Source organism: Leptosomus discolor, chromosome 4, assembly GCF_034619465.1.
Source record: "Leptosomus discolor isolate bLepDis1 chromosome 4, bLepDis1.hap2, whole genome shotgun sequence".
In the NCBI taxonomy this organism is placed as follows: domain Eukaryota; kingdom Metazoa; phylum Chordata; class Aves; order Leptosomiformes; family Leptosomidae; genus Leptosomus; species Leptosomus discolor.
Window position 1 is genome coordinate 37,112,890 of NC_141394.1, and position 72,089 is coordinate 37,184,978.

General features: G+C 37.5%; 1 protein-coding gene across 3 annotated transcripts; it reads left to right on the top strand.

Moving 5' to 3' along the window:
• The first annotated feature begins 24,885 nt into the window (after positions 1-24,885).
• On the top strand, positions 24,886-50,853 carry HPGD (15-hydroxyprostaglandin dehydrogenase). Of its 3 annotated transcripts, XM_086464483.1 has the most exons (7): positions 24,886-24,978; positions 25,129-25,252; positions 29,081-29,187; positions 39,919-40,015; positions 47,499-47,575; positions 49,492-49,655; positions 50,715-50,853. In XM_086464483.1, the coding sequence occupies exons 1-7, from the start codon at positions 24,886-24,888 to the stop codon at positions 50,851-50,853; spliced, it is 801 nt and encodes a 266-aa protein (XP_086320609.1). The 3 variants fall into 3 exon arrangements, with proteins under 3 accessions (XP_086320609.1, XP_086320608.1, XP_086320610.1); XM_086464482.1 differs by having other exon boundaries at positions 24,886-25,252; XM_086464484.1 differs by lacking the exons at positions 29,081-29,187; positions 39,919-40,015.
• The last annotated feature ends 21,236 nt before the right edge of the window (positions 50,854-72,089 follow it).

Sequence of the window (72,089 nt, forward strand, 5' to 3'; positions counted from 1 at the left end):
CTATCAATATGACTAATAAGTTGTCAGAAGAAAGCAGGACAACAGACAATAATTACAATGCATTTCTTTTAATTTTTAGTATGATGTTCCATGGAAACAAGGCTTAATGTTAATGTGTTGCCAGTATATTTTTTTCAGAGTCTTTGGTTTCTTCTAACAGCTCTTGGATTATTTGGCAGATTTTAAACAAGTCTCATAGAAGGGTGGAGGTGGTTTCCGTGGAAATAGATGGCCAGGGAGAAAATCCAGACCATGCAGTTTTTCAGACTTTGAGGAAAGATGCAGAGTTAGTTCGTATATTATTAGACACAAACAAATCCACATAGGAGAGACATAAATACACCTGACATTGGAAAAGTTGCTGTCATTTTGAGAAACCAAAGCAAGTCCAATGTGAGGCACACATTTCTGACAAAACAGGCTACTCTTTATGATCATTGAGCTATGTGGACCAAGAAACCACAATATTATTGAAAGTAAAAATATCTACTTTTTTTTTTTTTTGTGAAAACAGGCTATTTGAAAACAGGCTATTCCTTGCTGGACAAATCAAGCATTATTACTTGCTGTCACTCTAAAAATTATGTTGATCCTTGTAAGAATCAAAATTTATTTTGCTTCTTTAACCATTGCTTTATGCCTAAACTACTGTTTGCTGTTTTGAATCATGGGATTGTAAATCATCTAGGGCAAATACACAATTTAAATTTTAGAAAGTGCTAATCAACTTGTGAGTTACAAAAAAATTACTAAGACCTCAGTGATACGTTAATTCAGGAAAAGTTGATAACTAAAAGGGTTTAACCTTTGTTTTCTCCCAGAAAAGAATTTTATTTTCTTTTGTCTAACTATAATGTTCTCAGTAGACCTTATCTTAGCTTTTTTTTATGCCAAGTGTTTGCCCCTATATCTCTGTTCCCTACAAAAGCAAAGATATCTTGAGAGAAGTCTTCAATAGCTGGATTTATTTCTCCTCAGTATAATGCTGTCAGCAGATCAGAGGCTTTACCTGCAAGGAAAACATTATGGTATATGACAGTACATCTCATATTAGTCTACTACATAAAAACCAGATGCTTTTACGCTCATAATCCCTAATGTTCTTCTGCAATATAACTTGGGCAGAGCTCTGAATCTTGCATTAACAACAGCCAAACATAAATAATCTATTGTAAGTGGTGTAATTTTTGAAGTCTCTTTACTTTCTCTTTGCAAATGTCATAACAAAGCTCGATGGCAGCTTTTATAGCTGACACCTCACAAAGTCTCTCTTTGCAAAAATTATTTGCTGTTTTAAAAAAATGTACTTATTACCTATAAATATCAATGAAACCTTGGGTTGCAGTGGACTTATGGTCCGATCACCCACAGATTAATGGTCTTTAGGACTAGGAGGGACAATTAAGATCATTCGTTATGACCTGACACACATTGCAGTTCGGTAGCAGATCAGGATGTAAATGCTGCATCAAGTCAGCAACTTGCTCTTGAATTGGAGTATATCACAGTACAGAAGAATTCAACTTTATGAGTTAAATTTTGGGAGCTTAATGGGAACATGTGCTAGGAATACGTACTGGGGAGAGAGCTTGGAATTGAGTCTTTACACCTGGACCCTTGCTAATAAAAGCATCACAACAACAGGCTCATTTGGTAAATCACATTTAAAGGGAAAAAAGCTGGTGCTAGAGAAATACACCTAGAGGGTTAGGCTTTCTGCTTCTTTTGGGCTATTCATGCTCACTCAGAGGTGCAAATCCCTTTGCTTCAGGTGCAGGTGTACACTGGTCGTTCTTGCAGGATGGCTGTGGCTGCTTGAAGAACACTTTATTAATAGTTAGCAATATTCTTTTAACATCCAGTCCAAGATTTTTCAGGGTCAGACTATGTCTATTTGTTCTTGTGCCAACATTGTTCTTTAACTTAAACAGATCTGTTCCCTCATGGTGTTTATCCCTGAGGAGAGCAATCTTATCCCCTCTCAGCCTTCCTTTTGCAAAGTTAAACAAGTCACACCCTTCCACCTCCTCTCATTAGTCAGGTTCTCCATTCCTCCTGTCACCCTAGTAGCCTTCTCTGCAAATGTACCAATTTCGGTTCATTTTTCTGCGTGTCTGTGATGGGAGTTTTGACTATCCCAGATGACTGCACACCAAGGCCTAGCACCATTGACCTGCTCCTTGGCACTCCTGGAATTCTCCTGGTGGGGAATTTTTCAAAGTTGCATTTGTCTTTTTTGATGGCTGCATCCCATTAGAATTTACACCCATACCGTAATGCCTTATATTTCTCCTCCTTAACTACTTCCAACTAAGAAGAAGCAAACTTAAAGCAAATCTTTTTGTTATCAGCCTCCAAATCATGTGCTTATAACCCTTGATGAAACTCTGTATAGATGACATTCTGGACCAAATTTCTGGACAGACCCAACAGTAGCAAAAGACATGCATGCATGAGTAAAAACAGTTAAAGATGAAAGCATGGAATGAAATTGCTAAATGTTCTCATATAACCACAATACAATTAAGCTTAATGGTTGCTCATACAATAATAAGCATTGAGAGAGAGAGGAAAAAAAAAACAACCCAAAATTAGCAGCATCCAAGTGCAGAGAAATATAAACAAATATTGTAAATCAATCCACAGTAGCTAGATTCTTTTTTCTGGTAAAATGTTTTAAGTTTGGTACTGTTTTTGTTAAATACCAAAATACTGAATACAGTAAACTATTAAAAATTCTGCTTTCTATCATACCTTAGAAATAAGGAAAGGATGAAAAGAAATACAATTCTTACTTCCGAAAATTTGAACACATGAATAGCAAGTACCAGCTTGTGTAGAGAAGGCTGTTTGAGATTAAAGTTGTGAAAAATTACTTCACAACTTGGTAACTATTTGTATCTCCCATCTCTTAAGTGAACATCCTTAGCAGTGGAAGGTGCACTCAACATGTCCTTGCAAACAATAGTAGTTAAAACACTGCAGTAAGATGGGAATCAAGGTGCCTCATTTCTATAGTGAACGTCCCAATGACCAGAGTCACTTTTCTGATTCCTGTTTTTTTGTGTCTCACACTTTTCTTTCTGTAGTTTCCATAAGACAGACCATAACAACAGTCTGTGACTGAATACCCTAGCCACCTGACAAAAAGAGACATGAGCTTTCACGGGTTTTGTGAATACACCGCCTTTCTTTTCCTTTTCTGACAAAACCTGGAAAGCATTCCTTTTGAGTAAAGTGTTTTGCTCAGAAGTGGGGGAAGAAAGTAACGATCAAGCTCATTTCTATACAGTAAAGAACAAAACATATTTTGATTCAATAGAAAACTTCTTTTCCTTTGAATTTTCTGGTTCAGCAGCCAAAACAGAGAACTTATTTTTTTGCTTCCTTTTCCATATCTTAGCCATCACAACTTCTTGCAGCTGCATATTTTGACACTTTGACAGAAACTTCCAGGTCTGCCCAATGGCCGAGGAATGACTCTCTCACTTGGAAGCACTGTCTGAAGCATGGGAACACATAACGGCTTTTTAAAGGTGAACTCTGAGCTCAAGTCTGAGCTAAGGTTTCCCTTACTTTTTAAATCATTATGTGTGTAACAGGGGAAAGAATCATCCTGCAGAGCCTTGTTCCTTGTATCAAAATGCTCATTGCTACCACTGGGGAATACTAGGCTTTTGATCTGATTCTGTATGGAATTTTGTTATTATGCTATTACCTATCACTGAGTTATACCTCAGGCACAGCCTTCAGCTCTTTCAAAAACTGCAGCTGATCAGCTAGAATTTGCCCAACAACAGCAATTTAAAACCAAGAAGACTGTCTTTCCTTGTGCATTCATGCATATTTAAGAGCAAAATATATATCACATCAGGATGACCACTTTTGACAGTTTATACTAGATGAAGTTTACACTTTAGTCTCCCAGATCAAATCCTGGATCTGTTCTTCAGTTTCTTCACATCACTGAAGAAACATTCTGCATTTCCATCAACCACACCTTCTATGTTCATCATAGCTTTTTGTTCAAAGCCTTTCTGTTCAGAACTGTCACATCGATGTGTCTGGCTTCTTTAATATGTAAACTTTTAGTCCCTTTGGCTGTGATCTGGGATGCTTTCAGCCCAAAACACATCTTCTATCATCAGGCATCCCCCAAAGAAACACACTCTTAACTTCCTCAGAGGGCCACTGCTTTCTTTTTTGAAATGTTAGTTATGAACATTTTCTCGAGCAGCAAGAGCTATGTTTTCAATATTAGACAGTTTAGTTCCTGTGATTTTCTGTACAGTTCTGCAAGGTCTTGGAGGTTATCTGTCTTTTGTCCTAACTCAGAGAATGTGCTTTTGTAAGCAAGTATATTTGGCCGGAGATGTAAAGCTGAAGTCACTTCTGCCTTTTTTAAAGTACATGCGGTATACAGAATTTTTACATTCTTATCCATTCCATATTAAATCTGAATTCTCAACAGAGTAAAGCCAGCCTATCAAAATAGTGACTAAATTTGTATTAACAGAAAGTTTAAATTCCATAAAGAATGTTTCACAAGATTAATTTTTTTCAGACAAACGCATTCCTTTGATTTACATAAGAACAGTGTAAGCACGAAGAGTTTTCCATTACACCATCCAGCAGTGATTTTGTATTTGGTTTTAATAATAATTTGGTTTCTTTCGGATTTCTATTTCCTGAAAAGTTTTTATAATTGTTGTTGTTATTTTCATTTTCACAATTAGAGAGTAGTTCATGAATTTCCTTTGACTTGACGAATCTGGTGGCCTTTTAAGATGGAGTAACAGCATCAATTGACAAGGGAAGAGCAACTGATGTCATCTACCTGGACTTGTGCAAAGCCTTTGACACTGTCCCGTACAACATCCTGGTCTCCAAATTGAAAAGACATGGATTTGACAGACGGACCACTCAGTGGATAAGAAATTGCCTGGAAGGTTGCATTCAAAGTGTTATGAACAATGGCTCGATATCTGAGTGGAGACCAGTGACAAGTGGTGTTCCTCAGGGATCGGTTCTGGGACTGGTGCTGTTCAACATCTATGTTGGCGACATGTACAGTGGCATCCAGTGCACCCTCAGCAAGTTTGCGGACAATACCAAACTGTGTGGTGAGGTCGACACGCTGGAGGGAAGGGAGGCCACCCAGAGGGACCTTGACAGGCTGGAGAGGTGGGCCCAGGCCAATCTCATTAAGTTCAACAAGGCCAAGTGCAAGGTCCTGCACCTGGGTCGGGGCAATCCCAAGCACAGATACAGGCTGGAGGATGAGTGGATTGAAAGCAGCCCTGCAGAGAAGGACTTGGGGGTGCTGGTGGATGATAAGATGAACATGAGCCAGCAATGTGCACTCGCAGCCCAGAATGCCAACCGTATCCTGGGCTGCATCAAAGATGTGTGGCCAGCAGGTCGAGGGAAGTGATTCTGCCCCTCTACTCTGCCCTCATGACACACCACCTGGAGTGCTGCATCCAGCTCTGGAGTCCTCAACACAAGAAATACACAGGCCTGCTCAAGCAGGTCCAGAAGAGGGCTACCAAGATGGTCAGAGGGCTGGAACACTTTTCCTATGAGGACAGGCTGAGAGATTTGGGCTTGTTCAGCCTGGAAAAGACAAGGCTCCGGGGAGACCTTATAGCAGCCTTCCAGTACTTAAAGGGGGCTTACAAGAAGGCTGGGGAGGGACTTTTTACAAGGGCCTGCAGTGATAAGATGAGGGGTGATGGTTGGAAGCTGGGAGAGGGCAGGTTTAAACTAGATACAAGGAAGAAGTTCTTCACCCTGAGGGTGGTGAGACACTGGAACAGGTTGCCTAAGGAAGTTGTGAATGCTCCATCCCTGGCAGTGTTCAAGGCCAGGTTGGATGGGGCTTTGAGCAACCTGGTCTAGTGGGAGGTGTCCCTGCCTTGGCAGTGGGGTTGGAACTGGGTGGTCTTTAAGGTCCCTTCCAACCCAAACCATTCTGTGATTCTATGATTCTATGATTGACAGTATGCAATTACATGACGCAGTGTGTACAATCATGTATATGATCATGTCAAAACTAGAAAAGGTGCTGCTAAAAGAATTAGAGGAACGTCTCTTTTTAGGCCATTTTCATGGTCCCATCCACAGGATTAAAAAGAAGAGGTGTACATTGCTCAAGATACAACAAAAATAAATTCAATATAAGTTTTGTAGCAAAATTTAAATGCTAATTCTCGCTAATGCAGGTACTGTCTTGAACACACATAGATTTCAGTGATATCTCTCAGGTTTTTCTGGACTTTTTTTTCCCTTGCATTGTTGCTGCTTCCTAATGAAAGAAAGGAAGCGGCAACTAATTGTGCATCAGTGGGTTTGCTCCTGAATGCACAGAAATGCGAGTTTGCAAGAAGAGAAAATAATACGACTCACTTTGGGGTTTAAAGAAACATCATCCATCTGCAAAACAGGTCTACATATGTTTTAGTAAAAAAACTTCTTGTTTGTCATACTAAAAGTTATCATGATGTGCTGTCTATGAAGCTTTGTTGTTGTCGTGTTCCAAAACCTCAGCAGAAGCTTCTCAGGATCGCTTATTCATGACACTGTGCTTTTCCATAGACGCTATTGGGAACATGTTGTTCTTCAGCTGTTACAAATGCACCACCTGGTAAACTGTTCTTTTAGGACCTGTTCTTCTTACCATATGTTTTTATCCATTTGGTCTGAGGGGCAGTACCATCCTACAGACAGTTATTGGCATGGTGGGTAATCAGTTGTACTCTGCCAACATCATCCCTATACAGTACTGCTCTTCTCATGGCACTACAGAGCTTGATGACTGCCCTTCTTAAGAGACTATGGGGGACCTGTCACTGGCGGCGGCAGCAGCAACAAAGCATCTAATGTCTCTGTTGTTCCCAAGAAGAAAGCATAACTGTGATCAGCATCCACACATATTACATGGCCAAGCTCATGGCTCCAGGGTGTTTGCAATGATATTTTTGTTGCTTCTGAAAAGACTTGCTAAGGTCTGTGAGCCATGCTGCTGGAATGAGCTGCTGAAATCATGAGAAGGAACAGTAAGTGTTCTATTAGGATTGCTATCAGACACAGTGCTTTCTTCCTTTCCACCTGAAGTAACCTTATGAGGCATATTTGTTCTGTGATTGTTTTCAATCTGTTTTATCATGCCTAATGTCCCCACCCTTTTGGGATCACAGCCAAAACATCTGCACAGCCGGCAAATGGTCATGCCATTCAATAGTGTTGGGTTCAAAAGCTGACAGAATTTAACAAGTGAAGGTGGTCTCTATCAAGTAACATGTCACTTAATCTCCTAGTAAGGAACTCTTCTGGCTAGGTGCTGTGGGAAAAAAAAAAATAAAGCAGACCACTGTTACAGAATTAATTGATAATCTCTGGGAAATGGCTGGTAATCTCAAGTGATCACAGACTGATTTGAGGTGCTCTTCTTCCACATCATTAATGTTCTCAAAGTGGCAGGCTGTGCTCCAAGGTCAGAGTTTGGCTTAAGCTAATTCATATTCTCCAATTCTTGGGATTCATGTTGCAAAACTTCCAGATTATCTGTTCCATTTAGCAAGCTTCCAGAAGTAAGGACTTCTTTCTATTTCTCCTTCTGAAGTACTGCTCAGAGGAATGCTGCCTGTGAACAGCCTGTACTGCTGTTCCTGGAACCATAAACACAGCTTGTGGCTTTGGGAACTGTGAGGCTGCCAGATCAAACAGCAATATTGCATTATCAGAGATAGTTCTCTTTCTTTCTTGAGACTAAGAAAATTAATAACTCCTAATCCTCTTTTTCATCATTCAATAAAGTATATTCATGTATGCAATCAGCCCGCTTTTCTAGAGAACCCTCTTCAATGACTGCTGCTTCTACTTCTGTTCCTCTGAGCAGTTCCTCCCCTGCATGACTGTAAATAGACACATTTTCAAATGGACAGACTTACAACTACAGTAAGGGGCAGACCAAGTGTTGTCTTGGTTTGCTACAGTGAATACGTGTAGCGTCAGTGTGAATTTACACAGTCAACAGACACATGCAACAACACGTAACAGAAGTAGAACTTCCTGAAATCTAACCAGAATGAAGTAGTAAAGCCACAGTGGTACCAAATAGGCAATACGTTTTTCAACTAGCTTGAGCATGCTACTGGAAATTTTTCTGAAGCCCATACAAATTATGTGGCTTCAGTTTACCAGTATTTTCTGTGGGAAAATGCCATTCATGAAAAATTTGGTCCAACTTTAGTGAAAACTTCTTTCAAAGTGCAAAATAGATTCATAAAAACTCAGAAATCTGATCTTCAGAGTATTCTCTGACTGCCTGAAAAATTCATCATCTATTCAGCAGTGATATAATGGTGTTAGCATTTAGGAACAAACTGAGGAGCTAAAATCCTCCTAAAGACACGTAAGTGAATAGTCACTTGATTGTACTTGTGCAGTGAAGAATCTATATCGCAATTATTGGCATACAGTCACCACAACTAAATTAAACACTAATAATGAATTCATTAAGTAAACTGAAATGAATAACAGACTCTCATGTGCCAGAAGCAACATTTTAAAAAAAACCTTCCATCTTCCAAATACAAATATAATATCTTCTTGGAGTCATCATGAGGTAATAATTCATTTCATACTCTGTTGCTTTCAACATCCTGGTATGACAGACAAAATATTTAAAATATTTTTGATTTATCACCTTATATTATTCCATGGCTAGGATGCCTTTAGCATGAGTTGCCCTGAGGTGAGAGAGCACTAGGCTTAATCTGAAATTACTTCACAATGGACTGAGAATTAATCATTTATGTGATCTCTAAACATTTCACATTACCATGAACTCATTAACTCCTTGTCTCCACCTATGCATATCTATGACACATACACATGCACATATATGCTCTGTCACCTCAACATTAGTCTTGGATCTCAGGACTGTTAAGACTAGCAAAGGATATGACAGTCTTTATGCCACAAACTCATCTACTTACGGGAAATCTCCACTTGTTACATTAGGGCACACTTGTATCTCAGGGTTGTGTTCACAGTTACGTTTTCACTGCTGCTTCAGAAAATTTGGGTTTCTTGAAGCCCGAGGTCATATCTGTCAATGGGTATCTTTAGATTCCTTAAAGCATCTAAAATTATGCAGATGCCTATGTTTAAGCAGCAGAATCCTTCCCATTATTGTCTCTAGACTGACGTAAAGGGCATATTACAGAGTAGAATGAGGGTCAAAGATTTAGTTCAGTACTTGGCCTTCGAGCAGTAACTATTTTGATGCTTTCTGTAAAGAATTCTCAGGGAACAGAAGATAGCCAGAGCAGTCACTGTTCAAAAGTCAGGATATTGTCTGTCTTTGTTAGCACACGTAGACAAAACCCATGACATACTTTCTGTTGAGTCTGAACTGAAGGAAAAAACAGTCATAAGGGGTAAATCTGCATTTTTGTTGACTAACAAAATGGTTTATTTGCCAGTGACTGTACTAAAGACAATCTGTAAACATACAAACTAAATTCTTACAATTTGAATATGAAGTTTACATTTTCTGATGTATTTGGATAGTGACATTTCTTAAACATCTGGGCATAAGATAGGAATCTGTTTTTCTTTGGAAGAAACAGACGTTTAGTTGCAACTTCCCTATGACAGGGTACTCCATCTCTATTTCACCTTTATGATTTACTAAATTGTGGTTACCACATACTGTGTATTTGTTTCCTTTTTTCATTTTCTGTCTCTTTCTCTCTGGTTCTGGTTTTCTTATTCTACATTAATTCTGACTCCATGTGCCTTTCATAATTACAGCATTGAAAATTCAGTTGGATTCTGCGATGAAAAAATGCTATCTGATTCCAGAAACACAAACAGAGAAAATAGTTGTCTCAAAGCAGGCTGATGCTTATCTGTATTCATTTACCTAATTTCCCCTCCCCCAAAAAAAAACCTTTTTAAACACTAGTCACAACCAGTTAATGTCATGATAGCTGACATCTTCTGCTGATACAACTTCTAGGTCAAATGAACAGCAACAATCCCAAATAAGAATTCAAGAGACTTACAGATCTTTCTACTTTACTTCTGCATCTATCCCTCTTATTCATTCTGTGCTCTTCCTGAAGACTATTTTAGCAATATCTAGATGTAATAATTAATCCCCAGTTACGACAAGATGGATTTTCTAATTGGAGTTGATAATTTCGGGATTTGTTTACTCCCCGCTGGGTGAGAAAGCAGCCTTTGCAAGGACTTATTTAGATTAGAGTTCAAATAAATCATGTTGGTATAGATTTTAACTTAAAAGCTTAAAAACAAATAAACAATAAAAATACCTCACACAAGCCTGGCCATTTCTGCAGCTACATAAAATGGTCATTTAGTTTAAAATACACATATTCTGTGGGAATGCTCTAATCATTCAGGTATTCCACACAACAGAGGACAGCTCATCTCTCCTACCTACCCTGTAAATTTAAAGTGGCCAAAAAACCCATACTTGTCTGAAGTTAATGTGAAGCAGGACAGGTAAATAGTTGGGCAGAGAAATGTTGGTTTTCAGACTACCGATTAGATTTAAGTTTCAAACAGCTACCAGTCTTAATCCTAACAAGACAACAATCACTGAAAAAAGTGGAATCATCTGCATTAGAGGAGTTTTACTGCCAAAAATATAGTCCCTAACACTGTTCATAAGGGTTTTTGAGAATCACAGTCTTGGATTTAGATGCTTAAATCATCTACAGATCCACTTTTGGCACTTTAATATTTTTGTGGATCTTGGCCTGAAACTCCCTGAGCCTTGACTTAAACTAGACTACAATAAACTGTAGTGGTCTACTACAGGAAAGTTACTACGACATTTGACCCCCCAAGCTATCTGCAGTCGGGTATGCTGACAGGTACGGGTGCTAGTAGTACTGTGTCAGCTACCATGAGGGCTGCTTCCTCACTAATAATAATGGTGGAAAGATGTATGGCAAAAGGCTGGTATAGACACATCTCTGATTGTTTAGACTGACTATTTGTTCTCAGGGCAATAGAAGGAAGCTGTGCAATGAATTTGTGCAATAAATTAGAAGTTTTAAGCAAACTGTTTACCCAATTACTGATATTTTGTCCAACTTTGCTGATTTCTCCAGCACTCTCTCCCTTTTGAGTTTGCTACTGTGTTAGCTCTGCTTGATTAGTCATATACCTGTGAATCAGCATGAAATAATTAATGTGTGTCTTAGCCTCATTGGATTACATTTAGTCATACAATATTTGATTTGTCTTGACTCTTAGATTCCTAGCATATGATTCTGAATTTGCACATAGTTACTCTCTAAATTTTTGGACATCTTTGCTGGCTGTTGAGACATCCTGCCTTGAACTTTCTTTGCTCCAGATGCCAGATGTGGTTAGTAACTTTGAGCTAGAGCCCAGAAACTAAAAGAAGGCCAAAACAGGTACGGAAAAAGAACCTCCAGTGGTGCCAAGAGCCACCTTCCTTTTTCATGTGCAGAAGGTACTCTGAAAACTTTGAGCAAAAAAATGCTCCATCCACAGGCCCAACGCTGAAAAAAAATGACCACAGAAAAATGGCCAAAAGAAACCTGAAGCCTTCAGCCAAACAGTACAACTTGCACTTACTAGCCACCTCTGATTTAACATAGAAAGGGTTGACTTTTGTGCCTTATACTTGGGAAGCCCCTGCATAACTGATTTCAAAAGAAGATAGACATGAATTAAATAAAAAGGAGTAAGCAGGTTTACTTGTAAGAGCAAGAGTCCAAAATCACATAAATATATTCAGGAATAGGCTATCCAATGATAATAAGAGGCATTGTGCCATTTTCCTTGTTTATGAAGAATACTCATTCTTTTACATAATTCAAGTAGGTCAACAGGCATTATGGAGGCAGAGAATATTTTTAGCATATTTTTAGTGTCTTGTAACTCTGTAATTTATGAAAATAACACATTTATGAAAGTCTGTTCCATCTAGTGCTATTCTCTTCCTTCATCCCCTATAAAATATTGGTTGTCTGTCGGAAACTGGATTTATAGGCTTGACCTCAATCTCACAAAATACAAGAGGAGAAAGAACAAAAACTCGTACTATAGAAGTGCTAAAAATACTACATATCAAAACTTATTTCTTCTCATTTAAACAAGAATAATTTTTTAAGGTATAGAATCTGATAAGTTCATTAAAAGGCAGTTTGAGATACATATATATGCTTTTCTTGGCACGAAACTCTGACAGCCCCACCTTATGTCAACTAAGCCAGGAAGAAAAACATAAACTCGCTCTGTAAATATTGTTGCCCTTTTGCCAGGTTGTACCAGTTTGGGGAGTTCTTAATGGGCTAATTTATCTTTCAAACAGAGTGACATGAAGAACTGGAGTATTTCCTAGCTATAGAAAGGTGTGCAGGCTATGTGTCTATGTAAGGTATGCAGGCTATGTGACTATGTGTGCACACACACACAAATACATTTTGCTTATTAAATGCATATTGATGTAGAGAAAAGGACAGAATGGAATAAACATAAATTGGGTTAAAAAAAAAAAATGTGCTTTGAAAATAATCTGTTTCCTCTTCAGAAATGTTCTGAAAAATGTGTGGAATAGATTTAGTTAACTTAGTAGACATTATAGTCCTGCCATAATATCAAAAACATGACTGTACTCGTTCTGAAGAAAGATACACATATTCTAAAACCCTGCCTTTGATGGTAATGAGAACAGAACATAACATATATATATATATATATATTTGTGTATATATTGTAATTCTTCTGCATTTTGCTATCTCACCTTCAGTGATGGTAATTTGGTGTCTAATTAACCTAAATTTGGTTTATCATTTTTTGAACCCATGTAAAATTACCAGAGCATCCTATGGCAATAAGTTCCACAGTCTAACTGTGTTGTGCATGGTGTAATGATTCCACCACCACTAACATCTGTCTTTTAAATAGCCAAATATTGCTTTCTAGTTAGATATTGGTGCTGAGAAGGGCTGCTGAAGCCAAGTGAACTGACAGCCAAAGTACAGTGCTCAGCCCTATGCAATGTTTAGTATTCTTACTCACAAACTCTAAGCAGCTCAGCAGAAAAGTTTCCCCTTTATATCACCCACCTCATTCTCTCCGTGAACTGTATAGAAAGCTTATGTACAGAATGCTTCACTTTTAAGTGATCTGAATCAACCAGCTGGGACTAGATGCCTTATATCTTGGCATTGCTTCACTTACTTGGAGGTGGTTGAACAACCATTCTGTATTTTGGTCATTAACTGTAGATTTATACATGTGAGATATATATATATAGATGCATAACGATGCCAACTGGCATCATGAGCCTGAGAAAAAGTTCTGTTGATGTGGACTTCTTTAATTTCAGTGCTGGATTATGAATATCTTCAGATCACCAGAACACTTTAATTAAACTCTGTTGAAGACTTCTGCTGCAATACTGTAAATTGCCTTATAGATTTTGCTGTCTCAGCTGCTTAGAAATGGATTACGTAGTTCTTTATACCTAGGCTGCAATTCACAAGCCATCACAGAATTTGCCTCTAAAACTGGGAGGATGATGTTTTTATCATAGCCTGTTATATCTAATAAACATTTGTACAGCACACACTTCAGTACCGTGTGAGAGCTTCATGATTTAAAGCAAAAGTAAAAGCAATAATTGGAAGACATTAAAAATTATGGGAAGATTGAATAGGTGGTTTCATTCATGGGAATGCAGTCTAGTATTATCCTTATTTGGTTTCTAGGCAATCTCTCTAAATGCATTTGTCTAATAAGACTTAAAAAGCCCTGACTAGAATGGCTGAGAATGTGAAGTTCAGTTTTATGGAAAATTCTCACATTTCACAACTACTTTTATCACTATAAAGAAATTCATAATCAGGAAATTTCACGATTATTCATGGAATATGAAATTGGAAATTCTGGGGAAAAACCTGCTAGGATACAGATATCTGGTAGAGTATCTTCCTGTCTTCATTCTCATATTTTTATTTTGGATTTTTTAACTTCTCAGTTTTCAGGATTCTTTTTTCACTTGCCTTTTGAAAAAAACTAAGGAGTGACCATTAATGTCTCAAACAGTATGCTGTTATTCAGGAATGTTACAGGGCACAAAATAATTAAAATAGAAGCCATATTTCTCTCTTAACTGAGAAAGCATTTCACAAAATTAGAAATTTTTTTTAGCGGTATAATGCTAAGGTACTGACAATCACCATGCCAAGAAATAACATTCAGTCCCATAAGGATGGACATCTAGATCCATAAAAAGATGTCTGTATCTCAGCAGTCACGTATATGTTTCATTTCCATAGACCTGTTAACTCCAACAACAGCAGTGCGTTATAAAATACAGGAGGGAAATTGGATATCCCAATAAACAGTCTGCCTAGCTTAATACAAGATTGCTCAGCTCATTCACTGTGTGTGTTTCTAAATACATTCAAAGGCAGTAGCTAGGCAGCAACAATAAGAAGGTATCTGCTGTATCCCTGACTTAATATTTCACTTTGTTCCTGGCCTAATGATATTTCATTTTTGCCCTGTATCACAAGAACGCTAGAAGCACTTAAGCCCTAAAGCAGCTTAAATTCAGTGGGTAAACGACACCTCTCAAAAGACAGTGATGTAGATCTAAACCTTCCCCTCTCCCTGATAGGAAAAAAAAAAAAAAAAAAGAACCACAGACTAGGCAAATATTTTGCCACGGAATTATTTTGAAAAGTAGGAGTTGCACAACAACATAGCCTAGCAAGAGAGGCGTTGCCATGGTATTATGTACAAAGCCCAAATCAGTATCTGTGCCCCCTGCTCACGTCGTAGCATATAGGACCAGTCAGTAGACTGCAAGATTTTATGCATGTACTAGATAAAGATTAACCCACAGTTTACACTTTACACATTAACACTGTCAGTGAGACAGTTTTCCTAGTAAAAACGAAACGATCCAAAGGGTGCAGCGGCTGAGCACTTCTTTGAAAGCTGCTGAAGTCCATTTCAGATGTAGCTCTGCATGACGTGGCCAAAGTGCACGAGGCATGCACCTGAAGGAGAAATACAATGTGGATCTGTGTTTAAAACTATGAAAGGTCACAAGAATTAGGAATTCTTTTTAATCATCTTGTCCTATGCTGCATTAGCTGTTTGAGTATACTGGGTAATATACTTAATCCATATAAACATGACTCTTTCGTACCCTGGAAACATTTGTAGTCTAATCATACCTATATTCATATTAAACATTAAACAATAAACAAAAAGTGTTTACGTGTATTTTAATCTACTGGCTGGTGATTTAGCTTGATAACATTACAAGTGGAAACTGTCCTTACGATATTCACAGAATCACAAAACCTTAGGTTGGCAGGGACCTCTGGAGATCATCAAGTCCAACCCCCCCTGCTTAAAGCAGGGTCACCTGGAGAAGGTTGCTCAGCTCTGCATCCGTTCAAATTTTGGCTATATTCAAGGATGAAGACTCCACAAGCTCTCTGGGCAATGTCCTCCAGTGCTCACACTCGCGGGAAAAAAAAACTTTTTCTTGTGTTTAAGTGGGATTTCCTGAATTTCGATGTTTGGCCATTGCAAATTGTCCTGTCACTGGGCACCACTGACTTTGACTGTCTTCATTACACCCTCCTATCAGGTATTTAGACACATTGATGAGATCCCCCTCGGCCTTATCTTCTCCAGGCTGAATAGTCCCAGCTCTCGCAGTGTCTCCTCGTATATTAGATGCTCCAGTACGTTAATCATCTTAGTGGCTCTTCACTGAACCTGGTCCAGTACATCCATGTCTCTCTTGGACTGAGGAAACCAGAACTGGACCTAGCACGACAGATGCATCTCACCAGGGCTGAGCAGAGAGGAAGGATCACCCCCTCGACCTGCTGGTGATGCTTTGCCTAAGTGTGGCCCAGGAGGCTGTTTGCCTTCTTTGGTGCAAGGGCACAGTGCTGTCACATATTCAGCTTTTTGTCCCCTATCGTTAAAATCATCATGAAAAAACAGCTTCACAGTCAAGTGCAATGGAACTTTATGTTAGATTGAGCCTGTTCTTAGAAGGTAAAGAATCTGTTTGATTTACTTTAGACTACAGTCTTAATGGCATGTTACACATCTCCCTTTGGATATGACGACTCTAAAATTCCAGGTCCTTATTTATTTCACAATAATTCTTTATTAGGTTTTCTGTGTTGTCACTTAAAATGACATACTGGTGACCTTATTGAATACCTAAGTATATTACCATATTTGACATGGCTGTGGAGTCTGTTTTTATATGATTACTGAATATCTTGGAAGACTTATTTGTATGGCTTCACATAAAAACTTTTGCAACGCATTATAGGTTTACCGTCCCAACAAAACTATGTCAGGAGGTTTCAAGTTTCATAACGTAGTCAAAGATATCATTTTCCCAGTAGCGAAAAAGGCTTTCAGATGTCTTTAATTCTGAAAATGGATGAGTTTATTTCTGCATGTTTGAGTAGCAGAAATATAAAATGGAAGAGAGATATCTAGTTATTTATATTGTCTTAGAGGAATGTACTTACTAGTAGGATTTCCAGATATCCTAGAATATAATGGCCAATTTGAACTTAGCTTAATAATTACATTGAGGCTTTCGGTTTCTTCCTTATAGAAATATGAAGTAAACACTATTACGTAAACAGAAACTAATTTGTAGGTCTCAGCAAATGAACTCAGCATGTGCAGATGATGCCTCCGCATAGATTTGTACTAAATTTTTTGGTTAGAGCTTTTCATATGAACTGCATTCATAAAAAATAAAGGTGTTTCTGCCAGCATAACATGCTCCTTTTACCGACCTGCATACGTGAGTTCCTTAAAACCCTGAATGTTCCTTCCTAAGTCAAGATTCATCTAAGGATCTCTGCTAGAAAGCCCATAATACATTATTTTCAATTGACTAGGAAATGGAGTTTATTTTCTACTTGTAAACATTTTAAATTATCAGAAATAATATCCAGTAATAGACTGAAAACTTCAAATAATAATACTAATAAACTTCACAAAAGGCTACTGGCATAAATTTTAAGTATTAGCTGTAGTCTTCCCTTTCACTTAGAACTATTTTTATAGATTTTTTTTTAAATAACTGTTGTTATTTTTAATGTCTGCATTTAAGGTTACATTGACCATGCCTGAAATAAAGATTTATGTATTGGTTTTATATTTTCACTAACTGATGTCAGCAGTTACATTTCCTTAGGAAATTAAGAACTTGATTCTGTAGGGTTTGCGTTTTTTTTTTTTATTTTTGCAATTGTTACTCAGTTTCAGATTCCATTTAATGTATTTTGTAACACTAAACATAAAAAATAATTTAAAAGCATGAAATTCTTATAAGCAAATGTGCCATGGTGGTGTCATTTGAGATTTTCAACTCATTTCTTTATTTCATCTTAACTGGTAAGTGTCATTTCTAGTAGTCTAATCAGTTCTTTTTCTTCCTTTTTCATATCTCTCTCTTTGAATTTTGGTTCATTTTGCATATTATTTCTGAATGTCACCACATCATTCTTCTGACCAGACAGTAATCTATAGTACCTTACAAATATTCTGTAGCACTTCCAGGTTTTTGCACACAAGACAATTGTAGAAGTTCTCTAACTTCACTAAAACATACATATAACAATCACTCTACAGTATAAAATACTCCACCCCACCTCAAAAAAGCTCTGTATGTGATATTTTTTTCCTCAAACAGAACAGTGAAAAACTGATGTACTGAGACAGTGATTATGTGTAGAGAAAAAAAAAGAGGGAGCCAAAACCTTACCTCGAAAGACAATTATCTCCATCAGACCCTAGCAAAATAAGGAGTCATTGCATTCATGGCTCCCTGATAATTCTTTTTTTTTTCAAAGTTGGAATTAAGGTTTTGTGGGATTCCTCTCCTTTTCTTAGGTTCTTACTTTTTAAAAGTTAAAACATATTCAAAACCATTTTCCTCCTCTCTTCAAGTGGGTATTAGTCAAAGCAAGCACTTTAGTAGTATTTATCAAATAAGATAACTAATAAGACTCCAGCATTTCAACAAATATCAAAAAGCATGAGTTTTATCTATGGGGTTACAGTCCTTTAAGGAAGTAAATAATTCACTTGCACTAGAATTACACAGTTCTAAGGAACACAAGTTACTTTACTGGGTGGCTGGTCTGATTTTAATTGCTCACGCTAGCCTTTTAAGAAGCCTTTTACAGTTTGAGTGTAAGCCTACAACAGTTTCTTTCCAAATGTATAGAAACTGGCACTGCTTGATGAGTTGATAATCAAATGAATAGGGTAGACAGTCAGTCCTTCATATAGTGTGTCCGCAAAGTTGCAATAGGCATGGGAGGGGTTCACTTTTTTTTTGTTGTTTTTACTGCCAGCTGCCATACTGCTGTGGTGTTTAAAGACAGTGCCAAATACAGGGGTTTAAAGGTTCTCCTATAATTATATCAGATAGAGAAAGGGCAGGGCATGCTTTAACACTGAATCCTTCCTTATTCATTTAGAGCCTGGCTCAAGCCTTGCAAAGTTTAACACCTTGCGGAGCTGCCCTCCTAGCAAGGCCTGTACTGCTCTGGCCATACACACTTGTGCTCATGTTCTCATTCTTCAAGTAAACTGTAATTTTTAAAAATGTGTTATTGGTTCTCAGGCATGGAATTAACCCCATATTCCCTAAGTTATCTAACGACCTTTAAAAAGTGATTTAAATAATAATACTCATATCCTCATTGAATACTGTATTACCTTAGTTGTTTTGAGTTTGTTTTTTCTTTAAAAGCATTAAGTATCTAAGGTGAAACACTAGCAGCTAATTGTTCCCCAGTTATTTGACCTACATTCAGGACAATGGATTGAAAAATCTACCATTGTGATGCCAAAGATGCAAACTGTGGTAATGTTGAGCATGACAGTAGGAAGCTGATCAAGGATCATCCCTGGAGGGAAGGGAGGCCACCCAGAGGGACCTTGACAGGCTGGAGAGGTGGGCCCAGGCCAATCTCATTAAGTTCAACAAGGCCAAGTGCAAGGTCCTGCACCTGGGTCGGGGCAATCCCAAGCACAGATACAGGCTGGATCAAGAGTAGCCCTGCAGAGAAGGACTTGGGGGTGCTGGTGGATGATAAGATGAACATGAGCCAGCAATGTGCACTCGCAGCCCAGAATGCCAACCGTATCCTGGGCTGCATCAAAGATGTGTGGCCAGCAGGTCGAGGGAAGTGATTCTGCCCCTCTACTCTGCCCTCATGACACACCACCTGGAGTGCTGCATCCAGCTCTGGAGTCCTCAACACAAGAAATACACAGGCCTGCTCAAGCAGGTCCAGAAGAGGGCTACCAAGATGGTCAGAGGGCTGGAACACTTTTCCTATGAGGACAGGCTGAGAGATTTGGGCTTGTTCAGCCTGGAAAAGACAAGGCTCCGGGGAGACCTTATAGCAGCCTTCCAGTACCTGAAGGGGGCCTGCATGAAAGGTGGGGAGGGACTATTGATCAGGGACTGTAGTGATAGGATGAGGGGTAACAGTTTCAGACTGAAAGAGGGGAGATTTAGATGAGGTATGAGAAAGAAATTCTTCACTGTGAGGGTGGTGATGCACTGGAACAGGTTGCGTAAGGAAGCTGTGGCTGCCCCCTCCCTGGCAGTGTTCAAGGCCAGGTTGGATGGGGCTTTGAGCAACCTGGTCTAGTGGGAGGTGTCCCTGCCCATGACAGGGGGGTTGGAACTAGGTAGTCTTTAAGGTCCCTTCCAACTCAAACCTTTCTGTGATTGTGTGATTCTGTGAAAGACATGCAGGAGAGATGGAAAGACTCCGAACAGGTATCCAAGACTAGATTCCTAAATCACCTTGTCCTTAGCTTCCTAGGCAACTATTTTCTAGATATTTTACACTATATTTTCTTTACTCCAATACCTTTCTCTCAGTCATAGTAGATGTTTCCAAAGTGACGGGAATCTCCCTAACTCTTATCATTCCTTCTTCTCTAATGCCAGCTAAAGGCAATCTAAAAACGAGTCATCACCTCTCTTACCTCTCATTTACTGTAACATCCTCCCACATACTCTGACAAATCCTTTCACAAAAACTGCATACTTTCTAGGCATTCTTACAAATCAGAAAATTGCACTGCACAAATTTCTCATTCCCTTTTTGAATGTCTCCAGTGATTTGCCTTTTCTACTTTGTAAAGCGAAGTGATCTAGTCTTCACTTTTTGACCCTCCTTAAGCTGTTAAACCAAGCCCTTTTATTTTCGTATACTGCTAAGGCATTAAATTTCATTTCTATTCTGACAAGACTTCTAACTTCAATTGCTATTTCTCATATTAAAAAAAAAAAAAAAACCCACAACCACATTATGCTTTCTCCTATCCTGCCTGCTACTTTTGAAAATACAGACAGCCACAGGGCTGTATGTTTTAGTGTCTTCCTCCAAATCTCACCATGGAAGTCCTGACATCTTGAAAAACTCATATAGTATGAGCTCTGGTAATAGATTTTTCATAACTGTTTTATTATACTTTGCTTTGAGGTATCCTGTGTTCTCTCATTTTCATCAAGCACACGACACTTTTGTGCATGTACTGCTGTTGTCCTGGATGAGCAAAATAATCTAGTTACTGACCTAGCATGAGCTGATATGATGTCGTGCTGTAAAAATGCATTTTGGCAAATCTCTGAGTCTGTTGTTCATTCAGTTTCTTGCCCTCTAAGTTAGTTTGACATTTCTGTCAGACAGTCTGTCTTGAATTTTTTTGTATACACAGCTAGGTATAACATCTGAAATAAAGCATAGCTGTATAACCTCATCTTCTTATGCAATAATTGCTGCCTTTCTAACTTAGTGCATACAGAGAGATGATATAGAAATCGCATCATGAAAAAAACTCTTGGGCGTGGAAAACTGTCTTATACATGCTGAACAACTAAGTTTCTTGTTAGGGAAGGTTTGGTCACACCACATTAATTGTGTGACCTGAAGTCTGTCTTTTAATTACTCCAGACAAAGCTAGATATTTGGGGCATTTCTCTAGCTTTGTTTTGCAACCGTTCTTCTCAGTAGAAGTTGGGGAAATGCACTAGAATACATACCAAAGTACACGTGCTGCATAACTGTGTTTGGATGCCCTCCTGAATGCATTGCCTGATGATCCATTCACAGGTGTGATATTTAGTTTTCATAGCACCTTGCAGCATATGAAGAGATGGTAGGATAAATGAGGCATGGGTTGCTTTTTGAAAAAATATTTTTGAATGAACAGGGTGACATATGTCTGAGAGAGATCGTATTCCTGTCTCCTTTTCAAAAACAGGTTAAAACCACCTGGTGTCTCTTCACGCTTTGATGCCGCTGTGCTCTGTGCGGAACAGTGGAGCATAAGCCATGGGCTGTGGAAAAAAATATATGTAGGTAAATGGAAGGCGATTGAAGAGGAAGCATGACAGCAGTAAAAGGAAAGCAAAAAAGACATTGTATTGCTAGCCAAAAAGTCTTTTAGAAGACAGTAAATGAAATCACACTGTGCACACAAATAGCATGCAAATATGTGTTTGGCATTGCACTGCTAGCAGGGGATGTGTGTGAAAGATTCATTCTGAACAGGTTCAGCATCTAAGACATTATTTAGTTTTATTGTTATTTTTTCACTTTGAACAGAAAGTGCAGATTACCTATATGGAATTACTTGTCTCTCAGAGCACACAAATCAAACATTCATGGAGTCAATATCTTTTCATGCCTGTGATTTCAGGTAATAGTTCTTTGTGATATCTTTAAGCTTAGCTAACATATTGGATAACAAACCCGAAGGGCAAGTGTCAGTGCATCTTTTGGTGAAAAAAAAAAAAAAACATAAATGTAGTATGATTTGGTTTGACTCTACCATTGAATAATACAACACCTTTTTTAACTACCTCAGATCTTCTTAAATGAGCATATTAGCTTCTCTCACACGCAGAATAAGGTACCCGAAACATATACTCAGTCTTGTGCAAGCCAGCCACTTAGGGAGATAGATCCTTTGTAGTATGTTACTGCCTGTTGTGACAATTCTTCCAACTTTTCATGTAAAGTCAGGTACTGGTTTTTAAGTATAGATTATCTGAAACAGTGGGTCACTGAAACATTAAAAAGTGAAAGTCCTCATGCTTCTGTGAAAGCTGTCATGAAAATTGAAGGCAAGGCCCAAAACCTGTCAATTTATGAATCACAGAGAAAAAATATTTCATAACCACCCCTCCAAGTTTCAGCAGGAAGACTGAGATGCTAACTCTAGATTTCTAACAAGGTAAAAGTCTACAAAGACCTTTTTTGTGTGGGCAACATTTTATTGCTTATGGTAAGGGACTATGTTGCAACAAAGTTCTTAAGAAAAGAATCCAACCCAGTTTGAAGGAACAGAGCACACAAATCCCTTACAGCTGAGTGATCTCTGCTGCCTCCAGGGGTAAATCACAGGGCCATCCTTCTGTTACTTCCTCCTGGATTTGGGGTATTGGCACATACTGGTCTAGCTAGGAACACTGTCTCTAATTTCAAAGATGTTTTGCCAAGGTTATGGGTATTGACGTGGAGCCTTTATTTGCCATCTTGCAAGATGTGTCATTCAGATTCTTGAATGGAATAATGGAAAGAGCCCATTGAACCAACAAAACCGAAGTGAGAAACCCTGGGTTAGTATATCTCAATAATTTTAGTCGATTTCAACCTATGATACCCAGGATTATATTCAACCAAGCTGATCTTTGGGACACATACTTATAAGATTTGTTTTACAGAAACAGTGTGTGTACTCAGATCTTAAAGCATTCCAGCATCTCTGAAGAGTCCAGATTGTCCTTAACATTCATGCCAAGTTATCAACAATTTAGAAAACCATTGCCAAAGGTCATTCCAACTACAGCTGTTTGGAAACACAGAGGGGTTTATTGATATTTTTTATTCCTTTGCATAGCACTTTAGAAAAATATTACTACATCATGGAAATAAAAACCGTGACAGATGTTGATCATGGCATCACCAAAGGGGGGGGGGGGGGAGGGGGGGGGGGTATCAGGGTTGGGTTGAGGGTGAAAGACTCCACTGTAATGCTATTGTTAGGTCCCTGTGTGGTAATACTGTTCTCGTGATGTGCCTTTGTCCTCGCACTGTACTTCTCTCAACAAATTAGGGAAGCTGGCTCAGCTGGTTGGGAAAGAGCTCATTAGGCATGGCAGTTTAGGTGGCACAAATTTCACAGCTCCAAAGCAATCTGGAGCCCTCCCAGAAATACAGGTATCATATTAAAACAAATCACTAATCCCAGAGGACAGTTCTGACTTCTTTTATGAAGAGCTATGAATCATGATCTTTAGGAAAACTAAATGGCTGCTCTCCAATTTACCAGCTGGATTATATTAGTTCACATTTTTAAGGACAAAGGTTATAATAACAAGATCTTGTGTTACTCAATTTACTCAATTAGGTAACATAGTTACCTTAATGGTTCTGTAACAGTTTGCTGGTATTAGGAGTGATATAATTTGTTTCTTCTAGGTAATACAAAAGAAGGGAATTCCATACATGGAGGCAGCCTAGTAGAAAACAGGCAGCTGGGATAAGAGACGGGGCAAAATAGGTATGCTGTTGCTGAGAAGCAAGGAAAAATGGCACAGATGTTAATGGTAGAGGTGACAACTGAGTCAGAGCACTTCAGGGCCTTGAGAGCACAAGCTAAATGTTTGAACCTGATACATCGGGCAAAAGAAAACAAAAAATCTAAAAGATAAGTGTGTGTGTGTTAATACACACATGCACATACATGATGTACATAGGTTTATAGAGCTTAGGACTAGAACAATAGCTTTTTCCCATCTACCCAACACTCCACAACATTGTATTTTCTATGGGATAACATTTGCAGATCTCATGACAGGCTAATGAATGACAAAATTGATTTCAGCTTTTAGATCACTAAGTTTGCTCTTATTTCTCCTGTATGGTGATATATCTTAGTATCGATAAATTTCAGTTGCATATCATTCACAGTAAGTAGCAGGATTTGGCTTATAAGTTATAAAAGTGGTTCAACACTTTGAGGTACAAGCTTTGTTACCCACAGACTTGAAAATTTCTAGAAAGCACTTACCTTGATATGTCTAATATCCATAATGTTTAGTGAGTGCTTTTCCATACAAACAGATTCTACTTACTGGCAGAACGAGAGGATGAAGGCTGGTGGGGTACTCTGAAGTGTGAAAAAAAGGCTCTATGCTTGTTTTATTCGAGACTGAACTCTTTCAATTCTTCACCCTCCTGCTCACACAACTTACTTGGGCCAACTAAAACGCACACAGCCTTAGGAGCTGCCAAGAGCCCTTATCAAAGCTCGTAGCTGCTTCTCACGCGATTTCTGGAGACGCAAAGGCTCTTCCCCCTCCGAGGGCGGCTGGAGCTGCTCCGGGACCCTTCCCCGGAGACCGCCGGGCGGTAGCCGCTCCTCGCCGGAGAGCCCGGGGGGCTTAAGCGGGGATGAAGCTGGTGTCCTCTCTGGCCCTGGATCTCTGGGGTTTACCCAGGCACTCGTGAGAACGATTTAATGATCTGCTCCACCCCTGCTCCCCCCGCCCAGGCAGCTCCGGGCTGCTTTCGGTCACACGAGAGGGCAGCGGGGGGGAATGAGCCGCGGCAGCGGCGGGAGGAGGAGAAGGAGGGAAGGAGGGCGGGAGGGCAGGAGGGAGGGAGCGAGCGAGCGAAGGAGGGAGGAAACCAGGCAGGTGACACCGCGCTGGGTTGCTGCGGCTCAGTGGGCGCGGGGCCGGCGGGCAGCGGCGCGGCGACCATGCACGTCAATGGCAAGGTGGCCCTGGTCACCGGCGGGGCGCAGGGCATCGGCAGGGCTTTCGTCCAGGCCCTGCTGGGCAAGGGCGCGAAGGTAAGCCCCGGCGAGTGCCCCCTCCCCTCTGCGCCCCACCTCGCCTCTCCGGCCGGGGGCAGCCCCCTGGGCTCGGCTCGGCGGCGGAGCTGGCCGTCTGTCCGCCCCGCCACCGCTCAGCCTTCCCTCCCTCCCCGCTTTCCCGCTCAGGTGGCCCTGCTGGACCGCAATTCCGAGGCCGGGCAGGAGAGCAAGGCGGCCCTGGACGAGCAGTTCGAAGCGCAGAGGACGGTGTTCATCCAGTGCGACGTTACGGAGCAGGAGCAGCTGAGAGGTAAGAGGGAGGCTGCCAGCCCTGGGCTCCGGCGCAACATGCAGCAACCTGAAGGAGCCTGGGCTGCTGCGCCAGTCAGTGCGCGGTTCAGGTTTTCTGGAGGACAGCCTGCTCCCGATCGCTTCTGACAGTGACTCAAAAAGGATTGGTTTCTGAACCTGCAGGTGTGAAACATTACTACCAGCATGTGTGTGTTTCACCGTGTGGCTTGGCTCACCGTAAAGAAAAGCCAAAGAAATCGCTTCCATTGAGTGCCGTCTGTGATAGTTCTGCATGAAAGCCTCTGCAGAAGATAATTGTTATTTTATGTGTAATATATATATAAACTCTAAAGCACAGACTTGCTTTTTATGAGGCTTCGGTACAGACTCCAAGCTGCATTCCCTCGTCACAGGAGTAATAAATTCTGCTCTGGGTTGCCGTGCTCTTTCCCTACAGCACACTTACTTGCTGTAGCTGAAAGGAGGATTGGCAAAAGATGGCATGGTGCTTTAGCATGGTGTTAAATATGGGTTGATAACATTTTGCACGCATCTTGCAGATGCAGGGAATGTCAAGGAGCGCCTCCCTCGTGTATGATTTGCATTTATGTTTTCACTTCAGTGAATAAATCCTGTTCCCTGCTGGGTTCTTAGAGTATCATATAACGTTGATGTACCCTTCACTATATTTCATAACAGGTACATCACTTCATCAAAGTTTCATTATTAAATGGTACATTCATAGATGATGACTCAGATTCAGATTTTGACATCACTTTTGTCAGCGCCCGTTCCCCAGATTCATTTGTGTCAAGCTAGATGTGAACTTTTTTAGTTCTGCTTTTATTCAATACACATCGCTGGCCGCTTTCTCCACAGCAGTGATTGAGCACATCCATTCCTCCTTCACAAAACTTTGCAGTTGGTCCAGAATTCAGCAACAGTGTTCCCTGTTCTGAGCTAGCATGATTATGCCTAATTCCAAAGCTTTACATTGTCTATCTGTAGGAGAGATGCTGGACTTTAAATTTGAAACCTGCTCTAATCAGCAAAGTTTTTATCAGCTAGGTTGATTATTGACTTTTTCTGCACGTGAGAGGAGTAACCTAGGAGCAAGAAAAAGCATCCTAGGGGTAGGAACAGTATGTGCTGCAGCTTGGGTGTTGCACCAGTGTGCTCTCCCCCGTGACCCCTCCTCTCTTTAGTGCCAGGCTAGTGCAGGACCAACAGGGTGTGCACTGGGAACTGGAGTGAACAGGACGGGTCAGTGAGGGAGGATTTGGAACAAAGACAGTAGGAAAAGAGCAATCAGTTGGATCGGAATGGGCTCTCACAAAGAATGAGAGCAAGAATGGGCAGCTGCTGCTTATGCTTCTCTGATACTGCATTATTCCTGCTGCAGGTTTCAGCATAAATTTGCAGTCATGTCTTACGATGCTTTGGGGTTTCTGGGGTAATTTTTAGAGGTTTTGTTGGTTGAGGGGTTTTTTTTTTTACTGCTTCATTTTCCTATTTTTTCACTTGTAATTGCAAGCCACCGCTTAAACTGAAATTCATTTCAATCCTAGTCCTTAAAGTTCTTAGTGGATGCATCAAGTCCTGCACTTGCTTTTTATGTCAAGGGTCATGTGCATGAATTAAGTTCCTCTTATTTTAACTTAGCCCTTTCGGTATGAAACAAGTCACAGTACTAGAATTAGTATCTGTAGGTACATAATGCTTATGGGTAGGAAACGAGGTGCTTCACCTGCATTCAAATCTTGCCTGTGTTTTTTTTCTCTGGTGGCTCTTTCACATAGTCCCCCACAAAAATATCCTGTCTTGTCCCACTTTTGAAAAATCACCATACATTTACTTTTGCTTTCCACAAATATTTATAAAGTTCACATATAACTAGTGTTTGTGCTTACTTTCCACTGTTCTTCTTACCTCTCCTTTGAAATGGATCCTCCTCTTCATTTTTAATTTTTCTTCATTCAATATTTCATATGATCACCTGCTTTTAATTTTTTTGATTCCATGAGCACTAACTAGTGTGCAATGTAAAGACGGAATTATTCTACATTTGAAAAGGGAAGAACAAGTCAGTTTACACTGATGTGTGGGTGATAACTTTATTAAGAGTTTATAATGACATCTTTCTTTTTGCAGAGGCAGGTTAACTTTTACCAGAAATATTCCAAATTTGATAATAATTTTTTATTTTAACATAGATACGCAAACAGCTGAAAAGCATTTGGCTTTTTTCTCAATGTGTAAACTAGAAAACTACAATTAGTCAAGACTGTGTGAATTTAATAAACAAATAATTGTCAAAAGTACTATTTTCCACGGTGTGTTTTGAAGGCAAAAGATTCTATTAAGAATGAGGTTGATGAAAGATGCTATTCAGAGAAAGCTTAAAAGGGAATCAGAAAGACAGTTTCCAAAATTTGGAAGCTAATTGAGGACCCAAATTGTATTTATTTTACTCATTGAAACGAAGTTAAATAATCAGTTCTGCTCCTAATAAAGGCAAAGGTTTTCATTTGCCCTCACTGATGCAGGATTGGAAAGATGAGAAGTGATTGAAGAGTTAAGTTCAGAAACCAGAGAATGAATTAGCAACAAACATAACAAAAGCCAAAAAGGCAGACAGCCAAAAATAGAGGCTTTGGTAATATTAAAATATTCTAGTACAGAATAAGAATATTAGAAAGATCTGAACAATAAAGGCAGTTGGACAAGTAAAACCTTTCCTATCAGTTGCCCAGCTCTTGTTCTGATGACAAGATGATGACTGTGATGGACCTGCAGCATTCAGGCAACGAAAAGGCTGTACAAGTACTGACCACCTGGTGCAAGAAAAAAACCCTTTGTAAACCCCTGCAATTGCTGCAAAAAAGATAGATGTCTCAAAGGTGCTGCTGTGCCGCTGATTGACACTAATAGCCAAAGACTAAAGGTCAGAGAATTAAGATGGTCCTGGGATCAGGTAACGTCTGCAGTTGTAGAAAATCTTAGTCTAGAATGAACATTTGGAGGTCATCTTATCCAACTACCCTGTCAAAGCAGGGCCAACCTAGATTAGTTTGCTCATCACTATGACATCATCATGTTTTCCATACACATCTTTTATCTTAGTTCAAACGCTGTCACCTGGGAGAACACAATGTCATTGTGGAAGTTTCCCAGTTCTTTACTTTGAAATTCTTTGGAAGGCAGGTCACTGTTTTTGTCAACAGAAGGAAGAAGATTTGAATTTGAGAAACACATTATTGAAGTTAGCTGACAAGTAGGTTGTATAACAATTTATTCAAAAATGGATAAATTTAAAAACGAACTATGATGAATTATTTGTAGCTGAAAGATTCGTATTAGTTATATCACTGAATAAGAATTGCATTCTTAGGTTAAATTCAGACTCACTCAAGAAAAATATCCTGAACAGACAAAGCTTTTATTTTGCATTTAAAATAGATGGTGTCAAATCTTGAATTCACTAGATATATCAAACTGTTGCAAACCAAGCTATGAATGTTTAATTTAAGTAACTAGGGTGCCAAACATCCTACCTAATATAAAATGCATGGGTGCTAAGAAGTTTCATTAGCTCCTGTTATCAGGCATTACAAAACTGAATACAAAGGCCACTATGGTATCTTAATCCTTTCAGTTTTCCTGAATATGTTTAATATTGGTGATCGGTTAGATAAAGAATTTAATTGTGTGTTGCTCATTAGTGGTTAAGAAAGCAGTGAAGACATTTTGATAGACTAATAAAACATTAATTTTTAGGCATGCATTGTATTTTAACATCTTACTTCCTATAAGTGCTAAGAAATTTCACCCTTGGGTCTTACTATAGGTGCTTTCAAAAAAGTAATTGAACATTTTGGAAGGCTGGATATTGTGGTTAATAATGCTGGAGTGAACAATGAGAAGGACTGGGAAAGCACTATACAAATTAACTTGGTAAGCATTACCTCCTTTCACATGTTCATAGTTTAGTATCTAATGCTGGAATACACTTCAGAGCCCTTGGTTTGTACAGATGGTGCATATGACAGAACACTAATTATTGGATTGGTAATCACAGCTATTGAAACAATAACCACGTAACTGCATATGTACTAACCAATAAATGTGTGTGTGGTGGGTCCTTCCAGTTGTCTATCCAAGATGTACAGCACTGTGTAGAGGTAGTCAGGCTAACACCAGACAACATTCTTGTTCTATAAAACCCGATGAAATTCCACACAGACGTAACAATTTGGTGCCCAAAGCAGTAGAGCTGCCTCTGTGGGAGGCCACTCTGTTTATATGAATGTTTTAGAATATTTTAGTTACTTGTGAGCCTCAGGTGGCCTAATAGGTTACCATTTTTTGGTATTACAAGAAAACTTGGTCAACCAAGAGCTCCGTATTTTCTTCACCAATGAAGCAAGCGTACAATCGGAGCTTTTAATATAGGTCATTTCACCATTGTCACTGGTAGAAGAACACCACTTAAGAGCACTTACTTGCTAAAACCAAGTACACTCAATGAGCCTGTAAAATTTATTTTCAAACAGACTATTACCGGTTCTTTGACATGATCTGGTATCTCATCAAGTGAGACCAAAATATCTGATTTTCAGTTGATTTTTTTTTTTAAATTTAGATTACACTGCTATGAGATCTAAGCTCCAAAGGAAAGAACGTTTTTCTAGGTTAATAAAATTCTGACTAGCTTGTATTCTGGCACCTGTGAAATTCTAATTCGATAGTGATTCAGCAAATCACCCATATGACCAAAAGGTGACAAAGTGTTATAATCTAGATCTGCAAAGAATCTAGAAGAATTGCAAATGGAAGCTTGGAAGAGTGCAATGGGAGTTTTCTCCAATCAGTCATTTGGGATTTGTGAACACAACAAGGAAGCTCAGGATAAGAAAACTAAGTTTAGTTTTGTCAAATTTTTAAGGACAAAGGTATCTGCATCTTTGAATGTTAATGCCTCCATGAAAACAAATTAACAACAAAAAAAAACCCCAGGACAAGTAACACAAGCTGTATATGAGACAAATTATGGAAAAACTAATAGGAAAGCAAGTATTTGAAGAAAAAAGTTAGATTTAATAATACTTTTTCTTGATCTTTTATATTTATCCAAGGTCAAATTTGTTTATTTTTGGAAGGGACTGGACTGAGACCACAGATTAAAATTTCCACGATAAGAGAAATACCTTTGTTCCATTTCCTTTGCCTTTTCTTTACATATTCTTTAAGATTTAACTACACATATTTCTTCCTCCCTCTTTCATTTCTAAAATATTCTGACAAATTAAACATCAGGAAACTTCATATTGTGTTGTAACAGGACTGGGGCATCCTCAGTGTTATGCATCATCAATATCTATTAGCACAGATCCCTTGAACTGAAAGAAGACTTTAGCTGTGTTCTAGGTTACTTGTTTATTTTTGCGCCTGGTTTAACACAGGAGATAAGTTACTATAGGCAGCCATCCACCTGTCAAATTTGCAAGCATAGATAGTTAGTCATCACCAGAAAAGTTGAAGTCCATGTGAGAAACACATTTGTCTGTGATTCACCTTTAATTCTAGTGCAAAAAATTAAGGCATTTCTGATCAGCAAATCTTGAAGACATTTAAGGTCCAGGTAAATATCCTAAATTAGTGTGATGTCCAAATAATTTTTCAATTACAAGGGCTTTAAACAGTAGGCACTGAGAACCTCCTTCTATTTTTTCTGTCTTATCACCAGTGATTGGGCTGAAGCAGACCAGAGGTGGGTTTGAACCATCTCAAGTAGCAGACAAACTGGAATCCAAGTCTTAGAAATCTATATGCTTAACTATCAAGCTAATGCCCCTAAAAATTAAAAAAAAAAAAAAAAAGGAGGGAGATTATATAGTTTATACCTAGGTAAGTAAAGGTAACTTCACCATAAACATCCTAATGGCTTAATTCATAGTTGAAAGTTGAAAACTTTCAGCAATACACGCTGGTGACTGGAGTAAGAACATCTGAAATGATCAAGCAGAACAGAAGTACAGCCACATGGGTTAAATCAAGGACACTCTTAAGATCCAAAGATCCTCATTTATCTTTTGATTTGAATATTCTTATCCTATCTCACCTCAAGGCAACTAGCTAGCTTATTTCCATGGGGCACTTCTATCTAGTTACTGTAATTTCCATAAACAAGATACAACATTTTGTACTTTTTACTTTTTAACTAAACAATGGAAGAATAACAGCTGATACCTGTAATATGTTATATTGGTTGGTTCCTTAAAATATTTTTTGCTTCTTATAGAGAAAGGGGCAAAATATGTATGAAATATATTACTTTAAAATGTCTATTTTTTCTGACATAGGACAATTTAAGTATCATTTGTATTATCCCTAAGAATAGGAATAACTTCTATGGCCACACCTTTTGATACACATTCTGCACACATTTTCTATTTTAAAAAAGTGAGAAAAACCTCTACACGCCAGTCTTTGTCTTAGTGCTATCTTTTATATACTGATACAACAAATATTCCCTGCCCCAGTTTAAAGTACAAAGTACAAAAGTAGAGCAGTACAGAGCAAGATAAATCAGAACAAACACATATGGGGTGTGTTCTTTATGGCTAAAACAGTTCACAGAACTGGTTGGTCTTCAGGAACATTTTTAAAGGGGTGCAAGGAAGTTCCCTGATAGCACTGCTTGAGAATGCACTGAGGAACAGAAAGGAAGCATGGGACCTAATTTAGAAATAAAAAGGCGGGGGGGGATGGGGGGGAATCACAATTCCTACTTGTATCTGTTACAGTTTCCCAAGGGCAAGAAAAGAAAGCTTGATAAAGATGGGGGGAAAAAAGAGCGTCGACGGCTAAAAAGAGATTTCTATTGCAGTGCCTGCCACCATTTTGCTGTTTTGTGCTAAGCAACATCCACCTTTTTGTTACTTTACTAATATTTCTGTAACTTTTTTAGTTAAGTATTCCAGCAGTGCCGTCCATTCCTCACCTCAAAACTCCAAAGGTGATAGTGTTGACTTGATCAATATCAGCTTGATCAATGGCAACTTCAACCACTCATACCCATACAAATGTGCACAACAAGGGTTGTTATGGCACATAAGAAAAGATGTTGACAATCACACAGCAATTCCATTTAAAATGGATATTACCAGTGTAGTTCCAACAGTCCATCACACACACACCCCCCACATGCCCCCATGCACAGAATAGCACAAGGATGTATGACACACCCATTCTTATCAAGAGTCTGTAAGAGTCGGTCCGAAAACAGCATTTTCTCATTGTCTTACCTACAGTCCTCCAGCATGACAAGAACAGTTTCTTGCATTCAACTTCATCAGAACTTATGCCTAGGGAATCCAGAAATTTCATAATCTGGCTTTTTTCCCTTCAAGTCCCTAAAGAAAGAAAAGTGCCTACATTTTTATAAGCCTTGAACATATGTGTCAGTTAAACACAGTTTGGACTTCTAAGAAGCTTAGAATTAATTTTGTCTTGTGTTGATGATGTAAGCTCTCAGGAACCACTGTAATTACAGTGGCTGCTATAATTACAGTATATTTTGTCTTTACAAATGCACTTAGCATATTTTATAGCAAAACGATCCCAAAATTTACTTGGAGGTTCTTCCTTTGTTATGCTTATATCAGAGGTTTCTGAAAACTGACAAAGGTTGCAGTATGCAGTTAAATGTAGCAGTAGTGGTATTACATATGCTTACATTTTACCTGAACTCAAAGTACAGAAGCACTTTACATAACATTTTGACTATCTTGTTGCTTTCTTGTGCCAACAAATTAGTTATTTTGTAGGTATATTTAAACCGGTTCCCCAAACAAAATTAAATGGTCTCATGAAAGAATTTGACAGCAAAATCACAATTATCTATGTGATGACTTTGCACATTTTAACACATTATTCTGGCAAAACTTTAACTTGCAGGCCATTACTTGGGCATGCCAAAAAAAAACCCCAGTCATATGGGATCAAATTATTTGAGTGTACCCAGAGAGAAGTAGAATTCAAATATACACGTAAAACTTGTTCAGGTGCATGACAGTCTCATCCTTCATTGCTAGGCAAAATGTGGCAGCACCCAACAATTCCGTTTTTACATTTTTCGTGGGTTTGCATAATTTATTTCCATAAAAGGCAAAGGTAACATGTTTCTGTGACTTTAGAAAAGTCTTTTTCTAAAATAATGTCTACCTAACTCAGGGTTTGCCCCTGCAAAATGTTTAGATTGGTACTACAGAGAAGAGAATGCAACACTGCGTATATATATGTGTGGCTTTGTTCAATACAGCTCATGGTAAAATAAAGGTTCCAGCAACTGGCAAACCTTGCAAAATCAATTAATTTGCTCATCAGTAAGGAACTATTCCTCAAAAAGTCAATTAATTTCTCAGCAGAAACCAGAAAGGTAACTAGGCAAGCTTCAGAAGTGATTAATTTTATCTATTTGGGGGACAAAGACTTCATGATCATCACAAGGTAGTTCCATTGTGCAAGCCATAAAAGGGATCCCTTGCAAGTATGCTGCAACCTTCTTCGGGATCATACACCTTGCTCTTCTTTCCCAGTGTACCAGGAGAATTCACAAGGACTGAACTTTCATCCCAAAATAATGTGACCAGCTGGATTCAGCAGCCGGGAATTACCACCAGGTCCCACAGAGGCAAGCACTGTTAATGCTACCAACATGGAAATAAACAAACCAAAACAAAGCAGTGCAATCTGTAGAAGATAAAATGGCATAGGTAACTAGTTTATCAAGCTTGCATTCTAAGACAACCAGAAATACTCTAACTCTGTTGTTCAATGGCTTAGTGGCTTATTCTTCAGCATGATTTCATGTCAGAAAGAGGGCTAAGTGTTTGGAGAGACATGTGGCCACCAAAAAGTGAGAAGTAACACTTACCTTGAAATCAGTGGCATGAGGGTCAATCAATTAAGTACATAGAGAAGCCTGTAAATATAATTTTTCTCGTTGTTCATATTGCACTAGGAAGGACACAGACCTACCTTAATGGCACAGTAAGTCAATTAACTTCCTAGCTTACAGTTTTAATGTATGTTTACAATAACCAATGTTGAATCACAATGAAAAGCAAATTTCTTTGAACTAAGAACTACTTAAGCCCAGCTACTCACAATGCAATACAATTCCTATGTCCTTCAGGAATGGGGTGGAGAGGGAAGTAAAGAAAACTGCACAGTAAAAACTAAAACATAGTGTTTCACTCCCACATTTTATAAAAGCTAGTGACACCTAGGAAATGACCAAATCCTACGGCACATTCCTTTCTCCTTTCTGCCTCTCCCTCCTCGGCTTCTTGTTTTCCACAGTTTGAACTGGAAATTTAAACTCAAGAGCCTGAAATTTCATTTCATATAGTAAGTAAACTAACCTATACATAGGAATGCCAAGGGACTTGCATGCTTGCTACAACCTGTCTGCTTCCTAGAAAATCTACCTTAAAGACAAACATCAGTCCCGCTCCCTGTCCAACAGCAAAATGTTAAAGTTTTCCGTGGATATCACTAGCAGCACTTAGTTTCAGACTTTTGAAGTTCTTCTTACGCAGTTCATAAAGTACTTTGAAATGTTTCCTTATAGATAGCCATCAATTTACAACATCACAGTATGAAAGTCAAATGATCTTGGGTCACATTCCAGCTCTGTGCTAACCTGCTTTATGAAACTACAAGTCAATGGCTCTTTCTTTAGATGGTTCTGTATCTTTAGCACTGAACCAGATTAGCTCAGAAACCTACATAAAATGTTAGGACTGATTACCATTTTTTTCTCTCAATGGAATTCATATTGCCTTATCATGCTGATAACAATAGAGTAGTCATCTTCAGTACTGAAGGAATGCAGATATAGTTTCTCAACGTAAAATATTAGTATGCATAAGGAGACAGCAGAAGTATCAGACAAGAGTTGGCAAGGGAAAACTTATCCAATAGGCATAAGAAATTAAGTCAGCTGGAACACCTGCCTTGGAAAACTAGAAAAAAATCACTGTGTACTAAATTACTTTTAAAGCAATTGTCACTTGCAAAGGATGATGTTCTGGGCACCACCACTGAAGAACACTTTTTTTTAATAGATCAAGCTGAAATGAAACACAGGTTGACTTACAGGTGTAATGCTGGAATACAAGAACATTGTACAACACTGGCTAACATTAGTTCCTAATGCCAGAAAAAAATAGGTCTCTATTGAAGACTTGGAGTCTTATTAGAACCAGAGTTTCAATGCATGATTTCTTTTAGAACAATACCATTAAAACTATATAGCCATGGGATACATAGAAATGTCAAGAACAGCAGATTTTGTAAGTTTTGTTCTGATTTTGACACTGATACCTGAATTTCCATTTAATGATTTGTTAAATAAGTTACTGATTACTGATCTGATACTTCCAAAAGCAACTGCTAATGTTTTGAGTATTTGCACAATTATTTTGCAAAGTTTACCATGCTGTCAGATACTAAGTTTCGGGTTTATTATTGTATGGTGCTCCAGAATGTCTGATCTTGTCTAATTTAAATCTGTAATTTATGGAAGCTAATACTAAGAGATATTCCCACACTCACCCTTATAACTTCACTGGAAAGAATCCTAAGTTTTCTAATAGCAGTGGAGTAAAACTGCCTCTCTTGGGAGCACACTCAGACCTGCAGTGCACCTTGATGGTCCATCTTCATTACATGCTATAGTGAAACACTGCATTTTGGTAAGAAACAAGCAGCAGTGTCACTAGGATCACAGATTTTTCTATGACTAGGAGGACAACCATTTAGATTATTTTCTGATTTTAATGATACTAGTTTTCAATAGCCATGAGCAAAAAAACTAGGTGAGAGTCAGCTGTCCTGGTTTTCACTATACTTACATTTAATTGCAAATTAGACTACTTTCCTACTCTTTGTTCTTGACATGTTTATGGACAACATCCCTACAGCTAAATGCAGTTGTAAACAATGGAATTGTAAAATCTTCAGCTCTAAAATACAACATGCTTTCTTATACAAAGTTAAGTCTCCCAGCGTATCTTAAAACAAATTAGACAATTTTTTTTTAATTAGGATATTTTAAATTTAACTTTCAGGGAATTTCTATTTGCAATAGACAAAGTTTGAATTATTGTTGGTTAAGAGCATGGGATTAAATTATTCCTCTTAAAATTATACATGGAGAACTACACAATCTGAAGACACCTTTCACTTCTTTCAGTTTATTGAAAGGCAAATTACAGACATTTCTCATCATATCCCAAAATCAGGAAACTGGGCTGCACAAAACACATCATTCTTTCCCCGTCTTACTTTCTATTGTGTATTTCATGGTACAGTGAAATAATAGTGGATAAGCTTTCTTCTAGAATTCAGACTAAGTATTCAGATGTCAACAAATAGGGACCCATAGTCTCATTTCATACGAGAGGAGGCCTGAGGCTGCAATTTCTGCACTTGCAAAGATGGATTTCATAAAAAATCAAAACCAAAAACCAATATGCTGTTGTTCTTTGGAAAACCTCTGTCCCATTTGAGTGTTTGACACCCAGATTTGAGAGCCAGCTTCTATCAATAGGCTTGACTGGAAAGTGGCACTGAGACTTCTAAGCACACATTGTATGACTTGCGCACTACAGTAAGTTCGGCCACAGCTGGTTTTCCTTGAAAGGCTATTAAGAGGACTTCCTCTCCTGGAGAGAGGGGAATTCTGGCAAGAGAATAGGAGATCTATCACACAATGCCTTTCATCTGAAGTGCCATCTACTGAGTGTGCAAATAGCTAGGTTCTGCTCACCCTGTATGTCTGGTCAGAGCTTATCTCCAGAATTCTTTATGCTATCAGCCCAAACATCAGAAGTAGCCATGTCACCTGAGATCAGCCACACTCGATGCGAAGATTTTTGCAAGGATAACAGCAGGTGTAAGAGCAATATCCAAATGAAATTCTGCATTTATTCTGAAGACAACCTCTCACAATACCCACATAAAGGAGGCTTCCCCAGCCACTTGAAGAAATGCAAAGTTAATGGATTCCAGAGGAAAAAAAAAGCAGTATGGTGATTTTGATAGGAGAATCAAGCTACCCACTTTTTTTTCTTGTCTTATAATTGTGGTTTGGCCAAGGACTCATCTAGCTCTACTATCTCTTTGAATTAGAGGGCTGGAGGAATAGAAAAACCCTCACAGAGCCCCAAGCTACTTCCTTCTCCTGGATTTATTTTCTCTAAGTGGAATTCTCTTTTTCTGTTCAGCAGGCTGAGCCACAGTGGCTCCAGGGCATGGCAGGGCCTGCACCTGCTCTCCACAGACAGCAGTAACCCTTTCCTTTCTAACATATCTTGTGTACAGCCTATCATATGCATATATTAAAAAACACCACCCACTCTTAAGTCCAAGTCTAATTTCAGTTGAGCTGCCAGTGACTTTATGTTCAGGACAAGTATATCGTACAGCAACACTACTGGGCATTAACAATCTTGGTTTTTAATAAATCCTTTAAAATGCACACATGACAACATTAAACGGCACTAGATTATATTTATAAGTGCTCTGCTACTTTCCTGGACATGAAAGAGAAATTAGATTTAGTTTGGTATTTCTCAAGCCACTGAAGCTAGTGCTTTGGAAAGTTGCTGTTAAAATATTTAATCAATTACATTCTTCTGATATTAATCAAAACATTTTTTAAAAGCAAGTTACCTGAAAAAAAAACTTTCTAGAAGAGAAACAAAAGAAGCTTTTTATGTCAATTTTTTGTTTAAGAAAAATTTAAAATGTTATTTCAGAATTTTGAAATATTCATATTCTGTGATTTTTTTACACTATTCCAGGAAGTAGGTATACTGAAAATACATCACTAATGAAAATATCACATAAAATGCTGCAACTAGAGAAAATGAAAAAAGCTGATTCATTATCAAAATTCCAAAACAAACTTGGTAATGAGGTCTCAGGTTGTTTTATCTCTGTCAATGGGCAGCTTAATTTCATGTTACTTGGAAAACGAACAAGCGATTAATGAAGTAGGACATGCAGTCTTCCAAATCTGATTCTTGTTAAAACCAACAAGCATCAAGGATAAGTGACATTGAATTAGAAGTTTTACTTTATATTTTATAACATGTATGTCTAAAAATAACAGCTAATAAAAATGAATTGTAATATCCATCTTAAAATTATTCCAATTTTGATTTGGGAGTTTATATAAAGGTAGAAAAATATTTAATGTTCTGATTTTAAAGGCTTTTTCTTTCCAGTAGAACTAGCCACTATCCATTAGGTTTTAGGCACATAGAGATTTTTCACTTTTTTTTTTTTCCTGTGTTACTTTGGGAAATTTCTGCCTCCGTGATTCACAATTCTGTAGACCTTCTGGTCAAAAATCTCAGTGAAATATTTATGTGCAGATGTGGAAATATTTGTAGGGCCCTTCATCTTTTAGACATCTTAATTTATTTGGGTCACATAAATAGCACTAAACAGTAATAAAATATAAATGGAGCTCTCATTTTTAAGCTGAATATTTCCATAAGAATAAAAGTGACTCAATATATTTGTTCATTTTAAGTAGAAATTGTAAACCAAATGTGAAATGATTATGGGAAGATCTAAAAAAAAATCAGTAAATAATTATGAAACTCATCACTAATGCAGTAATATTGCAACATATCACTAAAGTTAGTATCTTCCACTAGGAGTATTGTCTGCTGCCTTTCTATTTAGCTTGTTAAAATCTCAGGTAAAGTGACTTACTCTCTGGAAAGACTCTCTCTCTTGGTTCATTCAGGAGGCTTATAACCCCAGGCTTGGTGTGTCTTAAGGCATCTCAGTTTATAAGTCTGAAATAAGGTGAGAGGAATCCCAGAAGAATTTCTGACTGCAGTAGAGTTCAAAAATGGATCTTAAGGATTCAAGATTATACAGGTTTCAGTAACATTTTCTTCCTCAAAGTTTCTTCTTTAAAAAAAAAAAAAAAAATTATATGCTGCAGCTAATACTATGCTAACAAGATTTCACCTCTCTTAGAATGCTTTTTTATTTGTATTTGCCTCTTTGGGCTTTAATGTGAGAGAACTGGTGAAACTCCAGTAACTTCTGTCAGAAAAGAACATAAATTTTTAATATCCTGGGACCAGAAATATATCACATAACTTAATCCTAAAAAGCGTTTCTCATGCCTTGAGACAAATGGACTTATAAGTGTTAGTGTTATGTTCATATTCAGTCTGTACATTTCTTATAATGTAGAGCAGTGTCTCAACAAAAGTACTGGGATCTAGATCAGTTCATCTGCCACTTACATTCTTAGATAAAGTCTGTTTCGTCTGTAAATTATTTACTTATTCTTTACTTCATTTCCTTCACAGCTGTTATTTCACATTGTAACATTTTAGTTTTATTAATGATATCTTAATAAGAAAAATAATTAAGCTGCTATTATTTCTATCTATTGAAATTGCGTTTCTGAAGTTATTGAGTTGCATTACTGTGGAGTGTCTTCCGTGTTTATAACCTTCAGAGTCTAAATAAGATCACTGGTAAAGCAATACAGGTGTTAGGTACCACAATAAAAGCAAGTTTCCATTTTTAGGAGCACAAAAGAAAGATGTTTTTAATATAATCCCTTTCCCCCTATATCAGACATCTGTGATTAGAGGAACCTACCTTGGCCTAGAATACATGAGAAAAGGAAATGGAGGCGATGGAGGAGTAATCATTAATATCTCATCCTTAGCAGGTGAGAATATTTTCTGTATAAACACTTTCTACTCACTGGTTTGTTTCTAAAATAAATGAATCATGCTGATCAGTCCTACTTTTTCTTCTTTCTTATGGCTCTTCTCTGTTTATTTCCATTTTGACCTGTTTTTCATCATAGCAATGCAAGTAACATCAAGCACCACAACTTTCATTTGCTTTTTTAAACTCAGTTCAATGAAACATTCAGTAATTTTCCTAACCTATCACTCTTACAGATAACAGTCTTGAGCATGACGTAAATATTTTTCAGGTTTCAATACTGCCACACACAGAGGAAAATCTAACTAGTCTCAATTCATTATGCTTATTCAACAATATTTAGTAACACTGCTGAATTAAAAGATAATGTACATCACACTGTGTGTGAAAAATCAAGTCTAATGCACAGACCTAATTTGAATTCAGGGTTACTCTAAATCTGATTTTTTTTTTAACCTGTTATAAAGTATTAATCAGGCATCAAATATGGAAAATCAGATAATCTCATTTCACAGAAAGTGAAGAAGCAGTAGCAGGTCCTCCAGTCAACTCCACAGGAGTGCAGCTGTAGGAATATTTAAGATTAGACTGTATCTACTTTATTAATGAAGACTGTCACACACCAACTTATGTTCCAAGTCCTCTCAGATGTGAACTACCTCTGCTTAAGAAGTCATACAATTAACACTCATATTCCATTGAGCTTAAGCAAGCACATTCTTTGCTCACTACTTATCTGTGCTATAACTGTATTTCAATTTATTGGCATAAAAATAGAATTATATGGCTTCTAAGTCAGTCAGGATTATCACTGCTCAGTTGTGAAGCAGAATCCTGCACCGTTTCGTGTAGGTACATTCAATGTTGCAGTGGCTAGGCTCACAGCAAAAAAAAAAGCACAACTGAAGGGGAAATGGTAAATAGAGAATGATGTCACCTGACACCCTTCCTCAAAAAATTTGTGGGGAAATACTTGCATTCTCTCTTGTTTCTTTGAAGAGTTTGTTCTCTCTTGCTACTGTCACACCGTCTGGGAAAAATAATACGTATGCTAGCTTACACTTGGATTGCTTTCTTCAGTACCCATGCAGAATATCGAATTATAGTAATTTTATTCCAGGGTCTTTCAACAATAAAAGGCCACTAAGACAGCAGTGGCCATAGTTCCCAATTGTGGATAGGTGTGAAAGTCCTGAGTACTATTAAATTCTCCTGTAAACCTCGGCTTTTGTCATGAGAAGTCCAGCTCACCCTGTCGACATAATGCATGGGGATCTTGAGGATCTGACTTAATGCATGCACATATCCCATATGGGCAAGGGCTTTTTTATCAAGTCCACGTACCTTTACGTCAGCACTTGCAATACTGCCTAACACATTGCTTACTGACGCCAGTGAGTTTATCTCCATTGGCTCAAACGGACATAGTTGTGGGACCAGACTAACCCGAAGGAAACTGCTGTTGCAGTACAAGGGTTCACCAACACAAGTAAAAGATTAAACATTTTCACAGAACTGCTGATGCCCATGCAGTGCTTAAGAAAGGGCAGAGGTAGCAAGTAGTTTGATTCCTCTTCTAACAACTCTCAAATGAACACAAAACGATTTTGGTTTTAAGACCTAACAGCTTGGCTGTTCTTGGTTTGTTAAGAGCTTATAAGTGCTGTTTTAATCATTTAATTAAAATTTGCATTTATTTACTTACTTTTTTAATATTAACATTGTGCCATAATGATTGTGGGTATCTATCAAAAACAAAGTGTTCTTTGCTTTGTTTGCTTTTACATGGCTTGTATTTTGCAATTGTTTCCAAGGTCATAAGGAAAAACACATTATAAAAGCTGACATGCACTAATTTTTTTTGTTTATTTATTTACTACTATTTGTGCTGTGTGACTCTAATTCTCCTTTCCAGTCTGAAGGTCTAAGTCCTGCAGTTTATTCCATATATAAAAGGCAAACTGCCATAGGCTTGCTTAACACTCCCTTTGAGTGTTTTCTTTTCTCAGAGCTAGCTTCTGTTGATCATTAAACTCTTGAGTGATTTTGATCACCCCTGTCCAGGTTCTTTATAAGATTTTATCAGATAGGCTCTGCAGACAGCAAATATTCCTGTCTCTTGCTGAGCAGCAAGAAGAGTTATATTTAGTGCTTACTTAACATTCAATAATATTTGCCTTGCACATTAATTAGTTTCCAGTTCTTCACCATGGGAATTTTGCCAATGATTTGAACTAGGGACAGAATCAAGCCTTACTATTTTATATTTCCAAACACTCATGGAACTATTTAAATGCTTCCTATGAAGTGGATGCTTAAAGTGTTCATTCAGCTGGATGAAAGCCAGAGCGCCCACCCTGTCTTTCCAGTATTGGATCTTCCTTTCTTTAGTGTCTCCACAAGAGAGAACTGAGTAAGAAAGGGAGATAAATATGTCTTTCCTTGCAAGCACCCAACTCCTAACCCACTGCATATCAAAGCTATAAAATTTTCTTAATTCTATGGGACTTGTGCATTGCTTTCAAGAGGAAGTAATACCGCTAAACAACTGAGACAATGGGAAGTGTTTTATTGCCAACTTGGCCCCATAAAAGATAATGCCAATGACTTCAGGTTTTTGCATTGTAATAAACTTCATTTCAAATTCAAAGAATAAAATGTTCTAAAATTTCTTCTGTAGGAAGCCATAAACGTTAATTTTAATTTTGTGTAACAGAATAGTTACAAGCAATAGAGAAAGCATACAAAACTAAATTTAACTCCTGAGATTATTTACATGGTTAAATTTAGCATTGTTGCTTACCTTTTGGCGGCTGGTACCTGTACACTTTTAGTAACTAAAGGGGGAAAGGAATTCATGTGTATGCATGCATTTTTGTTTTGATAGCTTTTATACTTTCAAGAAGGTATTCTGTAAAACTGAATTTGTGTCAGTCTGGATTCTAGCAGATTAAAAAAAAAAAAAAAAGTATTCATAGAGGGCTTAAATAGTGGTAAAATGTTTAGCACAAGATCATGCTGGGTTTTTTGAGAGGTTGTTCAATGTGTAGTGTATCTGGACACCTTTCTGTTGTACAGCCAAATCAGTGGTTTGATTACACTCAACTTCAAGCACTCAGGCTCCACTAGCAGCCAGTTTGTTCTCCTCCTATAAAAAAGCTTCATCCAAAAGAAATACTTAAAGTACTCTGCACAGCAAACAGGTTTCTTTAGGACCCGATCCTATATATATTACAAGAACAAAGCCAAGCAGATGGTTAACATCATTGAGCAAAGGCAAGACTTTATCACAGTGGTACAGTGGTGCAAAGGTGTAAATGTGTGTACAACTGGGGCTTTTGGTTTAGCATCATGAAAGAGCTTCTGGTCCCTCTCCCTTGTAAAAAGGAGAATGCTGAGCAGAATCCACAGGAATGAGGTTAGAAAATTTAGAAACTATTCCCTTGAGACTTCAGTTCACTATTAAAAAATTTCCTAGAAATGACACAGCTTAGAATTTTTGCTTGGATTTCTGTGTCTCCTTTGTTTTGACACAGATCACAGCAGTATAACTGGCATAAAGAATGTGATCTTGTACCCCTCCCCATTCTTATGAATAGGATATTATGTAAATCCCTTTAATCAACTCTCTCATCAATCTGTAGGACCATCGTGCCCCTAGCTTGTTTTGCTAGGTATATATCCGCTTCTTCAAAGAGTCTTTGGCCTCCAAAGAACACTGTAAGCATATTCCATATCCAGACTTTTGCCTAAGGGCAACAAAGATTTCTGTAATGTGGTTTGGAAAGATGGTTAATTTAAATAAATACGGCTAAATCTTGTGACATTATTTATATATTTTTAAGTAGTCTATGTTTTGCAATAGGCTTTGATAAGTATATTTTATAAAACAAACCTAATAGAGAAAGAAAAACCAATTACTTTACTTTTCCAGCACGTAGAGAAGCACACTTTCGGTTTGCTTTTAAATCTGTTCCATCAGTTTGCCAAAACTTATCTTTCAGCATTTTCACATATCTCTTTCATAAACAATGAAAAATGTAGTGGTTTAGGATGCCACACAATGCTGTAATTATCATTCTAGTGAAAGAAAAATTAAAGCTTTTAATGGAATATTTAAATGTTTTGATAGTGAATATATTTGTCTAAATTATAACTGGGAATAGAGTTTAATCACTGCAAAATCATAGTGTAGAAGCGGTGCTGTCTGACACCCCAAAGCCTCCATGAGATTGACAGCCATGTTAGAAAGTTCCCTGTCCCCTTTCACGTAACAGTTCAGTGATGCAGTAACATCTGAAGGGAGGAAAATCTAGGCATAGGTGCCTCCCCTTGCTAGGAGAGATTGAAGACCACATGTATCGCTTCCCAGGAGACACTGCCCCATCACCATCCATTTCAACACCCCCTGTTATTTCGCGCATAATGTTCTCCAGTCTGTTTCACTGCCCTTCCGCTTTGCATAAGATAGTTAAATATCCATGGGAGTAGCAAATAGAATCCAGATTTTCTAAGGAATGAATGCCCTAATTAATATGCTATCAACTCATCCTTGCTTACTGGTTGAATGAATACTCAGGCAGAGCAGGCTCAATGTCACACAGCGGTTTGTCCCAAAATACTTGTTAGCAGAGTCCCCAGGACACACCACTAACAGACAGAGGCTCAGCCCTTCCCAGGGCAGAGAACGGGCTCAGAGCTGGAAATCCCACATCGTGGTTCCGAGTGCTGAACTCTTGAACAAAAGTGAGACAGGACTGTCATTGTTTTGGGTGAGGGGTGCTAGGACTAGCCTTCATTGTCCCTGCTTTGGACGAAAGGGAGCCAATTGAGTTCTTCTGCGTTCTCCACTTTAGCAAAAATAATAATTTCAGTCAGAAAAGAATGGGGTTTAATACTTTGATTCATAAAAAAAAAAAAAAGTTATTTGTTCCTCCCTTCCTGCCTAGTTGTTCCTGCTGTCTTTTGACATTTAAGTAAGTCTTTGAACCTTATTCCACTTCATTATTACGAGCTGTGCCTTTCCTTTGTTTATTTCTTGATTTTCTTTTCCCTCTCATGTAACAAGTAATTTGCCTGACTGTGTTTAAAAAAACAAAATAAAATAAAATAACCTCTAAGATCCTCCTCTGTGTTTCTCAGTAGATTTTTGTCTTTTGTATGTCAGCTTCAGCCTTATCGGGATTATTATTTTTCTTTAAAACACGTAGAACTACTCAGGAGTTTATAAAAAATAGTATCATAATATTTGTAATGTGTGAATATTCCAATGTTTCTAATTATTTGAAGAATGGTGATGATCACCAAAAGTCACCAAACAGAGTAATATTAGGCCTGTGTTATGATCATAACTCACAGGACACAACAGAAAAGCCATTTTTCATAAAGCGAGTTCTCAAATCAGAAGCATAACACACTAATCCAAGTTAAGCAGACAAATGCAAGTTCAAGAGAACCACCAGCTACTAGGTTAAGTTCTTCATTTCCCACCACTGAACAGTGCTTTCACTGGATCACCAATGTAGCATTTAAACCCAGATAAACCTTGAAGCTGTCAGGGTTGGAATTAAAGCTTTGTGATGTCTTCGTTTTTTCCTTCAGACAAAATGGACTCCAGAACAAAGAGCCCGTGAAAGTCTCTGGCATACAAAATTTTTCTGGCAAATCCATACTTAAAAGCTGGGCAGTGTATTCTTCATCTCCACTGAGATAAGTCACACCCCTTCTTGATTATATCACTTAAAGATGTGAAATACAAAGAATGAAAAAACATATCTGAAATATTAATTGGGATGACTTCCATTAGAATCAAACATTAACACATCAAAATCAGTATCCAATTTTAAAACACCACATTCAGGAGTACAGACAAATTTTATCCTCTAACTTTAGGACAGTGTGTGGTTTGCTATTCACAGGATCCTAGCTTTCAGGTGGAACTACAGCATCCATATGGTCCAGTTCACCTGTCATTGTATAGTGGAAATTGTTGGCTTAACAGGCAGAAAAGTACATGCATTCATGGTCTGTCATCTCTTCCCTTTGCCATCAAACTCAGTCTTACTAGAATCAAGTTCTTAATTTTTCTCTAAAGTCTCTGTTCCCTCTTCTTTCTCTACTATAAATAATGATTTTATGCTCTCCCACTCCCACCATAAAGGTTCACAATGTTAGCAGTCATTTTTTGTTTTGCTTCTCCTTTTCCTTACAGAAGACAGCAATGATATTACCCAGGATTGTTGCCTCTTTTTCCTGTCTCCTCCTAAAAATCTTCATTCCGGCTTTTCATTCTAGAACCTCCACTGTAGGAGGTACCACATCATTAAATCCTTTTCATCCAATCTAGCACAGTCTAGAAAATGCTTCAAAAAGCTTTCCTCTCCACATCTCTGCTTTCATTTCTTTCTGCTCACTGAGTTCTTCATCTTACCATTCCATTCACAGTACTTACTCGCTTACCTCTATACTCTCTCTGCACCAAGGTCTTGCATTCGCTTCTTAGTGCTTTTTCCATTTGCTTATTGCAAAACAGCTTCCTTGTTTCATTTAAATCACTTCTTTTAAAAAAATGAAAACAAAACCAAAAACCTATCACCTATGAAATATTACCTGAGTACCTGAGTAGTACTGTAAGTAAAATTAATTTTACAATGCCTCAGGCGGTGCATCAAGTCTGAATTACTTTGTTTACAGTTGCTATTTTGAGCAAAAGCCACTATGCAAAAGAGTATGTATTTGTTATAGTACTAACCATGTTGTCAAATAAATAAGCAGTAACAATATTGCACGGGCAGATGCATTGGCTGACCGCGCTTCAGTCATCTGTGCAGCACCCTCATTCTTACCTCTCACATTAGGGCTAGGGGAAAAGTTTTATCTGAGGCTGAGTTTTGTTACTATTCCACAGAAGCAACATAAGCAAGGGATTTAAGTCAGACATTATATTTATGTTTTGATACATCACACAAATACTATTAAATCAGTTACTGTAGTCAGAAATGGATTTTGCTATTTTATCTTTTCACAGACTTCCTCTCTGAAATCACTGTAAATGACTGAAGGTGTCCAGTTCACATACCAGCAGCTAGGGTGTCAGCAGTCAAGGTTTATCTAAAATATTTTACATACTTTGAATACTTTACAGATTCATAGGAGGCGGCTCAAAAAATCTCATCCTTGAGTGTTTTCTTCCAGTTCCTATCCTCCATTTTAAGTCATATTTCTTAGATCCAACTTTTCCTCTTAGAAGTTATACTTTTTTATTGCTCTTCCTTTGCCTCCTCATGTTTTTATCCATCTCATATCTTTTTTCAGCCTACCTCACATTATAAAATATAATTTTCAAATTTTTATTAACCTATTTTTTTGCATCTGTCTAAATCCATCACTTATTTTTTACGTTATAGGCGTAAATGTGTGTTTAAGGTAATCATAAATAGGAGTACCCAACATCTTTATTCAGCTACCTTTTTATTTTAAAGGACTCATGCCTGCTGCATTCCAACCTGTGTACTGTGCTACAAAGCATGGTGTAATTGGATTCACACGGTCAATAGCAGTAAGTATGTGTTTTTGAAAACAGTAGCAGCAGCTCCTTGGGAACATGTTAATTTCCTCATGTTCCCTCTCTATTTTCCGAAAGAAAACAAAGTGTCTGAAGCAGTGGATGTTCCCTGCTTTCACAAAGGGAATCCAAAGATTGAATGAGTAAGGCATGTGTGTGCTTATGAACAATTCGAAGTTTTGGGAGCATGGAAGAAAGATGTTGCAAAGTAATTTGAGGACAGTGGGAGGAGCCCAAAAGTCAAATTCTTATCCAAGCCTTAAAAATATTTTTCATAACTCCATCCCAGTCATTTCACATTTTGGTTTCCTTATTTGTAAGTCAAGTTGATGATTTTTTTTTTTTTTAATGATAAATAGGCTGTAAATTGTACAAAAAGTGACTTAAACACTAAAATGTTTGCCATTATTTATTCTTAACAACTCTCAATATGCTGAAAATGCAAAATGACAGATTCAGAATGTGACATGTTAGATGTTGTGTGACCATATAGTATGTCTTAGCCTCTGACTCCAAAACTTTCTAGTTAATTTAACTTGGATGGAGCAAGTATGATTATACTTTATAGGCTAAGCTTAAAGACAGTAAGATTTCCAATCTAATTTACATAATAAAGCATCTGAAATTATCATTTGGATAGTTTATCTATATTTTATGCTCCTACCCAAATAATTTGGTTTTTAGATTAACCTATACAGATTAGTACGCATAAGTGGTTGCATATAACCTATTAGCCACAGCATGAACCTGACACCTCGTTTTCAACTTTTGTTTTCTCATGACAATATAAACATCACCATCTAAGTTCAAAAATAAAGTGTCTCCTAGAAAATTAGACGAAATGCTGTCTCTGTGGAACATGAGAATGCTGAGGAGAAAAAGAATAATAAGCATAGTGAATCACTGTATTTACCAGGAAAGCATAACGTTGGGCAGGTATGATACAAAACATCTAGGACTTCAGTTTCTTTTCTTCTCCAGGCCAAATGGGCAAGCTAACATATCACGAAAATGACATGTGATTTACATAATACCAGAAAGGGTTCCTGTTAAATGTTGAAATAAACAGAAGTCAGTGTTGAACAGTTATGGTTATTCTTGGATATATTATGTACAGTTCATAAGTTCTGTGCCATTGCTAAGGAAGTTCATCCAGCATTCAACACGTGCCTGGATGCTGATCAGACTTCTTTGGTACACACACGCATTGGTAGCACCACAAATGAAGGGCTCTACCGTTCCCAGAACAATTTGTGCTGCTTGCTTTCATCATGTTCCTGAAGTGCTTCCTAAAAAAACTCCTGCCTCTTTCCTGGAGCTCACAGGGACTTTCCTGTGGAGATGCTCACTGACACATTCATCCCTTGGCAGGGACAATAGAGCAGCTGGAAAGGTTTAGCGTTACAATTCTAGGGGTAGAGACTAAATCCTATTTATGTTGACATGAGGGAGGTAAATACAATCTTAGAGTCAAATCTTGATTTGATTTCAGACAGTTTTCTTTTAACAAGAAAGTTCTTACAAGATGGGAAGCATATATTTGGGAGATTTTTTTCTTGGTTTTGGTTATGAGAGTTATACAATCACCCTAGAATACTGTTAATGACATGCTAAGAGCACTAATAACAAAAATATTAGAAAAAAAACAGCTGCATGGAAAGAAGAGTGTTGATTTCTTGCAGAATTGTTCTGCCAGCAAATCAAGCTTTTTTCCTAGTAATCTAGTACAATTACCAGAGAAAACATGCTTCAAACTTAATTGTTGAAACAAAACAATCAATAGTAACAAAATTTACTTACTAGGCAAGGCTGAAAACTACTTAGTAGTAAATCTCATTCTTTGAAAAATTACTTACACAATACTGTTTTAAAATGTCAATGATGAATGCCTAACTTTTTCTCTTTTCTAGTTAGCTGCTAATATGGAAAACTACGGTGTGAGACTCAACACAATTTGTCCAGGATTTGTCAACACACCAATTCTTCAGTCAATAGATAAAGAAGAGAATATGGGACAATACTATTCATACAAGGATGAGATAAAAAATATGATGCAGTTCTATGGCGTGATGGAGTAAGTCAGATACAGTGGGGTTTTGTCCTTCGTTAATGGAGAACAAGCACACACAATAGCACTTTCAGCAAAATTAAAATAAAAGGGAAATGCTGTCTCACATAAAAGTCTATCAATCAGATGTGTTATCCTATATACAAGGAACAAATTACAGATATCTAAGGCCATTTTAAGAATATCACCTACACAGCGGTATCTCCCTTTATGCATTCCCATTTCCCAGCAAAGTGCAAACCAAATTCCCAAGCTAAAGATGGTGGTTTTAGTTTTTAATATCCTTGGCGTTCTTCCATAAGTTTGTTTAATCAAGCTTGTGAGATACAGGGTATATCATTTGTACTGAATTTCCACAAAATTTGCAAGTGAACCGCGATAGAAATCAGATCAAGAACTGAAGAAACTGAACTAAGTTCATAAGAGCACAGCAGCAACTATGATGGATCAGAGCAGAGTTACCTAGCCCATTATGGTGTTGCCAACAAAGGCCAAAAGCAGACAGTTAAGAAAGAGTGTGAGAACAAGACAAGCATGAAATGATTTTTTTTAACACTTTCTCGATCTCTAAACAATTAGCTTCTCAGATAGTTCTGCACAAAGGAAATTGTATGATCGCATTGTTTCACCCACACTTTTTCGTTTGTAAAATGTATTGCACCTATTGACCATAGCAAACTGCATGTGACAGAATTCTCCTTACATTAATTTGTATATCAGTTCTGCTGCAGAAACTGGATAAATCAACAGTAAACAGCTGCAGAGGACTGTGCAAGGATTACCCTGACAGAGAAAACTGATAGCAAGCCCAGTGGCAGCTGGATTTAGTCCACGGGGATTTAGCAGCAACTAGAGCAAACAAATGATGATTTGTAAAGTTGCCGCTTTACATTGTATGTCCTGATTGAGGAGACTGAATTTCTCTCCTGAAACACTCATGCCACCTCTGCTTTTCTTCAAAATAAATCTGTTCAAATACCAGTTTGTTTAATTTTCAGGGTATATAGATGTGCATTGAGTTTCTTTACTTGTCCTTTCATGACCCTGAAATAATTTTTTTTTCAGCCCATCAATAATTGCCGAAGGACTGATAACAATAATTGAAGATGATACTCTAAATGGACAAGTTATGAAGATTACAGCATCCCAAGGGATTCATTTTCAACAATACAGCCAAACACCTTTTACATCAAAGAGTAAATAATTGGTTTACGCTAATTATTTTGGATTTTTCTTAAACCAATTGTGAAAATAGTATCTTTTGTGGGAAAAAAAAAAAAGTTAGTGTTGTATCTAGAGCAGTGGCAGTGTTCAAACATTTGCATCCTAATAACAAAGATGGACAAGAAAATCTGGTGTAGGAAGACGTTACCATCCTACTTTGATTCTATAAGCATGAATAATAGTATTTATTCAGTGGAATAAGCACACTGCTCTGAAGATTTTTGTTTATATAGTAATAGGGGCCAGTTTTTTCTTTCTGGTAGTTCTGATCTACATACTCCAAGCGCATTTTGGTGGACCTGACTCACTTTGTATAATTCTTCTTACTGTTGTAAGCATCTACTTATTTATATCTTGAATTCTTCAGACCAGGAATTCAGTTCAGGAAGCAAGAACACAAATATACCTGTAAGGACTTAAGAATTTACTTCTTCTTACGAAATGTAAAATAGAGCAAGAGGCAAACTTCTCTTTCATCATTTATATACGCAACTGAATAAGGTGCATATCACACAAGAAAGTACATTTTAATCTTCTTGAATTTTAGCTATTTATAAAATAGTTCAGAAATATTTTTGTTTTCTTTTATAGATATATATATTATTTTTCTCTCTCTGTATATACAAGGATGAATACTTTGGCATTGATTAAAATGTCTACTTAGTCATTAAATCTCATTTTCTAAACTTTTAAATTAATTTCTTGCCTTGATCGATTAAAACCTCAATTAAATCCTGAATAATCTGGGGGGTTTTGTGTTTTATATACATGTCCATTTTGGTATCACAATATGTATTCTTAGATGCAGCACATCTTACAGTGTCAATGAAAATAAAAAATGAGCTTTCTACCTCCTGAGAGCCACTGGACCTCCTGGATCCAGGTCAATCCCCAGCTATAGTTATGAAACAAACTGTGGTTAACTCCATGGGTGACATGCCTGACAAAAATAATTTTTTTACATGGTAATTTATTTAGGCTCATAACATAAGAACATTTAATAACTCCCGGGAAAGCTGAGAAATAGTTACCCTCCTTAAGAGTACAGACTTTAATTTCACTGATGTAAGCATTGTTTTTTTCAGCATTATAACTGAAAGAGTGGAAACAGTAATATTTACCTTCTGTGGAAGTCAGGGAGTAATAAGACTGTGGGAAGAAGAAAAGAAGCAGACACACATACTTTGAATTACTCATCGTTCTCGCCCTGCCTTGATTTTTGGCTATGTTAACACTGTTTTTAAAGCCTATTTTGGACGCACACATGATCGTAGCCACATCATCAGCTTCCCTGAAAGCATCTGTTTATCCCTCTGGTCTGACAAGTACTATCAGATTTGATTGTATTAATTTCTACTTTTGCCTCATTAAAATCAGACATTTGCTAATACATGACAGAGTAGTGCAAAAGGTGTGATGTAAACTTAAAGTCAGCGTGCTTCATTAGTTAGGTCCTAACATGATAATCATCTACCTCTGCTCCTCTCCTTGTTAAGCAGTATTTCAATGTCATTTATAAACAAGGGAAGGTGTAATAATAATGACAGTATATGCAAGCCACGTAACTAGCAACTACCACACTAAGATAAGTAATTCAGCAGCTTCTCTTAATAACATACTTCAAATAATGATGGCAATGTTGTAAATGTCTGTATGTATGTTGATGATGTGTAGCTGCTGCCCCAAAAGAAATACTTGTTAAACAGGGAGGTTTGAGTTTTCCAAGGGATCAATGAAAGAATATATGATTTAAGAATGTTAGTAATAAAAGACCAGAAGTCTGATGTATGCTCCCTGGAGGAAGAAAAACAGAAAGAAATTTAATTAGAGCCAATCACTTTAGACATTGTACAATTAACTTGTGGTATTGCACTGGTACAAAATTGTAATTCTGTGCATCGGCAGTATTCTAAGAATGGATTCCATTTATGTGGTATATCAATAGTCACGCAAGACAAAACTAAATTAATAAAATACGCAGTTAGACTCCAGGACACCTGGAAAATCTAAGCCTATATCTGGGAAAGAATTAAAGCCATATCTTTCTTGTATATATAGGTCTTTTATTCTGGATTATTTCTGTAACTCAAAGACAGACATTTACGAATCAAAGCCATACAGAAAACATCATCAAAGGCAGATACTGCATTCACTTCCATCTAATAATCTGTTAAGGAAGTCTCAGAATGCAATACATGCTCATTTGATCAAGTAAACATTTATACTAAGATAAATCTCAAATTATTACCTCATCTGGAATTCACTGAAAGAAACAAGGAACTAACAATGGAGTAAAACTCTGATGGAAATTCTAATAGGAAAAATAGCCACCGCATTTCTACCTTTTAATTAAAAAAAAAATAAAATGCCCCAAACCAAATATTACAGTTTTTCCAGTTTCACATAGTCTGTATTATAACACATCTGAGGTTTTTATCTGCACAGGAAGAACAAGTCCTAAACATGTTTTGGAAAGATTTCCTGTAAGACTTCCCCCCAACCTTTGGAAGTCTTCCAGAAAGTAAGAAAAAGAACATATGTTTGATTTACAGACAGAAACATCCAGAGAAGCAGTAGGCAGAAAGATGAGTTAAAGGGAGAAAGTGAGTTTCATTTTTGCACAAAGATTGTTTTGAAACTTCATCTTCAGTTAAAAGTCTTGACATAATTCCAAGACATAGTTTATTTTGCCTGGAGAGCCTCGTTTTTAAGACGACTGTTTCAGTTTTGTAGGGAAACTCAGCCAAAAGGATAAATAAATATTTTAATTGAGATACACTAATTGCCAAGAACTTAAAATTACAAGTAACAATCTAGACTCATATAATGAACATTATTTGTAATGAACTTCCAATCCCATGTGACACAAGTTGACTTTTCAGAGGATTCTTACAGTTTCAAACAGGAATATTTCAAGGGTAAAGAATAAATATTAGTAGTGAACTCCACTTTTTCAGTGTTTATGATCCTGCATGAAAGCTCAAATCATAAGACATTTCAACTGCTTTGTGACATGACAGTATTACTTTACTTGTATTATTTAATGCCTTGATTCAAGGAACTGTTTTTGAAAAGGTACATTACCATAGTCATCAATATAATGATGTGGCAAACACATCATATTCTGTATAGCTCAGACAAATTGACTTGTATTATGTGTATCATAAAATCATATGTGTATCAATTTTATTATTGAGGCAGTGATCCATGCAGTAACAAGTCCTCCTCATAGTTTCCTTAAATTAAGAAGTCCTGATATGAGAGTCTAGACCTCTTCCTCTTACTTGGAACATAAGCTTTGCAAACAGCAAACCAAAAATAAACTTCAGTACAAAATCTGGTTTCCACTGAAATCTTGAACATGAGCCTAATCTTTAAAGGAACAGCATTAGATATCTAATGCTATGGCTTTTGGGCAGGATGGGGCTCTTCTGACAGATAATCATTTCCTTCCTCCAGTGTTGAACTGCTCTAAACTTTCTACAGTATGATTCTCCAGCTTGAACTTCCCTTTTAGCTGAGTCTATTTGCTTTGCATCAAAAGACGTTGACAGTTTTCAGCTCTAGGTCCAGAAGTCCAGATGGTTCAATGAAAGTGAAGGATAATACCATATGACTTAGATTAATTTATTTTTTTTTCCCTCCAGTACAAAAAGTAACAGCTTAATGTCAGGTCAAATTCATAATTCAAACTCAGAGGGACAGAAAACAACAGTTATGCCCTCAGTCTGAAAGGGACAGTAAACAGGCTAAACCTAAAACATCTTTAAAATAGGTAACTTAACCCCACTGGGAATGTGGAAGGCCATTATTATGAACTGCACACCAAATTTAAACCTGAATGTTTTCTTACTTGTATAGAGACAGTCTAATGTATTATTCTCAGGGATTCAGAGGATAAAATGAGGATTTTCTCAGTAAAAATTAACTTCAATGAAAAAAAACTTTATTTCAAGCAATCATTCTTTAAGCAGTGAAGCATTCGCAACTGTTACATATTCAGCTCCTTTTATTTTTCCACAAGCTCTATGCTAATTCACTGGTGGCATCTGCTGGGCAGACCTTACAGGGATTACCACTGCAGAGGCAGAATTAATTTCTTCGTACAGAATTGCACTTTTTCAGCTTATACTTTCATCAGAGGGTTCCTAGCCCTCCTTCTTTCACCCAGAAGAGAAGCCACACAGGACAAGATGATCATCTGGTGATGGGTCTGACATCTGGTCCAGGATTTTTGGATAGTTTAAGGCTCTAGATTTAGCCTCATGAAGCAAAGATTTATTGTAGTGACATCCAAGAAGAATGCAAAAGGTCTCTCTAATCCCTTATTTACGACCCCGACCTTGCCACCACCTTCTCTGCATCTTTCCATTGGACTACCTTAAACACAAGATTTTCAGCAGTGAACTACGGTCCAGCTACAGCAAAACACAACCGCCTCTTCAGCAGTCACCAAGAACATATTCACTTAAGACATCACTTATTTCACTAACTTCAAATAAAATGTAAGGCCAGTTTATCAGCTCATGTGATGTTCCACTCCACGGAAATGCCTTAACATATCTCAGCAGCATTCTTCTTTTTGCAATGAGAGCCTTCCACAGCAGCCGCAATCTTGAGAAACTAAAGAAAGAAGAATAAGAAATAAGGCTCTCAGTTGCACAGCTTTGAACTTTTTCCTATAGGACATGAGAATGAGCACACTTCTGCCTGCTTTCAGAAAAAAACACAAAGACAACTTTTCAGTGCACTTTCCCACAGCTGCAAACAAAACCCACAGAAGAGAAAATAAAGATATTTTTGGAATGTAGGGATGGAAAAGTCTTCAGAAAAACAGTTGTATTTTAGCTCATCTAGCTGTTCCTATTTACATAAGTGATTAACACCTCAGAATCTTGTACAGCATTTGACCTTGAAGACATATTTCTGCAATTAACGCTACAAGCAGTTAACCTCACATACACATTTCTCAAGAAAGACCCACAGATGGGCAGAGAATAGTGAAATCTCTGCCACTTATTCTGGAACAGCTGTTACAAAAGTGAATTAGATTCCTTGTACAAAATCCTTCTGGCAATTTCTCTTCAAACAGATATAGTGTTCCTTTATGGAGTTTTTCTCTTCTCTGCATTTGTAAGGCTGTTTAAATACACTGCCCTCGGCAATGCTTACAAATTAGCTGACACTTAACGAAACTATTGCTGCTGTTTTGATTTAAGAGAGTTACTTTCCCTGGTATGTATTAATGCAAGACTAGAGAAAAATGCAGCTAAGTATTCACATGTGCCCAATGCTACACCAGCACTTCATCTAATACTCACATTTTCCTAGTAGAAGAACAGTACATATTGACTTCATACAGGGACTATTACACTTTCATTTTTACCACCTCTGTATGTGAATTCTTTTTTTTTTTTTTTTTTTTTTTAAACACACACACCCCCCTCCACATATATGTATTTACACACTCACAGGATACACATAGAATAGAAATTATCTTTTGTTCTAGGGAAACATACACTATCTATGCATGTACCTGAAGCTAGTAACTTTTCTAGTAGTTGTAAAGCATTATTTTTCAGTGATGTTCATCTGCCAAATCTGTTCTTTGAAGTTCATGGAATATGCTTAAATTTATATAAACTACATGTCATTGAGCAGGTTTTACCCACTCTAAATCTAATTTGCAATGTCATTTTTATTCTCATTTCCTGAAGTATGTCAAAATTAGATTTGCTCTTTAATTTAAACACTCACAAATTAACTGATGCATAATCTTTGATGTACTACGTATCCCTAAAATTCCACCTGCCAAGGCAAATCTATTGCCTTATCTGTTACAATTTCTTATATATCATTTTATGTATTATCACAGATGGATAAATTTCACAGTCACTTGAAATGCTTGTGATTCTATGCACTGGACACTTCCAAATATTTCATGACAGGGTCTTTAGAATCATAGAATAATTTAGGTTGGAAAAGACCTTTAAAATCATCGAGTCCACCTTTGTGGCAGGACAAATTTACTCTTTTTCATATGAGTTTTCCTCCTCCTGTTGCTTGAGCTGCTAGTATTAATTTTTTTTCTTGTAGAAGGGGAAAACCAAACAAAACAGAAACCACAAAACTCCCAAAAAAACAACTTCCTTTTGAAAGTTACCTACCCAAAGAATAATGAGAGGTAAAAAAAAAAAACCCATGAGAGAACATACATTGCATTGCATTTATTGAACAGAACTGTCCACTGAATTTAATAGTAAGTTCTGCTTAAAAAAAATAATTAAGTTACAGTGTGGCCAAAACCAAAAATGTGATCAAGAGGCCTACCTCTGGGACTGTGTTCCTTGAAAAATCATCAAATGTATCATCTGAGTAGCCTCATTATTCCTTGTCATTCCTCATTATGTCTAATGTCAACAATTCAAAAAAACCCCAAACATAGAACAAAATATTTCCATAAAGTGCACGACTAAGCTGAACTGAAGATAAGTGGCTATTTCTTCCAATATAGGTATTTGTCTATGACACGTGTGCTGTGCAAACTCTGTCGCTGAAAGAATAATATTCATTTCTATGAGCAATAAAGAGTCTGTATAAATTTTGGTATGAATAGTAAGGTTGCTTTTGGTCACTAATTTTCCCTTCAAGTTGTCATCATACCACACGGTTGGGAAAAAAATATTTATACAGCTTAAGAAAAATGGTTCAGTAATCACTCTACACGCTGGAATGAAATTCAAACTTAATTTCCATTGACTATCAAAATACGCTGGTAGCATAAATTAAAATACTACAGGGTGCCAGCAAAGATCTGTGGGGTCTGTTTAACAGACACGGGGACTAAAAACTTATCAGACCTTGTTAATGGTATTTTCAACTAGCGATAGCTTGAAAAGCAATCATAGTTGTTTAAATAAACTAATGCATTTAATTTCTGTAAATTTCAAGCCTTCCTGATGCATTTACAACAAAATATTTTTGTTCTCAAATTAAATGGAACTTGGGCACTGAAACAGCAGGCATTTTGCAGACATGGAAGGAATATTTGAAAATGCACGCTTAGCTTCAGGGAAATGCTTAGTTTCCATCAACTTCAGTGAGACTCTAACACATGTACAAGTCAACCCTGAATTGGATTCTAACTGTGCTACGGACAAAAAGTTGTGAGCTAGCATATAGCCATGACACATTAACTGCATACAGGTCCTGAAGGCGTGGAGCTTCCCTTCTTTGCCCCGTCTTCCTGTGAGGACTAAGCATTTTGGACAGCACTTGTAGTCAGGGAAGGTGAGAACTATGCAAGAATCCCTCAAAGAAAGGAACTGAATTTTCTTTCTGCCTCACTCCAATGCCTCTTGCATGACATTGCTCTCCACCTTCTGGAGAAAAGTGGGCTTTGTTAACTGTTTTAGTCTTAGTTAGCTCTTTGCCTCCAGCTTCCCTTAATTTCTGGATATTCAGAGAAACATTCACTTAAAAGTAATTTTCAGCCTACCCCAGAAAACTAAAGTTCATCTCCAAATGTATTGGCTCACAGCATTTTTGCTGCCCAATTCTGGAGAAAATGCAGAAGAAAGCGTTAACTTACGTGGACTTGGGCACTAACTAATGGTAAATGCTGATGGTAGTTGAAAATATGCATAAACTGAGATCCCGCGTTCAATCTCTAAATGAAATGCCAATGTCAAACCAAACTGACCACAAATACTCTTTCCCTGCTCTCTAGGGAGAGGTGATCAAGTCCCCAGTTCTGGAAGTCAACAAACAACATTCTACAAGAAGTGAAAAGAGAAAGAAAGAACTGTCGTAAGACGAGACTTTACAGTCACAGGTGCAGATTAGCACAAATCTATCTGTAAAGACTCTAGCATTACAGTACAGTAATCATTCTCAATTTTCAATATTTATAGGAATTTGCTTAAGGGGGCTTGCTATCAATTAAGCAGGCAATTTTATGCTAGCAAAGGTATCCTCAACAAATATTAATAATTAACACTCATTGCTATCAAACTCTGGAGTATAAACACATTTTACATGTTTATAAACTCGCAAATAACAGTTAATAAGCAGCATGACTACCCTCTCTTGGAACTTGGCTGCCTCTATAATATTATAACTCTAAGGAAAGATCTGACCTGCAGAATCATAGATATTGGTTTCTAATTATCTACTTCACTTTTTTTCCCCTTACATGCTGTTATTTTATATTTATATTTTATATTTAAAACACTCAGAACGTATGAACAGGCCTCTAATCATCTGCAAAGCAACCTACACTACTGGATCCTCAATATTTCCCTGATATTCAAAATCAGTTGTTGTAGGTAATCAGCAGTTCTGACAGTGGTGTTTGGCACAGGAGTTCAAGTCTGAGCCCCAAAGCAGAAATGCAAACTACAGGAATACTACAGAGAATGCATTTTGATTTGCAAATCTTTGCTTTAGATTTAGCATATGGTCATGTCTGATTAAAACTCAGAGACTGAAATACAACCATTATAGCTGGATTTCTAAAGCCTACTCTAATTTTTCAACTCATTAGTAATTCATGCATTTTGATCAAATTTTCACTCTCTAGTAATTCTTTAAAGCATATCTTTTAAAGTGAGCTGCGTAAGAAGTTCTATGATTAGACAGATTCAGACCAATTCAGTAGCTTTGTTTATAGGGCAGCTGCCAAGACTTGAGTCACTAAGTCAGCCTGTGACATGCCCGCTTGTATAACTTGTATTCTTTGGCAGCATTTGAGGGTTTTGCGTATCTGTTGTTGGATACACGACTCTACTCATATTTTTAAAAAAAATGAAATGGAGTGACAAATTTGTATGAAATTAGTTTTAAAACTGTACTCATTAAATCCAGTGGAGATCAGTGTATTTTTTTACATCCTGCACCACCCTTTTACCTGGTGGCCAAAGAACAGAGAAAAACTTGAAGCTAGTAAAAAGCAATCTTCTTGCCATACACCACACTTTTGATTAAAACAGCAGCTTTAAAATCCAGCAGGTTACTGTCTCTTCTCTGAAAGCATAACTTGGTACATATACCAAAAGAGCAAACTCAGTCAGTTAATCACAAGTACCATCAACTTCAGCCTGCTGCATACAGATAGCCACCTCTATGTGGAGAGAGAAAGCATATCCTGTCTGTCTGTCTGTCTTGCTCTCTCTCTCTCTCTCTCTCTCTCCATCTACTTAATTGATTTAGTGAAAGGACTGGGTAAGGGTAGTAAACTTCAAACGCATTTGTTTGCTTTTTAAGCTAAAGTTGGATGTAATACTGAAATAATATGTCTTCACCATTTTGAGATCTGTTCTACTATTTTCCTGCAGATTTCATACCTCTGGGAGTTGTTTCCTAACTAAATGGCTCAAGAAAACAATAAAAAAACCACAATGTTTTAAGATATTACTTGCTTTAATGTGTAGCAAATGGTTGGGCTTTTTAAACCATCAGTTTTCAGTCTCATAGCATTTCAGTTCTGGATTAAGAGAGCTTCTAGTCACCAAATGTTATTTTTTTCCTCCTATAACAAAGGTTTGTTTAGTGGAAAAAACAACTCTTATCAATTTGATTACTCTGGCATCCTCTTTAGGTGGTATAATACAATCCAATTTCATATCAGATTTTAAAGCTTGTCAGAGCTTGCTTAGCTGTTCCTATTTATCTTTCTCTGGAAAAGAAAGGAAATGTTTGTTTTCTCATCTCATTTTGCCTTTGAGGATTCCAGTGGGCCAGGTTGAAATCCAGAATATTAATTACTTTGTATATCATTACATCAACATGATCTGGAGGAAACAGATTTTTCTGGGTTTCCTGTTCTAAATTACGTGGGTTAGAGTCAGATAGAGCATTTGACAGTTCAGGACTGGCACCCCTCTACATGCAATCAGTTCTTCCTTATCTAGTAAAGCATTGTTTATAATTCCATATTCTGTTAGTGCCAGGCTGAAATGAAATTACATTATTATTTTTCATATTTGACCTTTACACATCTACAACTTCACATTTTTTACACTTTGAGGTCAGGTGTCTGATGGTCAAGGATGAGAAGTAAAGGTAGTCATTAAGGATGTGAATCTGTAGAGCTTGAGGTCACCTTAGTGGACAGAGAACCAGAGTGTTTCCCTCTGTGTTTAGAATCAGACTGCTATTGGATTAGTTTCACTTGAATTCTGGTGGAACACATTTACCAGATGACTAAACAGAGAAGAACTTGACGAGGAGTTTGTCGCCCACTGGCTGGAGATGAGTCCAAAGCCTAAGAGGTGTCAAAATTCCTATGTGGAAAAAATATGAACCTGTTCCAATGAAGAGAATAAAGGGTAAAGAGACAAACAAGAATCCACACAAGCTGCAGGACAGACTTGTTAGAGGCATCTCTTCTGGGCCAGAGAAAACTCTATTATGTTCTAGATCATCTAGACAATCTTATCTAGGCTGCCTTTCCCATGAAAGGTTGGATGATCTTTCAAGGTACCTTCCAACCTGGCCTGTTCTACAGTTCTGAACATTACTTTTTTAACACCCCCTACACGGACCATACTATGGCATCTGGAACTACTCATTTGCATACAACCATAGCATCCCACAATCAGCCTGAACTCTAATTTGTTGACAAATTGCTGACAGATGAAGACAAGCAATAGCATAAGCATAAAGACCCACTGTACAGCGGCTGGCTAGGAATTTCCTTCATAAAAGAAAGTAAGTTCTAGGCTTTGGGTCAACGAAGAGACTGGCAAAATGCCTTTTTGGATGCAAAGTTCTTGGTTTCTCTTGCAATCACTGAGTGTGGCTGAAAAGTTCCACTTCCCATGCCAGATCCAAAGGTTTAGAAATTATACACAGAAGAATGGCCTGCAGGGTTTTATCTCATACCAGTTAACTGATAACGACAGTGCTAACTTTAGCATAACAGGAAAAAACACAACATAAAACCCTGAAAACAGTTGTGAGGTTGGCCACTGCTTGAAACAGTAGAGGTCCTGTTTCCATGTGCACATGGAATCACAGAATAGTTCCTGATGAAGGAAGGGAAACCTCTATTTATGGTAGAAAAAACCCAGTGCTGCTAGCAGCATCAGGACACCACACAGAATGCCTTCATTGGCTTTGAGTTACCCTTGATGGACAGAAAGAACACATCTAATTCAGCCTGAGAAAAGGAGTGATTTTTTTTCCTAAGCTGGTCTGGAATCATGTGAAGAGGAGTGTCCTGGTTTGGCTGGGATAGAATCACAGCCCAGCCATGCTAGCCAGGCTGTTAGCAAGTTTTGAGTCAGGCAGGGCCGCTGACCTGAGTTAGCTACAGGTCTAGCCCATACCATATGGTCACTATAAAGCAGGAAGGGTTGCTGAGGAAAGGCAGCTCCTGTGGAATTCCTCCTGCTCCTGAGGACTGCTCTCCTGTTGATTGTGACTGCTGCATATTCATTGGCCTGAGTATAACTTCATATACCTTTGTTGGTACTACTGCTATTTCATTAAATCTGTTTTCACTTCAGCCCACAAGTCTCTTCTTTTCCTGATTCCCCCTCCCTGGCTGGTGAGGGGTCATCGGGTGACAGAGCAACTGTTATATTTTAGCCCCAGATATGGGCTAAACATAGACAAGGAGGTATCCAACATTTCAAAGGGCTTCCTGGACAGTGATATACTGCTACATTAAGGAAACTCCAGACTTGACAGACTGGAATGGAGTAGAATAATCTGAATGCCTGTATATCTTTCTAACATCAGCTCTGCCCACGAGGAGGTCTAGGGACATTAATGTATCTATCTTCCTCCCCCTTTCTTGACTCATGCACTGGTAGAAACTCATCAGCTGATCTGGAGTATGCAACGAGTGCATCCATGGCTGGTCCTAATTCTACAGCTTGCAGATCATGGCAAAATCACATCTGCAAGCTTAGAAAGCAAGATGGCAAAATGGACTGAAAGGCTAAGGAGTGAACTTACACTCATAGGCCCCTGCTGTGGCATTTCCTGAGATAGAGCTTTGCAAAAGCAGACAATTTTCAAGAGGGAAGGCAAATTAAATGGTATTACTTTAGTAAGGCAGGCTTCCTCCTGTAAAAAGATCAAATTCTTAAAGTAATCTGATACGTCTTATTTCCCTGAAATCTCTTATTTCTCAGAAGATATTGTTGGCTGTGCTACCATCACATTCAAAAGGCTTTTAATATTTTTTAGCATTAAGGGGAAAAATAGAAGCTTCATTTTATCTAAAAGATAAAAAAAGCTTCACACAAAAATTTTCATATCAGTGATAAACACAATCCTGAATTTGTTTGGTCTATTTGAGACTAGGAGTATTAATGCACTTATACTGGAAGCTCAGGGCAAAACATTTGTATTTCAAAGACAATGTATGCTGTTGCATCATAGAAAGTATTTCCAGCATTACTGGCCTGAGCTCGTATCGTTTATCCATGACCTGTTTGGAACTGAAACTCTCTTTGACCCTGCATAACTAAGTGCTGCAACAACCCTGTTGTGTAGGGGTAGCGATTTTATTCTTTAGCTAGTAATTGATATTCAAATATGATTTTTATTTTCGCATGAACACTAGTTGTCATTCATTTATCATACTACACTGCAAACAGATTAGGCTTCAATGTACAATACGTTTTAGAAGGAAAGAAACTGATTGGGGAAAGAGTTGAAAGATCACTTGTTTCTATTAATATTTAAAAACATCTACATAACAGAGCACACCATACCTTCTTTACTCTCTTGTAAACACTTGAGGTAGCCAGGCACGTTTTTGAAGGTCACATTGCATTATTATGGATAAAGCTCATTGCAATGTTTCTGCTATCCTATCATAGAATCATTTAGGTTGAAAAAAACCTTTAAGATCAAGTCCAGCCGTTACCCTAACACTGCCAAGTCCACCACTAAACCATGGCCCTAACTGCCACGCCTACATGTCTTTTAAATACCTCCAGGGATGGTGACTCCACCACTTCACTGGGAAGCCTGTTCCAGTGCTTGACAACCCTTTTGATGAATCCTCATGCCCAGTCTAAACATCCCGTGGTGCAGCTTCAGGCTACTTCCTCTCATCCTAGCGCTTGTTACTTGAGAGGACACTGACACCCACCTCACTACGACCTCCTTTCAGGTAGCTGTAGAGAGTGATAAGGTCTCCTGTACCACAGACTCTGTAATTCATAAGTTTTTGAAAAAAGAAACATACTCTAGATAACTCCATGTGTGTGCTTGTTGGTTTGGAGTTTTTTCCAAGTTACATATTATGACTTTTACTACACAGGCTCCTTGAGAAAAAATGAAACAAATGTATGCCGCCTGCTGTTTCTTGTATAAAACAAGAGTAACACAAGTAAGCTTATTGAAAAGCTGCAGCTTTGGAGGTCATGATTAAATACACGGGGCTGAAACTTAGGATGACAGGTTAAAAGGGAAAAGAAAGAATCAAGAACCTGACTATACCCACAATGCCCCTGTTCTTTCTCTGCCAGACATTCATCTGTTTGGTTTCATTACAGGCTTTCTCCATGAGCTTTTTCCTGTAAACAACCCAGCTGCTGATAAAGTGGCACAAGTAATCCAAGAGCTTCTCCACAGTATGCGGTATCTCACAGTACATGTGACTCAACTTTCAGAAGGTTGAGGCAGTTCATACCACTAGGGAACACCGGCATCAGCACTGGTACGGAATCGTGGAGGCACAAGGATGACTAGCAAGCCCACATCCTGACCACGCAGGAAGATGTTCGTAAGTACATGACCAGGCTTGCATGTTTTGCTTTTCTTTCTTACACGTGGCCTGAGGAGGAAAGCCTACCAGATTAACTTTTAATAATATTTAATTTCCAAACCACAGAGGGCTTGCCAATGTAGAGCTGCTGAACTTTTTTGAGAATTAAATTGTACATTTATAATTTTCTGTCTTGGCTTCAGGTTGTTTTCTCGGCCTTCTAGCTGTCTACTGCTAGTTTGTTATAAAAAATTCTTTCATTTCTCTGCACTTGTATGATTTTACTGATAGGATTCCATGTATCCTTGGTTTCCAAACAATTTGTGATTTCTGGTATGCTATGAAATTATTTTTAAATAAATATGAACATCCTCTCTCTCACTAGAAATCTTGCACTGGCCAAGGCTACAGAAGAATATAAAAGGTCTATGAACCAATCATCAAGAGAAGATTGAAAAAAATATTGCCAGTAAAATGCCTTGTGAAATTCCTACTACCTGGGACATTTCTGTGTGAAATTTATTCTCAGCAAAATAGTACAATGTAAAATCAGTAGCCCTAATTTAAATAAAAAAGTTTGCTGAAGAAAAATGACATTCATTCTAAGTAAGACCTGACTTCCTGCTACAAGTTTTGCAGACATGGCCCTCTTGGGGTGTGGGGGACCAGGACAAACAGGGAAAACTGATGAAGTACTAAGTGGTTGATACACAGAGGCAGACTGACCTTTCTTTGCCTTCTCCCAACAAGCTCTTCTCAGCCAAAGACAGAACATGAACAATGGTTTGTGTTTACAGGAGCAGGTAACTCTGAACCTCATTCCTTATCCTCCTATTCTTTGTTAGACCACACTCAAGTGCTTTTCATCCAGCACCTTCTTGGAGCCTCATACTCTGTCCTTGGGTTTATCAAACCACTGACCTTGATCCTAAACCTCTTTCTCAAGCTGCTCCTACTGAACAAGAGGAACTTTCAAAAGTTAACAGGACCCAGCAGCTTCTGTCTGGGATTGGCAAATGGATTCAATCAAACTAGAAAACAGGGAATAATGAAGGTCATAATAAATAAAACTGAAATTCCAAGTAACACAAAAAGATACAGTAGAAACATTACACAATGTTTTCTGTTCTAATCTCTTACTCAGCTCTTGTTTTGACATAGCCCCTAAACATTTACATGACTAATACCACAGCAAAACCAAAAATCTTTCTCAAAACACTTACCAAGAATCTCTCTCAGAAATACGACTTTTGCTGAATACGGGTTATGTAGGCGAGCCTCATCTAGGAAAAGCAGCCTAGAGGAAAAAAAAAACCAAGTCTTTTCACAAGAATTGTGATGAAACTTGCAGTGATGATTCTACAGTCCTGTGGCAAGTTTCCCAAAACTTGGGCTAGTTTTCAGAAGACTCCCCACCACTTTCACAAGCCTTTGAATATCTTAACTTTAAATTTACATTGTTATAGCTAGCAATAGTCAATCTTGACTTAAGGCTCTGTTGTAAACCACCTTATCTCCTTTTAACACCAAGACCTGAATTAAATTTTCCTCACAGAACTTGATGGGGGTAAAATGCCACTGTACTGTCACTAAAATGCTTGGAAAATGTGCATGAATTTTGCTGGCTTTTTTCTTTTAAAAAATATTTATAACAAAAATTATTGACATGAACTGTTACAAATGTAAGTTTTAAAACCTTTCAACAAGTTCAAAGTGTGCGGGGGGATTAAGAAATTAAATGCTTCAACTTAAAATTAAACATTCTGTTTCCCTTGAGACAAGAATTGCCAACTGTCAGCTTTTGTTTATATTCTGATCAACATAATTTCTAACCACTAATGAAATGAAATATGCATTACTTAATTTGTTTGCATGTTTTCCTCCAGAGTCCACTGTATGATTTCTGGAATACCGATTACCTCATAATTTTTCTCTGCACTATCCATAACCCTGCTGGGGATCCAGAGAGAGAGAAATTTGAGCAAAATTAAATAAATTATAGAAAAAACAGTCTTGCAATCACATTCTGCACTGCTATCATGTTTTACTACAGTTCCCATTCTCATATTAATGAAGCATATTCTTTATTTTGTATGCTTGATTGTGCAATAAAGAATGACTACGATCTACAGGGGAGGACCTGAAACAGGGAGACATTAAAGATTAAATCCCACCTTCAAGAAGTCTATGGTCTTTTACGATTTTTGTTAAGGGGGATAGTATTTTGTACAGCAAAATTCATACAGGTGTTTGATGGCTATGGGGCGTTGAAACAAACTTCTGGGTAGCTGTTTAACCGCTTGACCTGTCCCTTTTATGTAAGCCAGTGCTTTCCTTTGTATCTAGTAAGCATTTAATTAGTGGGGGGAAGCAAAACACTTTCTCTCAGAAACACTAAGAAATGAAACAACCTGCAAGATTACGACCAACCCCAACCCCAACCCCATTCCCAGCTATGACACAGAAGACTATTTCACTCCAAATATTGTGATTTCATGTGCTAAGAACGTGTATCTGGAGATTGAATTTTAAAGGAAGAGTCCCTGTAATGTGCAAACTCTGTTTCTCTCACCATAACTTCATTTCTGTTTGTTCTGGAAGCTGCTTGTCTGAATCTAAAATGAAAGCAATTGGTTTGCCCTCAGGGTTTAGCACAAACAAAGGTTTGGGGAAGAATTAATTTAAATTCAGAATAAGTAGTAAAGGAAGAATACTTGGAGATAAAGTTTCATTTTTCAAAACATTCAGTAAAAAAAATCAGTGAACTGCAGGAAATACGCAACTGGAAAGTTAGATGGCCAGATAAGCAATAAACTCTATTTTATTTTTGCTGAGCAGGATATCAGTTTGAATTTGCAAGAATTAACTGTGAAATACAACATGTAAAACGCGTGTTTGAGTCAAAAATGCAGTAGCAAGCTACTTAGCTAAACTTTAGCACCAAAAAAAGTCCTTGTAAAGAATATATTTTTAGAGGGATTAAAAGGCATGTGTATCATATACAAACATAAATGTTAATAAAGTCTCCTGAGAAAGCAGTGAAAGTACTGTTGGTGGAACTGTAAATAAAAGCTAAAAAATTACCTATTAATTGTAGAAAATAACACATGTAGAGTAAACATATACACTATTTGATCTGTATTAAAGAAGAAGGTAAAGTTTTGGAGATTAAATTGTTTTGATTCATTATCTCAGCAGGTTTAATATACATGGTGTTTGTCTGGGGGTTTTAATCAATCTAAACAGTTCTCCAGTTAACTAAAATGCCTAAAGCTTCTGCATGTACTTCTTGTAGTTGACATAATAGAAACAAAAGTGAAGAGTTTTTCTAAGAAATTCTGTGAACACACTGTTCAGAGCTTAAGAACAGGGACATCCTACCACATTATTTGACTGTTAAGAAAGGAAGTGCTGTTAAGAAGTTATGTAATTCCATCTCAGATGCTGATGTATTAGTGGTACCATCCTAAAAAAAATTAACAGTTAAGAGTTATAAATTGATACGCATGCAAACAAAAATCATTCATCTTTCAAAAGCTCTTGTTGTGACTAAATATGGGGATACCTCTATCCTATTGCCCAGACATTATATGATGACCTCAGTATCTGCCACACACCATACCTATGATCACCAGACTTTTATTTTGTTCCTATATTTAAAAAAGGATCCAGGAGGAAAATTACTTCCTGCGTTTATGGCCACAAGTCACAATAGCCCTGAGCTATGTTCGTAATGACATTCCTTATCTGTCACAATCTTGGCTTCCTTTTGTTTGCTGGGCTTTTTGGGAACACTTTGTATAGTAATTACTCCAATCTTGTTCTTTTTCCTAAAACACTACCACGTTAGAAAAAATGGATTGCGATGCAGGAGAATTAATTTACACTGTTAGAAACAAATTCAATAAACTAGAAAAATCTATCAATTTCAGTCGCTGTAAACAGAGCAGATCCCAAACCCCAGGATTGACTACAGTCAGGCAGATGACATAAGCGGGAACATTCAGTAGCTGGTTTACAGTGCTTGGGTTTTTTAACAGAAAAACCAGGATCAAAATTGTTATGAAAGCCCAAAAAGTGGGACCGCATAGTCTTTTCTGTTCCTTCCACCTACAGGGTGAAGAAAGAAAAATTAGTAAAAAAGTAACATGTCTGAAATTCATACAGCTTCTCCTGCATGTTTTATGAAGTACTTCTCTGGCACACAGACTTTTCATTTAGTCTTTTTGGATCTGTTTTCTCCATTAAAACTAGAAGCACTGTAGAGTGAAAGTACTTCCCTCTGTTTTAGGTAAACAGTGAATGTATCAGGGAGTATATAGGAATTGTCAAACTTCCATATCCTGTCTCTGATAGCAGTCACTATCACTTTCAGAAGAAAGCAGGCGACAGTAATGTGATATCCCTATCAACACGGACAGCTGTTCCCACTATCTGAAACTGATTCATGCCTAGAAGATACCTATCCTCAAAATAACTATAAAAAATAGGAATAATCTTGCTACCTCTACGAAGTAGCAGCCTATTCTTTAGTCCTTTGGCTTTGATGTTACATTAAAAAATCTTGACCTTCTAGTGTACTTCCAAAAAACCATCTCATTTCTCCATCATAGCACAAGATCCCATCTCTTGCTCAATTCTATTGCCTAATGATAGAAGACCGTTCTTTTTCCCAGCCAAGATACACGCACTTCTTGTGCAGGATTGCCAATGGCAGGAAACAGAAACAAATTGTACAAAGTTTCTACTCTACAATCACCCTCAAGATCTATCAATGAGGTTCAAACTATGCAGTGTTTCGTCATCATTAAAATGCAGAAAAAATTATTACACTACTTCCTACAGAAATGTACTAGCAATATCAAAGTAGTTTCCCTTTCCCTTATATTCTCTACTTTATCAGTGACTATCTACAGGCCTTTAGTGAACTTAGTACTGCTTCTCAGCATCAGACAACCTAATTTGGAAAAGTCATCCTTTAAATTTTAAGGCATGCTGTTAAACCAATCAGAAGACCAATTTTGGGTTTTTTTCCACAGCTCTGGTATTCTGTTTACCTGTAAGAAGTCATGTCTTCTTCAAAGTAATCTCAAATGTGAACTGAAAAAGAAAATTGAAAAAGGAGCGTTTTCAATGCAAGTGTTGAATATTCCCACTGGGCAAACTGCAAAGAAAATTCACCATAAAATAACTTTAAATAAGCTTTATAATAATATTGTCCTCTATCTCCATCAAAAGCTTCAAAAATGTTATTCCCTGATATCTGAGGTCACATAAATTCAATTTCTTGTGAAAAAATCATAGTTTTCAAAGAAGATAATGAAAAGTTACAATAAAAAAGTGTTCTTGTATATGGGAAATAAGTGACCTAGCAGAAGGATTTAGATGAAATTCTGGAGTAATTTTTCATTTTACAGTTCATGTCAATATGTTCCTCTTGTTGCTGGGTATTATTATATCAGATAATTAGAACATTAGCATAGGCTTTCAAAGTTAACTGTTTTTCTTCACCTTTGGCATCCAATCCTTCTATGCTATTCAAAAAACAAACAAAAAAGACATAGACAGACCTGCTGGATTAGATCATCCAGCATATCTCAGTACAGGCTGCTCTTTATAGACATGATTTGGTGTAGTTTGTTCTGTGAAAATGCACCATGTTGGGACCTCCACAACTTCTATCAAATGTCCCTTTCTTCACAGATATCACTCTCAAGAAGTTTTCACTTAAATTTTATTTTACAGATTTCCTCCTGTTGTATTGGCTCCTAGCTCAGTGGATTACACTAAATAATTCCTTTTCTTTTTATCTGTACATGCAAAAACATAAGCAACTACAAGCTGATTTTTGTTTTTCTTGCTTTTTCTGCCACTTTTCTGAACTAATAATCAACATCAGGACAGACGAAGGCCATTCTCAGTTGAGTGTGAAAGAAAAGGGACTGCAAAGAGAGAGGCCACCAAGTACTCTTATAGTAAAGGGAAATAGCTCACAGTTAGTATGAGATACACTGGGAGCCAGCACAGAGATGCAAACTTCCAAAATAACTTACACTGCCAACTATCCTGTTTAATAAATAATTAGTAACTGACTAATCTACTTTAATTTTCCAAAGTAAAAACAAAGAAAAGACTTATTACACAACAGAAAGAGGGAAAGTATAATGTTTACATTCTTTTCACGTAGCAGTATCATTTTATGTACAGTGTGCACGCAAAATTAGATTAATAAAAATAGGGGACCATATAAAACTAATTGAAAAAAGCTTGTTCAATATTTGAGGATGTTAGATATCTGCATTATTTTCTCCACAAGTATTTTGATTAATTCAGGATCCCCACAAAGGAGAGTTCTTACTATGAATCACCTCAAGTTTGTCGGGCTTTCGCAAGGCCACAGGAATGTTCCCACTCTGAAACATACATTTAATTTGAAGGAATTAATCAACTGTTTAGAGTAGAAGAAAAACACAACAGACTCCACCTGCTTGAGAGGTCAGTACTTTTTAGGATACTTGACTCAACAGTAGATTGTCTTGTAATTTTTTGATGATTTCTCTACCTTACTAAGAACTTTAAATATCTGAGCATAAAGACAACCAGATTCTCATATCTCTTTTCTATTATTCTTTCCCTTTTCTTCTCACTCAATGTTCAACAATGTGAACTTTGTTGTACATATAGATATTGCTAAATATTATCTACGAAATATTTATCCAGGAATCATAAAATGGTTACAATTTTTCCCATTAAATTCTTCAAGCTGCAAGCTTTCCACAAAGGAAGGTTTCTACCACTACACACAAGTCCCTGGTACCTGACAAACACAGAAGTTTAGTGGTACCTTGCAAACCCTACTATTTCCAGAACATGAATGGGTTAAATTTGAATGTGTTACAATGGAGCCCAGTACTACAGCGCCAGAATGAAAAGGAACACCATGTTGCAACACAAAGGTCTCTGAACAGCCTGTACAATTGTTGGTTGATATCACGTCAATGCTAATTAAACAGGCTGACACAACTTTTGCAAGAAGTTATGGAGAAAGACGTCTCAACTTGGAAAAACTTATATAGTTTTCTTGAGTAACGTTTGGTTTTAGGAAGTATCTGATTTACATAACGCTTACCAGTTCTACTGGTAAGTTAACTTGCTTGAATGCCGTAGTAGTAGCATTTCATAAACGGATAGTGTGAGAAAGAAAAACAAAGTATTTGTATAAAGTAATTCAGCTTCCAAGGTAGAAAGATTCCTGGTGCCTGTGGTGGATAGAAATTCACTAAGATTACACATGTTATTACAATAACACAACTCTCTTTTTCAGAAGAGTTGCTAGATGGAACATAACTAGTCAGGTGCCTTATTGATTTAACAAAATCTGCAAGACATTAAAAAAAAAAACACAGTAATTGCTTCACCGATCACAAAATTAATTATTTACATTTATTTTAAACAAAATAACATTAATTCCATTGTGCTATCATGGT

Excerpts from the sequence above, each read along its gene's own strand:
- HPGD (XM_086464482.1), top strand. The coding sequence starts at position 24,886 with ATGCACGTCAATGGCAAGGTGGCCCTGGTCACCGGCGGGGCGCAGGGC. Across the intron at positions 29,188-39,918 it reads GCACTATACAAATTAACTTG|ACATCTGTGATTAGAGGAAC; the intron begins GTAAGCATTACC and ends CCCCTATATCAG. Across the intron at positions 40,016-47,498 it reads TAATATCTCATCCTTAGCAG|GACTCATGCCTGCTGCATTC; the intron begins GTGAGAATATTT and ends TTTATTTTAAAG.